General features: G+C 42.2%; 1 protein-coding gene across 1 annotated transcript; it reads left to right on the top strand.

Moving 5' to 3' along the window:
* Positions 1-32,829: 32,829 nt before the first annotated feature.
* Positions 32,830-58,018, top strand: LOC134582624 (serine/threonine-protein kinase N2-like). Its single transcript, XM_063439287.1, has 20 exons — positions 32,830-32,892; positions 33,229-33,283; positions 33,564-33,718; positions 35,560-35,650; positions 38,282-38,409; positions 39,142-39,301; positions 40,022-40,050; positions 40,132-40,360; positions 45,077-45,186; positions 45,942-46,085; positions 46,641-46,716; positions 47,289-48,453; positions 48,600-48,731; positions 50,651-50,836; positions 52,064-52,126; positions 52,713-52,789; positions 54,929-55,071; positions 56,128-56,232; positions 56,756-56,836; positions 57,815-58,018. Exons 1-20 carry the CDS (start codon positions 32,830-32,832, stop codon positions 58,016-58,018), a joined length of 3,396 nt encoding a protein of 1,131 aa, XP_063295357.1.
* The last annotated feature ends 14,071 nt before the right edge of the window (positions 58,019-72,089 follow it).

Below are 72,089 nucleotides of genomic sequence, written 5' to 3'. Positions count from 1 at the left end.
TTGGCTCATGGCTTGTACCTTTGCTTTTGGCTAGTACTTTGGCTCTTGACACGTACTTTGGCTCTTGGCTCGTACTTTGGCTCGTACTTTGGCTCTTGGCTCTTGGCCCCAGCCAGCCACAGGCCAGCCAGCCACAGGCCCCGGCCACAGGCCACAGCCAGCCACAGGCCCTAGCCACAGGTCAGCCAGCCACAGGCCCCGAGCCAGCCACAGGCCCCCAGCCAGCCCCAGGCCCCAGCCACAGGCCAGCCAGCCAGCCACAGGCCAGCCAGCCACAAGCCAGTCAGCCAGCCACAGGCCAGTCAGCCAGCCACAGGCCAGTCAGCCAGCACTAGGCCATCTAGGCCACCAGCAAGCCCACAGGCCAGCCAGAGGCCCCAGCCACAGGCCAGCCAGCCCACAGGTGCCAGGCCACCAGCAAGCCCACAGGCCAGCCAGCCCAAGGCCCCCAGCCAGGCAGCCCACAGGCCCCCGGCCAGGCCAGCCAGACCCAGGCGCCAGACCCCCAGCCGGCCCACAGGGCAGCCAGCCAGTCAGGCCCACAGGCCAGCCAGTCAGGCCCACAGGCCAGCCAGTCAGGCCCACAGGCCAGCCAGTCAGGCCCACAGGCCAGCCAGTCAGGCCCACAGGCCAGCAGCCAGCCAGCCACAGGCCAGCAGCCAACCAGCCACAGGCCAGTCAGCCACAGGCCAGCAGCCGGGCAGTCAGCCACAGACCAGCAGCCGGCCAGTCAGCCACAGGCCAGCAGCCGGTCAGCCAACCACAGGCCAGCAGCCGGTCAGCCAACCACAGGCCAGCAGCCGCCCACAGGTCAGCCACAGGCCAGCAGCCGCCCACAGTTGCCTACAGCCACCCACAGGCCAGCCAGCCCCTGGTGCCAGGCCACCAGCAAGCCCACAGGCCTGCCAGCCCCAAACGGCCCACAGGACAGCCAACCAGCCTAAAGGCAAGCCAGCCCGCAGGCCAGCCAGTCAGGCCCCCAGCCAGCCCACAGGCCAGCAGCCGGTCACAGGCCAGCAGTAAGCCACAGGTCAGCCACAGGCCAGCAGCCGGCCACAGCCGCCCACAGGCCTGCAGCTGCCCAGCCCACAGGCCAGCCAGCCCACAGGCAAGCTGGCCAGCCAGCCCACAGGCGCCAGGCCACCAGCAAGCCCACAGGCCAGCCAGCCCCAGACCCCCAGCCGGCCCACAGGACAGCCAGCCCCAGGCCCCCAGCCAGTCAGGCCACCAGCCCACAGGCCGACCAGCCAGCCCACAGGCCAGGCCGCCAAGTTATAGGCCAGCCAGCCCACAGGCCAGCAGCCGGCCACGGCCAGCCCACAGGCCAGCAGCCGGCCTCAGGCCAGCAGCCGGCTACAGCCGCCCACAGGCTAGCAGCTGCCCACAGGCCAGCAGCCAGCCACAGCCCAGCAGCCGGCCACCACTGGCCAGCAGCCCAGCCAGCCACCCACAGGCCAGCCAGCCCGCCCACAGGCCAGGCCAGCAGCCGGCCACAGGTCAGCCACAGGCCTGCAGCTGCCCACAGACCAGCAGCAAGCCACCACAGGCCAGCAGGCCAGCCAGCCGGCCCACAGGCCCCCAGCCAGCCCACAGGCCAGGCCGCCAGCCCATAGGCCAGCCAGCCCACAGGCCAGCAGCAAGCCACAGGCCAGCAGCTGGCCACAGCCACCCTTAGGCTAGCAGCTGCCCACAGGCCAGCAGCCGATCAGCCACAGGCCAGCAGCCGACCAGCCACAGGCCAGCAGCTGGCCGGCCCACAGGCCAGCAGCCGGCCGGCCCACAGGCCAGCAGCCGGCCGGCCCACAGCTACCCACAGTCGCCCACAGCCACCCACAGGCCTACAGCAAGCCACATGCCTACAGCCAGCAAGCCCACATCCTGCCAGTCAAAGCCAGCAAGCCCACAGCCTGCCAGTCAAAGCCAGCAAGCCCACAGCCTGCCAGCCGCAGCCAGCAAGCCCACAGCCTGCCAGCCGCAGCCACCAAACCCACAGACTGCCAACCAGCAACCGTAATTGAGGTAAGAGGAGCCAACTTGGCCTAGGTATCAGCGAGCTATGTTGTGTTGCTATATTGTGAATAGGAAGGAGAGTATTGGAGAGACCCCCCTCCAAGCTCCATTAGACTCCATTGTAGTCTCTAATGGGGCCTGGAGGGGATTCTTTCTAACACACTCTCTAAAGGACACTGAGATAGCCTCTGTTAGAAAGACCCCCTTCCAAGCCTATTAGACTCCATTGTAGTCTCTAATGGGGCCTGGAGGGGATTCTTTCTAACACATTCTTTAAAGGACACTGAGATAGCCTCTGCTAGAAAGACCCCCCTCCATGGCCCATTAGCCCTCAATTGTAGTCTCTACTGGGGCCTCGAGGGGATTATTGTTATTTATTTTGCACCATTTTTTGCATTTGCTAATTATATTGCATTTGTTTAAATCGTATTGCGCTTTTGTTCCTTGTGTCTAAAGATTGTGTAGGGTGTGGCTGGAGGCGGGGCATGGAGGCAAGGGTGGGGCTTGCTGCGGAGCATGGGTGGGGTCTGTAAGGGGGCCCTTGATTTATTTTGTCCGGGGGCCCTGAGGGTTCTCAGTCCGCCCCTGGTCTTGGCTAGGACTTTGGCTGATGGGTAGTACTTTAGCTCTGTGCTAGTACTCTGGCCCTTGGCTTGTACTTTGGCTCATGGCAAGTACTTTTGCTCGCCTAGCACTTTTGCTTGGCTAGTACTTTTGCTCTTTGGTTGTACTCCTGGCTCATGGCTAGTACTTTTGCTAGGAAAGTACTTTGCTTGGCTAGCACTTATGCTCTTGAGTAGTATTCTTCCTTGCCTAGTACTTTTAATTTTGGCTAGTACTTTGGTTGTTGGCTAGTACTCTGATTCTTGGTTAGTACTTCGGCTCATGGTTTGCACTTTTGCTTGGCTACTACTTTTACTCTTGGCTAGTACCTTAGCTTGGCTACTACCTCGGCTCTTGGCTAGTACTCTGGCTCTCGGCTATTACTTTTGCTAGGCTAGTACTTTTGCTTGGCTAGTACTTTCGCTCTTGGCTACTACTCCAGCTCAAGTAGTACTTCAACTTTTGGTTAGTACTCCTGCTTGGCTAGTACTCCAGATCAAGTAGTACTTTGGTTCTTGGCGAGTACTTTGGCTGTTGGCTCGCACTCCATCTCGAGTAGTACTCTGGTTCTTGGCTAGTACTTCGGTTTTGGCTAGTATTTCGACTCGGTTAATAATTCGGCTCTTGGCTAGTACTCATACCCCTGCTCAGCTAGCATTCCAGCTCTCGGGTAGTATTCCAGCTTGGTTAGTACTGTGGCTCTCGGCTAGTATTCCAGCTCTAGGCTAGTACTCCAGCTTTGCTAGTAATCTTGACCAGCTAGTATTCCAGCTCTTATTATTATTATATTACAGATTAAGGACAGCGCACACATAAAAATAATGTTTTGCAAAATCATCTTAGCGAACAAATATGAAGATTCAGTTCCACCGTATTGCCATATTGTGTTAAACCCTCCAATACTTCACAGTACCCCAATATCGGTGGGTCCTACACTAATTCCAACGTGGAGACAGATTAAATAGTGCTAGTGCTAAATAAGCTAAAGTGTATTTTAATAATCTGCTGTAAGAGCATTGTGAATATATAATGCAATATCAATGTGATAAACACAATTCAATTCAGTGTCTAGACTAAATAATTAAAGTGATAGTGCTCTGGTGTATATACTCACTATGCATATAATAGATCTGCTCTATGAAAATTATAATAAAAGTGACATTACTATCCAAAAACCTCCTCAAATAAATACCTTCTTGTAGTCACCTCCAAAGGGGCCTCTGAAGTATTCCTGCTCGGCTAGTACTCTGATTGACGTATGTTGACATCAGCATTTCACATCCTCCCTGGTTGCTATGGTGACGGGATGCCTAGCACGGTTGCCATGGTTTCCCAGACGCTGCTGATTGAAATTCCACTGCAATACCGGCGCCGGCCAGTAGGTGGCGCTGTGTGGAGAGAGGCAGAGATAGGAAGTGACATCACCTCCCCCTCTCTCTACTCTCTGATTCCGCAGGGGAGCAGCTCTGAACTCTATCAGGCAGCAAGTTCAGCTCCAGCCTTTAATCAGCCAACAGATCAGGTAAGTGAGGGATGGAGGGGACACAAGTAGGAGAGCAAGGAGAGACATAGATAGGGGTTAATATACTGAGACAGAGACAGATAGGGGTTAATATACTGAGACAGATAGGGGTTAATATACTGAGACAGAGAGACAGATAGGGGTTAATATACTGAGACAGAGAGACAGATAGGGGTTAATATACTGAGACAGAGAGACGGATGGGGTTAATATACTGAGACAGAGAGACAGATAGGGGTTAATATACTGAGACAGAGAGACAGGGGTTAATATACTGAGACAGAGAGACAGATAGGGGTTAATATACTGAGACAGAGAGACAGATAGGGGTTAATATACTGAGACAGAGAGACAGATAGGGGTTAATGTACTGAGACAGAGAGACAGATAGGGGTTAATGTACTGAGACAGAGAGACAGATAGGGGTTAATGTACTGAGACAGAGAGACAGATAGGGGTTAATGTACTGAGACAGAGAGACAGATAGGGGTTAATATACTGAGACAGAGAGACAGATAGGGGTTAATATACTGAGACAGAGAGACAGATAGGGGTTAATATACTGAGACAGAGAGACAGATAGGGGTTAATATACTGAGACAGAGAGACAGATAGGGGTTAATATACTGAGACAGAGAGACAGATAGGGGTTAATATACTGAGACAGAGAGACAGATAGGGGTTAATATACTGAGACAGAGAGACAGATAGGGGTTAATATACTGAGACAGAGAGACAGATAGGGGTTAATATACTGAGACAGAGAGACAGATAGGGGTTAATATACTGAGACAGAGAGACAGATAGGGGTTAATATACTGAGACAGAGAGACAGATAGGGGTTAATATACTGAGACAGATGTGGGTAGGGTGCCCCTGTGTCCCGGATCGTCCGGGACAGTCCCGCATTTTGTGGGTCTGTCCCGTGTCCCGGGCACTTTCATTCTGGGACAATTTAATGTCCCAGAATGAGCTGGGACCCGTGTTAGTAAAGAGGGGGCCTGTTGGCTTCCCCACTATGCCAACGCCGTAGGCCCCCATTTGCTGCCTCTCGGTGGAGATGTCCCTCCCTCCCTCTCTCGCTCCCCTCCCAGCGCTTCGAGGAAGTGAGGTCACACGCGATGATGTCACTTCCTCCCCGCGCTCTTTGAAGACAGCAGCGCAGGAGAAAAGAGAGAGAAGCTCCCAGGACCAGGTAAGTGCATACAGACAATCATTCTTCTGGCCTTATCCCCAGTGCTACTGTATTGTTTACCAAAATTCCAAATAAGTCGTTCCTCTTCTGTTACCATAAGTTAATGACCTGTATACCTACAACCCACTCATTTGTCTGATCCTCCAGTTTTCTAATTCATTTCTCATCTGATTAACTCAACTTTTGGTCGCCTGACACTGGACATGCTCACTCTATGCATGGAGACATCCAGTGTCACCCAAAACCCCATAGGGTTTGAACCTCTTCAGCCCAGCGGGAGGGGGGCCGTGAGGGTGCCTAATGACCATATTGTGCCAGGTAAACAAGTTTGTTTTCTTGGCACTATAGTACTCCTTTAATTTCTAGGAAATGTTAAGTTATCTTTTTGATAGTTATCCAGGATTCTAATATTTCACTTAATACTATACTTTGTTGTTTTAGATAAGAAATTAACATTTTTTTCTTTTTGCATTCCATATAATTGAAGATAAATGATTATGATCCAACATAATTCGTTCTTTTATTTATGTTTTTGGATTTGTAGTTGGTATATATGGGTCATTATACTGGCTTGATATATCTTTTTCATATTTGGAAATTCTATAGCTCTTTTGTTCTTATTCATTGATAGAATCTTTGTGCTAATCCTATGTTGCTTTGCTTTCCATATGAAATTTGTTAGGCTAGATTGTAACATAAGCCAATAATTTGGAAGATATATAACCATCTAGGGAGAATGATACTGATAACAAGGTTGATGCGACCCGACCATGATAGTTCCACCTTCCTCCATTCTTTAAGTGAAGGGTTTGTTGATTTTAGCATCTCTAGAAAGTTTATTTCAATTACCGTACCGTAGTCTATTTAGATTTTTGGGGGTGATTTTAACACCTAAATATGAAAAGCTATGTTTAATCCAATCAAAATAATAGAGACATTTGAGCAGATTGTGTTGATCTTTTTTTTTTATATTTGTAGGAAGAATCATATATTTTTCTATATTAATTTTGTAGTTAGAGACTTTACTGTATTCACGAAATTTTTCAATAAGATTTGGTAATGATTCCTCTGGATTCCTCTAAGCTAAAGATGTTTTGGTGACTATAGTGCCCCTTTAAGATCAAAATACCCACACTGGAAAATTCAGCTGGAAAGAAATGTATGCTTCCAGTTCAGCTTCTCTGGCCTTATATTTGAAATTGACTTTATTTCCCTCTTTAGTAAATAACTCTGTTAGTGTCTCTGAATTGAGAGATAGTAGCCTAATTAGTGTCAACAGCAATTTGCCAAATTCTGCTAACTCCCACACATTTTACACATACATAATGTTTTATGTGTTGTTGTACCTGTTTGTCACTGTTTATCTGTCTCTGTTATAACAACTATGTTCACATCTGTTTGCAGCAAACATCACACTGGATAGGACACAACTGACTGCAGGTAAGGACTATTATTAACCATTATTCATATTAATAAAGGTGAAATCCCTCTAAAATAGTTTTGTTTGCTCCATTTTATAACCAGCCTCTAATTGTGCTGCCATTATAAGATTTTAAAAAATGTGACAATTTTCAAGGAAAGTCAATGTATTTAAAGCGGCACTGTCATGCCGAACTTACCTTTCCTCAATCTCTTCCTCTTCTCCCCCTCTCTCGGGATCTGTTATTCTTTTCTTCCTGTCAAAGTTCCTTGCAGTGATATTTACTTTCAGGGGACACATGACGTTTGGCTGTGATATCCGGGGAATGCATGGCAAGGTTTACAACACCTGGTACGGTAAAGAGAAACTCATAAACTCTAACATTGTCAAACCTTATTTAACTTTTTTGTGTCACAGGGTGGAAGATTGAAAGTAGAATGATTGGTGTTCTTGCTAAGTGTCTGCCTGCACTCACCAATCTGTAAGCTGTCACGTGAAGAATACCCCCAATCAGGGCCGGACTGGCCTACCGGGATACCGGGAAATTTCCCGGTGGGCCTCGGCACCTGGGGCTGGGCTGACAGCCCCATTCAAAACTGAACAGGCTCCTGTAATCCCGGCCGGCTACGTGTGAGCTGTGCGGACAGGACCCCATGAAAGCAGGGGGAGCCAGGCGGCCGGCACAGCTCACACATGGCCGGACGGAATAATAATAATAATTGGGGCGGGGCTTTGCGTGCGGCGGGGGGGGCTGATTAATGCAGCATGGGAAGCAGGAAGGAGTCCCTGCTTCTCCAACAACCAGTCTCCAGGAGCTCCAAGGGATGTGGAGGTAAGAAGCAGGTCAGTGTGTCTGTAAGTGACTGTCTGTGTGTGTATGTATGACTGTCTGCCTGTGTGTGTGACTGTCTGCCTCTATGTGTATGTATGACTGTGTGTGACTGTCTGCCTCTGTGTGTATGTATGAATGTCTGCCTGTGTGTGTGTATGACTATCTGCCTGTGTGAGTGTGTGGCTATCTGCCTGCGTGTGTGAGGCTTTTGGGGTGTGTGTGGCTGTCTGCTTGTCCCTGTGTGTGTGTGTGCGCATCTGCTAGTGAGTGAGTGAGCTTCTGTGTATGTGTGTGCGCATCTGCTAGGGAGTGAGCTTCTGTGTGTATGCACCTGCTAGTGAGTTTGTGTGTGTGCCGGCTAGTGAGTGAGCTTGTATGTGTGTCAGTGAGCTTGTCTGTTGGGATTGTGTGTGTGTTAGTGAGCTTGTCTGTAGGGAGCATGGGTATGTCTGCTCCTATCTGTGGTGAGCATGTGTATGCAGTGAGCTTGTCTGTAGTAAGCTTGTGTGTGTACCAGTAACCTTGTCTGTGTGTGTCATTTAGATTGTCTGTCAATGAGCTTATTTGTGTGCATCAGTAAGATTGGCTGTGTCTGCATGTGAGTATGCCTTACTGTATAATTTACAGTTGCAAGAAAAAGTATGTGAACCCTTTGGAATGATATGGATTTCTGCACAAATTGGTCATAAAATGTGATCTGATCATCATCTAAGTCACAACAAGAGACAATCACAGTCTGCTTAAACTAATAACACACAAGGAATTAAATGTTGCCATGTTTTTTTTTTTTTTATAATTCTTTATTTTTGCAGTGCATTTGCGGGAACAACTCGCATGGGGTACCCCGACGGCAATCCACATGCTTTTTCCACACAATTATAACAGTAAGGGTATGTTAGAACTTGCACAATTTTATAGTTAGTATGCGATTTGTCTAGAGCATTCACAATTTAGTTTCTATTAAGCGTAAAGTCGAGATATTACATGGGTGGGTCAGGGAAAATAGGCAAAACATTAATAGGCTTGCTTAGGTATTAAGTAAGTAACGATTACTATGCTAGACAATACATGACTGTCGTTACTTATGTAATTTCCGTTCGGTTACATGCTAAGTACAGTATAGTTGGTATTATTAAACTAATATTTGGTTGATTACATGTTAGACCATTAAGATTGTCAAGAGAGTTATAACGTAAAGAACAGACTTAACCGGCTAGTTCTCATAGGAGTGGTTGGGAACAGGAGTCCAGCAATGCGAGTGCGGGTGAGTCTTAGGTCAGAGAGTTCAGCTTGCCCCGCAGCATCTGTGATCTTAGTGCTTTCTTAGCCGATTCCCAGCTTGGGGGGGGATTTCAGGGCTCTCCATATTTGTGTCCACGCTGGTGGCGTGTCGCCATTTCGGAGTGCTGCTTGGGTGTATGCACCATATTGCGACCTGTACTGTGGTTGTTGGGAGTTGCTGTCTCTGAGCACTTTTGGAGTCGCTGCCCCTGTATCTTGGACCTTATTCCGGGTTTCCGCTGCAGTCTTTCCCCGACGCCTCAGGTGACCAGCTCCTTGGTGCTTTCTTGGCATCCGCCTTGTGTGTGAAAGGTCTCGTGGGACATGCCTGCCACGTGGGGGTCTTGGTGTTGCGTCGGCACTTTGTGGGCAAATAGGTAGCCCTTGATCCTCTAGGCAGGGCCGAACAGATGCTTGGTTGCTGTTAGGTGTGTTCCCCTTCTTTGCCCCCATCCGCCGTTGTGAGCGGGTGTGTTGCAGATTTGGCGGGATGTACACGAGCTTCGCCAGGGAGCCTGCCCGGTACGTGCCGGTCTGCTGGGTTCGAGGCTTGGCTGTGGTCGGTTCGCCTGTTTGCTGGGGCTGTAGCCTTGCCTCCAGATTTGACCAGAAGTTGGCAAAGTGAGAGTCCAGTCGGGCTAGGATATTGTCTATGGAGGCCTCGGCTGAGGTAGCAGCGACAGCCGTCGCCATTTTGTCGCGTGGTATTTTTCGATGCTGGGTATAGGAGGTAGTGGTGGGTGCCCTTCTGGGACCGGGATGACCCCCGCCGGTCTGAGGGGGGGGGGGGAGGTGCAGAAATCCGCTCGAGTACCTGTATTTTGGCGTCCAGAGAGCGGACGTCCCCCTGGCGCCAAATGTGCTTGTAGGCCGCACTGGGTGTCAGCGTGGTTGCACTGATCAAATCTTCAATTTTGGTATCGATCTATTCGTCGTGGTCTCTGCTATGCAGTGTGTAGCATCTAGCGGTGTAAACTGCTGGCTGGCGTGATTTATGGAGAGTTTTATCGCGTGGAGCTCAGGAGCTCATGAGGTATGCTGCCATTCAGCCCGCCAGTCAGGCCCCGCCCCCCTGTTGCCATGTTTTTATTGAACACACCATGTAAACATTCACAGTGCATGTAGAAAAAGTATGTGAACCCTTGGCTTTAATAACTGGTTGACTTTGGCAGCAATAACTTAAACCAAACGTTTTCTGTAGTTGCAGATCAGACGTGCACAAGGGTCAGGAGTAATTCTTGACCATTCTTCTTTACAGAACTGTTTCAGTTCAGCAATATTCTTGGGATGTCTGGTGTGAATCGCTTTCTTGAGGTCATGTCACAGCATCTCAATCGGGTTGAGGTCAGGACTCTGACTGGACCACTTCAGAAGGCGTATTTTCTTCTGTTTAAGCCATTCGGTTGTTGATTTACTTCTATGATTTGGGTCATTGTACTGTTGCAACACCCATCTTCTGTTGAGCTTCAGCTGGTAGACAGATGGCCTTAAGTTCTCCTGCAAAATGTCTTGATAAACTTGGGAATTAATTTTTCCTTCGATGATAGCAATCCGTCCAGGCCCTGACGCAGCAAAGGAGCCCCAAACCATGATACCCCCACCACCATACTTCACAGTTAGGATGAGGTTTTGATGTTGGTGTCTTTTTCGCCACACATAGTGTTGTGTGTTTCTTCCAAACAACTGAATTTTGGTTTCATCTGTCCACAGAATATTTTGCCAGTACTGCTGTGGAACATCCAGGTGCTCTTGTGCAAACTGTAAATGTGCAGCAATGTTTTGTTTGGACATCAGTGACTTCCTCTGTGGTATCCTCCCATGAAATCCATTCTTGTTTAGTGTTTTACGTATTGTAGATTCGCTAACAGGGATGTTAGCATTTGCCAGTGACTTTTGTAAGTCTTTAGCTGACACTCTAGGATTCTACTTCACCTCATTGAGCAGTCTGCGCTGTGCTCTTGCAGTCATCTTTACAGGACGGCCACTCCTAGGGAGAGTAGCAGCAGTGCTGAACTTTCTCCATTTATAGACAATTTGTCTTACCGTGGACTGATGAACAGCAAGGCATTTGGAGATACTTTTATAACCCTTTCCAGCTTTTTCAAGTCAACAATTCTTAATCGTAGGTCTTCTGAGAGCTCTTTTGCGCAGGGCATCATTCACATCAGGCAATGCTTCTAGTGAAAAGCAAACCCAGAACTGGTGTGTGTTTTTTATAGGGCAGGGCAGCTGTGACCAATCCCATCTCATTGATTGGACTCCAGTTGGCTGACATCTCACTCCAATTAGCTCTTGGAGATGTAATTTGTCTAGGGGATCACATACTTTTTCCACCTGCACTGTGAATGTTTACATGGTGTGTTCAATAAAAACATGGCAACATTTCATTCTTTGTGTGTTATTAGTTTAAGCAGACTGTGATTGTCTATTGTTGTGACTTAGATGATGATCAGATCACATTTTATGACCAATTTGTGCAGAAATCCATATCATTCCAAAGGGTTCACATACTTTTTCTTGCAACTGTAATTACCCTAAAAGGACTAATATTTTGAATTGAAAAATAAATATTCCAATAATATATATATATATATATACCGGTGTGTGTGTATATATATATGTGTGTGCACAATGACTTATGGGGCTGCCATAGATTTTTTTTTTCCAGGGCTGCTTCGTGTCCCCAGTCCGGCCCTGCCCCCAATCCCTTCTTTCTCCAGTCACTTCTAAACAGCGAACGTAGGAAACGTATCCCCTGTGTGCAGATTACTTTATACTGTTATGTGTTGTCCTCCTTTTTTTTTTTTTTTTATTGAAATAAAGGTGAAGATGATATGGCTTGATATCATTTTCAATAATAAAACAATTCTCCTAGGTCTGTATTTCTCTTTGCTAGTTTTTGTTTTTGTTTTTTGTAATGTTTCTGATTTGCACACAGTTTGAAATATTCCACGTTAAAGGCATGGCTGAACGTGACTGATGGTTAAAATCAAGTTATGCAGGTATTGGTTATATTTAAAAAGGTTAATGGGAAATGGAAAATGAATTCATATCCTGCTTGTGTCTTTAGACAGATTTCAGGAAAGTAAGCACATTCATTTAACCCCTTAAGGACGGCGGGCGTACTATGCCGTCCTTGGGGACCCGGCTCTAATCGCCGACGGGCGGCGTAGTATGTCCCCACCATACAAGGGACTTGCCTGTTCGGTGGGTATCCCCCGCCGGCGATCCACTGATGACAAGCCCATGCTTTGAATATACTCTATTGACTACAACCCTCTGTTGCCTGTCACTCAGCCACTGCCTTACCCATTCAACAATATTGGAATCCAAAGATTGCAGTTTATTGATAAGCCTTCTATGTGCAAGTGTCAAAAGCCTTACTTAAATCTAGGTAAGCAATGTCTACTGCAAGACCCTGATCTATTATTTTAGTTACCCAATCAAATAAATCAATAAGATTAGTTTGGCATGGTCTCCTTGAAGTAAACCCATGTTGTCTCTGATCTTGAAATCCATGTGTTTTTAGATGTTCAACAATCTGATCCTTTAACATGGTTTCCATAACTTTCCCCACTACTGAAGTAAGGCTTACTGGCCTATAGTTGCCCGACTCCTCCCTACTACCTTTCTTGTGAATGGGCACAACATTCGCAAACTTCCAATCTTCTAGGACTACTTCTGTTAACAATGATTGGTTAAATAAATCTGTTAATGGTTTTGCTAGTACACCACTAAGCTTTTTTTAATAACTTTGGGTGTATTCCATCAGGTCCCATTGACTTATTTGTCTTTACTTTTGGCAGTTGAAATAGAACCTCTTCCTCTGTAAACTCACATGTAACATATGACTCATTTGTCCTTTCCCTAAATGAGGCCCATTTCCTTCATTTTCATCTGTAAATACTGAACAAAAATATTCATTGAGGCAGTCAGCTAGACCTTTATCCTCTTCTACATACCTTCCTTCTTTTGTTTTGAATCTAACTAAACCTTGTTTTACTTTCCTTTTATCATGTATGTATCTAAAAAAAGTTTTGTCCCTTTTTTTTTTTTTAAATTAAATTTTTTTACTGGCTCTGCTATTTTCTCTTCTGTGTGTGATTTGGAAGCTCTTATAACTATGTTTAATTATGTTTTAAAGGGACACTATAGTCACCTGAACAACTTTAGCTTAATGAAGCAGTTTTGGTGTATAGAACATGCCCCTGCAGCCTCACTGCTCAATCCTCTGCCATTTAGGAGTTAAATCCCTTTGTTTATGAACCCTAGTCACACCTCCCTGCATGTGACTTGCACAGCCTTCCATAAACACTTCCTGTAAAGAGAGCCCTATTTAGGCTTTCTTTATTGCAAGTTCTGTTTAATTAAGATTTTCTTAGCCCCTGCTATGTTAATAGCTTGCTAGACCCTGCAAGATCCTCCTGTATGTGATTTAAAGTTCAATTTAGAGATTGAGATACAATTATTTAAGGTAAATTACATCGGTTTGAAAGTGAAACCAGTTTTCTTTTCATGCAGGCTCTGTCAATCATAGCCAGGGGAGGTGTGGCTAGGGCTGCATAAACAGAAACAAAGTGATTTAACTCCTAAATGGCAGTGAATTGAGCAGTGAAATTGCAGGGGAATGATCTATACACTAAAACTGCTTTATTTAGCTAAAGTAATTTAGGTGACTATAGTGTTCCTTTATAGAAAACTAGATCAGTTTGGGAAAAAAGAACAGATCCTGAGCGAGGAAGAGAAGAGGAGCGATTGGGGAATGGCATGACAGTGCAGCTTTAAGAGTTATTATAGTCCCAACCAATGTGTTGTTACGTCTCGGTTGTTTTTATAATTCAGTATGGACTTGCAGACTCCAGCAGTGTAAATCCTTGTGCCAAGATTTCCTCCTTTGTGTGTAAGCTACTGATTATAATAAATAGAATGTGAAGACTTCAGTATGAAAGTGATACACGGGTGCAACCGTTTTTGTGGTGATTAATGAAACTATTTATTTAGTAAAACCTTTTTAAATCATTAAAAATCTTCATTGACATGTCTTGCTCTTTACACTAGGAAAGTTATCTTGGAAGGAACTCCACTGCCTCAACAATCCTTTCATAAGCTGATCAAGGACGATTTGCCGTAAGTAACTCAGTAATCTGAACTCCCAGCGGAAATGGAAAGGACATTGTATTAGTAAGTTTGCCTTATATATTGTAAATATTCATGGGTTAATTCGCTATACAGGAATATTAGAGAAATGATAAGAAAATTGCAAATGTTAACTAGAATATCAAAAAGAGCTGAATAGTTGGAGAATTTTTCCAGTTTTCCCTTGTGCCCCTCTCCCCACTACTCTTATATGGGAACCACTGGATTGGACAACAGTCATCTTTTCTAGGGCGGAGTGTCTGGTCCCAAGAGACTGACCAGGCATTGGATTAAAAGTAAGTTTTAGAGCCTACATGCAGGGCCGGTGCAATGATTTCTGACATCCTAGACAAAGATCCATTTTGCCGCCCTCTCATGTCACTTACTCGTTGACACACACACTCGCTGGCTGACAGACACACACACACTCGCTGGCTGACAGACACACACACACTCGCTGGCTGACAGACACACACACACACACTCGCTGGCTGACAGACACACACACACACACACTCGCTGGCTGACAGACACACACACACACACACTCGCTGGCTGACAGACACACACACACTCGCTCACTGACTGACTGAGACACACACTCGCTCACTGACTGACTGAGACACACACTCTGACATACATACTCTCACTCACTGCCTCTCTGTGAGAGGCGGCCGGAGACTCTGGTGAGTAACCGTCTGTTCCACCCTCTGCCAGCCCAGCCACCCCATCACCCTCTGCCATCCACCCTCCGCCAGGCCTATCACCCTCTGCCAGTCCTATCACCCTCTGCTATCCACCCTCTGCCACCCCAATCACCCTCTGCTATCCACCCTCTGCCACCCCATCACCCTCTGCCATCCACTTTCTGCCATCCCTATCACCATCTGTATTAACAAAAGAAAGATAGGCACACCCGATTAATAGCCATTAACGGTGGACTAAGAAAACTAATACACAAAAAGGGTGCTCACTCCAAAAGCTCCATTTCCAAAGAGCTACTAATATAATCATTTAATAATGAAAGGAGGAGCACAACCAATAAAAATTCAAAAAGCTTAATGAGAAGAGGGCGAAGCATGCTCCCTTGATAAAGGCTGATAGTGCCGAAACATTGCGGGCTATTTCACCCTCTTCTCATGTTCCTTGATAGGGTCTGTGTTTGTTATGTATTTTCTGGTTCACTATCTTATACAGGTATCATAACCTTGCTCTGTTGCATCAGTGGTTACACCACGTATTGTTGATTTATTTAGATCAGAATTTTCTTCTTTTTGATCTTTTTTTCTTTGGTCCTAGTCATTGCTTACATATTGGGTAGATATGTTTAAGTATATTGACACTCTATGATGTCCTTGTTGATACTTGTTATATGTGTGCCTGTACAATAAAGTTTTTTGCATTTTTATTGGTTGTGCTCCTCTTTTCATTATTATATCCCTATCACCCTCTGCCAGTCCAGCCACCTCCATCACTCTCTGCCAGTCCAGCCACCTCCATCACTCTCTTCCAGTCCTATCACCCTCTGTCAGCCAAGCCAAGCAGCAATTGCCTAGAACACCTGCCTTGCAAAGACTTCTCATCGAGCTGCATTGGGAAGTCTGTGATTGGACAGACACAGAAAGTCTGGCGGGGTTAGAAGGGGGGGGGGGAGGGGGATGGAGCTTGCAAAGGATGCTGACAAGAGGTCTGCAGGTTTAGCAAACTGTTTTCATTTTTTTTTTTCAACTTGTATTTTATTGATATTTTTTTTTTTTTGGCGTGAGAACAACATAGAGAACGACAAAGGATCTACAGCTGATTTTTGATATACCGCAAGCAAAAATGCATTTTTGCATATGGGCTATATCTACAAAACAGCGATTTTTATTTATTTTGTATTTGGGCAGGGGAGTGTCCCTTTAATTTATTTATATATCTTGTGAATCTGTTGTACAATGCAGCTGAAATTGTTGGCGCCTTTAAAATAATATTGTGGGGGGGCAAAAAGTAAATGTGATAAATGAATGTGGTTTTCATTTAACATTACATTTATTTCATTCTAATGCAGCGTTTTCCAATTGGTGTTCCGCGGAACCCTAGGGTTCTGCGAGAACAAAACTGGGGTACTGCCATGATTCGCCACATCAAAGATGGCCACCGCTCCCTGCTGTCCCAGGACAGTCAGAAACAATTTTTTATTGTTTTTTGTAAAAGTGTATGGGGTACAGAAAAGAAATGGGAAAATTGAATTTATAAAGCAGGTATTACTTTGTCGACATTATTGACCGGTTTTCGGTACATTCATAACATCGTCATTCGTTTTGTAGTACGTCAATAAGTTAAACACATAATATAGAGCGCAGTACAATAAACAAAATGGTAACCCATAGTATAATGTGCCTTTAGGGCAACATAAAATATGAAACAGGCTCTGGTACATATTAGAACTCGCCTTTTACAATTGTTATTGATACACAGGTTACAACAACTTTGGTGACGTCAAAGCGTGTATTAAGTGGCATCGTAGTTGTTCAACAGCACTTTACAACTTTAGACAGTAACAAAAAATCGACATTGCATTCTATTGTTCAATTTGGGTAATTGTGCACATATTCATATATTATGTAGGCATACATTACATACACATATGTTAAATAGATTTATTCCCACGTCTCAGGAGTTGGCTTCTCCCACCCCATGTACTCTTTATTATGCTATTACATCTTATGTAACATATGGGGTATGTTGTGCTGTGGATCTGTAGAATTGTGCTGTGTGTGTGTGAAGGTTGGTGGTGACTGTGTGGCTAAACAGTACCTGCTTGTCTGTATTGAAACCTATAACATATGATGTTGGGGAAAGAAACTATTTCAATGTGGGTAGCTCTCATGTGCGACACCGCCTCCCATCCAGGAATATCGAATTTGTAGATGTATTACTAAACCTTCAAGCCATTTACCAAACACTACCAAACACGTATATAGTACAGGAGGGACCCCGTCTGGGATTGATTGGAAATCAATGGCCATTTTTATAAAAAGAGGATATCTACTAAACTGATATAGTGCTCTGACTATTTTATTTTTTTGTTTTTAAAGGGCACTTTGTCAGGGTATTTATATCGGCAGACATTTTGTGCTATGATAGAAATTAAAAGTGTATATTCTGAAGTCACTCTGAACAGACCAGACTCCATCTTGTTATTTTCAAGTTAACAAAGAGACACAAAATTTCTATCCCTTCTGTAACTAACCACTTGCCAGAGCTAAAGGAATGTATAGTATAAACAAACCAAGTGATAAGAGACTGTCTAAAATGCTAATGGAATAGAATAATTCTAAAACCCAGACATTTGTGACAGAGAAGATTAAATAATCTAATTTTACTTTCTATATCTAACAAGATCTCATTGTATTGAAGGGGTCAGAAATAGTTTACGAACGGTCATATTAGAAATTACAGTAGGAATTGCCGACACATAGTCTGAAGAAAATTCAAGAAAACGGTTTGATCTGACAGAAAACTTAAATTATGAATAACCATAAAGATAAGGAAAATGACGTCAAAATAGCCACCAGGAAAAGTTAACTCTTTCCTGGATAGGTATGTTTAGTGGGACGAGACTGCCCTCTATAGACCAAATACTAAAATTGTTATTTAGAAGATAATCACACCTCCAATGTTTCTATTGGTCTACCACCTAGTGACGAACAGAGAATCTGTTCCTTTAAAAGTTAAGACAAAAGGAAGAGAGGTAATCAAGAAAGTCGGAAGCAAGCAGTAAGTAGCAAGCAGAGTCAGAGCGAGAAAGAAACATTCCTTGACACTTAACTACCTGAGAACATCTGGTGAGAATTTCTACTTAACTGGTAATTATACTGGCTTCATTTAATTAATTTAAATTAATTGAAATTTTCTAATAGCATGAAATATGACTAGATAAATCACGATCAGATTTCGATATTCAGACATCTTAGTTACTAAAGAATATATATGGTTATAGCATCCCAATCTGCAGATGGGATTAATAATAATTATATATATTAATGTGATTATTATCACATGATAGCATGTCGTGATATTTATCCAGGCGTATTGATTTATTTTAAAAGAAGATAGAGTATCTGTTTAGGCAAATTAAAATTCAGCTTGTAGAATTTGATAGATTTCTTTTATCGGATGGTTCCAGGAAGTGACTAATGAACTGTGTTAAATGTTATTTTATCTAAAATTACATAAGAATAGATCTTAATTACCTAGGAGGTCTAGCCAGCATTGAAAGGGTTATTCTAGCTATCAGCTAAAGTTGTTACGACCTTACGCTGCACTCTGAGGAATTCTGTTTTCTGTGTGAAACTTTTTCTTTTTCTCTGTGAAGCCCATCATAAATCTTCTTGACAACTAATGTTGTAGATTCTAAGCTGTGTTAACCGTTGGAAAATATATTACCATTTGTATTGCATATTCATGTTATACTGAAAATTTAATTGATTATTGTCACGCATGTTATTCATTATTATTATTTAAAATGTCACAATAAATTGTATCTATTTTAATAACAAATTGTGATTTTATTTATATGAAATACATTTCACTTACACGATAACGATCTTTGGAATCTGAGAATTGAAATAGTGGGCACTGTTTACTATTATTATCCCATAAATATCCCCACAACTTGTTTTTAATGTTATGTGAGTGCAGAGCCTTTCTATAATGAGTTATATAGTATTTTAACTATATTTTATTTTGACTGTAGCAACAGATATCTATATAATTTTATATAGCCAAAGCTGTAAAGCATATTTAGCTAGCTATATAGAAAGATGGATAAGTGGATTTTTAGGAACTTGTATCTTCAAGTACTCGAGAACTAAGACACTAAAGCATCCTATCATAGTGGATGATCAATTATATTTAGGATTTATCAGATACCGTCACAATCCAGTTCAGGTGCAGACAGGACACACATTGCATTGGTGGAGAAAACATATATCATAGTGTTCTGTTATAAAGAGTGGTCGAAAGAACTAGAATTGGGGCAATCATCATGAAACCACTGGAACCAGCAGGCATATTCTAATGGTTATTCCTCCCTTTTTACATTTTTGTACCACTGTTTAGAACAGACACTTTGATAACTCTCTCACATGTAGGGTTGCCACTTGACTGGTATTTTACTAGCACAGCCGGTATTTAGGTTGTATGTGTAACGGATCACCTGGCACCCCGACTGGGTACCTCCGTTGAAGGATGCTCCTAGCGCTTACAGAGGGCTCCAAGCGCTCCGCAGACACCGCAACCACCGCAGACCCCACAAACCGCCGCAGCTTGGTTGGGGTCTTGCCGTCTCCTACCCACCCTGGACCTACGACAAGGCTCCAGGTTCCAGTGGGTGAACCTCTCCTCCCAAGAGAGTGAAGCAGGAACAGGCTCTTTAAAAGAGGGAGCATGCAGAGCATAGCAATCCCTTGTAGTGATATAGCAATTCCCCCAATAAGAGACAGGACTCTAGATTGAGGGTGAAGAAGAACTCTGATGTTTAATGGCAGGTACTCTGCTTTTATGCAGTGCTCCCCTGCAAGGGAGACACCCACAGCAATTAGGCATTAACCAATCAAATATCGGTTGCATCCCACATATTCCCTCCTCTCTGCTTGGGAGATAATTGAGTTTCTTACTGTATAAACAGAAAAAAGTGGCCAGATAATAATATTTACAAGAGGACAGACAAGGGGGTAACCCTAATTGAATTAGCGGAGAAGAGGAAGGAGACGTCTGTCACTCAACAAGGTAGGTATATCTATACAAATCAAGGTAGGAGAGTAGTCGAAAAATAATAATACTTTATTAATAACACAAAAACATAGTGTAAAAACTAGAGCACAAACAGAAGGATAATCACTCCACTCTATCCATAACTACTAGTCTAGTCCAATATGACAGACCGTAGTGGTTGGAAGGGAGGAGAAGGGTATCAGGGGAAGGGGAGGGGGAGTGGGTAAGAGGAGACTAGGCTAAATAAAGTGTAGGGTGCCTAGAAAAAAGTAAAACTAATTCCAATTCCTACAGTGTAATAATAGCAATATCGTAGATGACCAGTCAGGATCACTAATAATTGAAAATAAGATCTGTTGACTGGATCATTAGGCATAATGTGACACTATAGTTGTTGGCCACTAGGGGTCACTAGAGAAATAAATCCTAGACCTATTGGTTTACTTCATTCACAAAATAATATCAAGTGTCAATGTGTAAACAGATAGAAACATTACAATATCGGAAGATTGAACAAAGTGTAACATATCTGTCAGTATTGCAATTAGCTAGTACTGACAGGGCACTACAACTGGTTAAAACCGTTGCGTGCTTGGTTACTCCTGTGCTGGAAGGGTGTTAAGTGCATATACGATCGTGCGGTATTAACACCTGGCAAGGACAGTTATTTATTAGGTCTACTGCGTGGTCTCTTACTCACCGTGCTTGATAAGATTATATGTATCAGATTGTACAATATAATCACAGTATCTAGTTTGCAACGGTAGTATACTCGATACGTGATGTTATCTGTTACTCCTGTGTGACATACAATTTAAGCGTACGATCTATCAGTGCGCTAACAGTGCTTAAATTAGCAAGTATAGCTCATATGACACAATAAATAGATTTAGAAATACATAGAATAGGAATAGTGCCTTCATGGGCACTGGTTATAGTAAAGAGAGTATGCCAATAGAGCGGCACAATAGTAAATAGGTAAAAGATATTGCATATACTGTGGAATAGTTTAGATGAATCAGTACCCAGATCGGTATGATAATTACTGACCAAGTCTCAACTGGAAGCAATTTAAGCTATATGGAACGCAAGGCCTTAATAAACTTACAACAACTAACAGAGGTCATTATCAAAGCAGCCGACAAGGGGGGCAATATAGTTCTTATGAACAGGTCTGAATATGTCACCATGTGCATGGCACATCTGAGTGACTCTACTCACTATAAAACCCTTCCCTCTGACCCCACGAGTCTGTTTATAGGTGAACTAGAGACACTCCTAAATTACGCTTTGGTCAAACAGGTTATTAATCAAGACAAATTCCGGTACTTGTTAACGCACAAAAATCCTACCATCGCAACATTTTATTGTCTGCCAAAGTTACACAATGGCATTCGTCCCCCTCCTGGCAGACCCATTGTATCTGGGAATAACTGCCTTACCGAAGCCCTCAGTAAATTTATTGAGAAAATTCTTCATCCTATGGTGCTTAAACTACCATCCTACTTACAAGACACCAAATCCACACTTCGAAAACTACAGGACATGACAGTTCCACCTTATACCCAGCTGGCAAGTCTGGACGCATTGTACACAAACATTCCACATGAGGCAGGCCTACGAGCATGCAGATTCTTTTTGGATAACACTGCATATAGCGAGCCCCAAATCACATTCATTCTAGCCACCCTGGAGTTTATTCTCAAACATAATTATTTTGTTTTCAATAGCCAGTATTATCTACAGATCTCCGGGACCGCCATACTTACGCCAACTTATTTTTGGGGTGGTGGGAACAGTGCATTGTTTTGACATCCCGTTTTAACCACTTTCATCAATACATTATAAGCTGGCACAGATATATAGATGATCTGTTACTCATGTGGTCAGGTTCTGTTCCTGCTTTTGAAGAATTTGTGAAGGCTCTCAATGACAACATCATCAATCTGAAACTAACTCATGTTATTGATGAGCATGAATTAGTTTTTTTAGATCTTAAGATTTTGCTACAACAAGACGGGACTATCCAAACAGAACTATTTAGGAAAGCCACCTCGACTAATAGTCTGTTACACTGGGATAGTCACCATCCATATAAATTAAAAGCTTCCATTCCTTATGGACAGTATCTACGAGCATGGCGCAACTGCTCGGTTGACCAAACCTTTTACGATGAATGCAAAATATTAAGATCGCGCTTTAAGGAACTTGGTTACCCGAACCGAGTTTTAAAAAGGGCATTCCAGCGGGTATGTGATGTGGATAGGAACTTAAGTCTTCATTCCACCAAGCCCAAAGTGGAACAAAAGGCCCCACACTGTATCGCGACTTTCGATCAGGGCTGGGCACCTATGTCCAAGATTCTTAGAAAGAACTGGGCCATATTATTACATAACCCTGAATTATCCAACGTGCTACCTGACTACCCTTCTGTAACAGCACGCAGACCTCGCAATTTACAAGATCAATTGGTTCGCAGCCATTTATCATCTCCCTCACCAGCCACGAATTGGCTAACAGACACGAAGGGAACCTACAAATGCGGCCATTGCAAGGCCTGCCAATTCATATTACCTTCAAAATCAACTACGTCTACACAAACCCATATCACCATAACAACAAATGCTTTGGTGAACTACAGCACCACTAGGGTTATTTATCTAATCACATGCAACTGTGGAATCCAATACATTGGAAAAACGTTTCAGCAGTTCAGACGCAGAATTTTACAACACGTGGCGTCCATCAAGAATACCATTACACCAACCCCAGTGGCAAGACACATCCAGAACTTCCATGCTGGCAAATCCGAATTTCTGAAATTTCAAGCAATTGAAAAACTCTTTCCCAATCCTAGGAAGGGCAACTTTAATAAAGTTCTACTGCAAAAAGAATCCCAATGGATTTTTTTATTTAAGACCTTGGCTCCTCTCGGTCTAAATGAGGAAATCAATTTTACACCATTCATAAATTAAGTAGCTTTCAACATCGGGCTTAAGTCCACTATCATTAATGATGACGATCATTTTTTAGTTATTGCCTTAATGTCCATGTTTTCAGTTATCAGAATATGTATTACATCATCCTCAAGATTGGCACCAGTATACTATTTTTTCTAGTATGCAGTCTTTACTATAGCATGAGCCTAGCATGCCTATCTATACATTTTATATCTATGGGCTCATTATCTTGCTAGACCTTATACATCTAGTCTGCAGACTGGCTAGTGTACTACTAGCATTCAATACATAGTGTTACATATGCCCTATTTGGGTACTGCTAGAAACCCTTAATTATGGAACTTTTCCTCCACTAAGGGATCTATAGAAGTTTGATATATCCGTTTTGAGCACTCCTGGCCACCGTACCAGCTCATCAAGCCCCCTCCCCCCTGTGCTCCGAGACAACCAATGAGGACTAAGGGCGGGCTTTTTAAACTTTACTTGCCTGGGGAGCAAGTTCCCCCTGACAAGCCTCTAATCCAGGCGAAACGCGCGTCGGGTTTACACCGACATCATCTTGACATCGTCGTTTACTTTCCGTCATTCCCCACTTAGACTCTATTCCTCCAAGTATCTGACGATCTGGTCTCAGCACTTGCCTTACTAAAGTTTATCTTGGCTGTTTAACAGCCCTATAGGCAGATAATAGACCGAGTGTGTTAGCTGAGGATACTACCTACCGATCATACTTAATAATCCTTTCAGAACTTAAAGTTTGGGAATCTAACATATCGACCAAGTTAAATTGGAAAGTACCGTATTTTTCGCTCCATAAGACGCACTTTTTTTCCCCTCAAAAGTGAGGGGAAATGTCTGTGCGTCTTATGGAGCGAATATGAAGCTTTACTTACCTGTCTTGCAGCGTTGGCCGGCAGCACAGGGCGCACCGCGGTAGTGGAACCTGAATTTCATGTTCCGGTTTCCGGCGGGACCGAAAGGAAGTGTGCACAAGCTGAGTGCGCACTTCCTTTCAGTCCCGCCGGAAACCGGAACATGAAATTCAAGTTCCACTACCGCGGTGCGCCCTGTGCTGCCGGCCAATGCTACAAGACAGGTAAGTAATTATGGGACAAGGGGAGGGGGGCAGTAAGGGAGAGAAGAATATGGGGAGGGGGGGATGAAGTCTATGGGGAGGGGGGGGGGATGAAGTCTATGGGGAGGGGGGGGGGATGAAGTCTATGGGGAGGGGGGGGGGATGAAGTCTATGGGGAGGGGGGGGATGAAGTCTATGGGGAGGGGGGGGGGATGAAGTCTATGGGGAGGGGGGGGGATGAAGTCTATGGGGAGGGGGGGGGGATGAAGTCTATGGGGAGGGGGGGGGATGAAGTCTATGGGGAGGGGGGGGGATGAAGTCTATGGGGAGGGGGGGGGATGAAGTCTATGGGGAGGGGGGGGGGATGAAGTCTATGGGGAGGGGGGGGGGATGAAGTCTATGGGGAGGGGGGGGGGATGAAGTCTATGGGGAGGGGGGGGGGATGAAGTCTATGGGGAGGGGGGGGATGAAGTCTATGGGGAGGGGGGGTGAAGTCTATGGGGAGGGGGGGGGTGAAGTCTATGGGGAGGGGGGATGAAGTCTATGGGGAGGGGGGGATGAAGTCTATGGGGAGGGGGGGATGAAGTCTATGGGGAGGGGGGGGATGAAGTCTATGGGGAGGGGGGGGATGAAGTCTATGGGGAGGGGGGGGGATGAAGTCTATGGGGAGGGGGGGGAGAAGTCTATGGGGAGGGGGGGAGATGAAGTCTATGGGGAGGGGGGGGGATGAAGTCTATGGGGAGGGGGGGGGATGAAGTCTATGGGGAGGGGGGGGGATGAAGTCTATGGGGAGGGGGGGGATGAAGTCTATGGGGAGGGGGGGATGAAGTCTATGGGGAGGGGGGGGATGAAGTCTATGGGGAGGGGGGGATGAAGTCTATGGGGAGGGGGGGATGAAGTCTATGGGGAGGGGGGGATGAAGTCTATGGGGAGGGGGGGAGATGAAGTCTATGGGGAGGGGGGGAGATGAAGTCTATGGGGAGGGGGGGAGATGAAGTCTATGGGGAGGGGGGGAGATGAAGTCTATGGGGAGGGGGGTGATGAAGTCTATGGGGAGGGGATGGATGAAGTCTATGGGGAGGGGGTGGATGAAGACTATGGGAGAGAGGAGAAGACTATGGGAGGGGGGGACACTATGGGACAGGGGAGAAAAAAAATATTCTGTACAAACTGTCCCATAGTAAGAAACACTATGGGACAGTTTGTTCAGAATATTTTTTTTCTGGGTTTCTTCCTCTAAAAACTAGGTGCGTCTTATGGTGAGGTGCGTCTTATGGAGCGAAAAATACGGTAACTATCATACCGATCTGGGTACTGATTCATCTAAACTATTCCACAGTATATGAATTGGAAAGTAATTATCATACCGATCTGGGTACTGATTCATCTAAACTATTCCACAGTATATGCAATATCTTTTACCTATTTACTATTGTGCCGCTCTATTGGCATACTCTCTTTACTATAACCAGTGCCCATGAAGGCACTATTCCTATTCTATGTCTTTCTAAATCTATTTATTGTGTCATATGAGCTATACTTGCTAATTTAAGCACTGTTAGCGCACTGATAGATTGTACGCTTAAATTGTATGTCACACAGGAGTAACAGATAACATCACGTATCGAGTATACTACCGTTGCAAACTAGATACTGTGATTATATTGTACAATCTGATACATATAATCTTATCAAGCACGGTGAGTAAGAGACCACGCAGTAGACCTAATAAATAACTGTCCTTGCCAGGTGTTAATACCGCACGATCGTATATGCACTTAACACCCTTCCAGCACAGGAGTAACCAAGCACGGTTTTAACCAGTTGTAGTGCCCTGTCAGTACTAGCTAATTGCAATACTGACAGATATGTTACACTTTGTTTAACCTTCCGATACTGTAATGTTTCTATCTGATTACACATTGACACTTGATACAATTTTGCGAATGAAGTAAACCAAACTCCAGCACAGGAGTAACCAAGCACGCAACGGTTTTATTCAGTTGTAGTGCTCTGTCAGTACCAGCAAATTGCAATACTGACAGATATGTTACACTTTGTTCAATCTTCCGATACTGTAATGTTTCCATCTGTTTACACATTGACACTTGATATTATTTTGTGAATGAAGTAAACCAATAGGTCTAGGATTTATTTCTCTAGTGACCCCTAGTGGCCAACAACTATAGTGTCACATTACGCCTAATGATCCAGTCAACAGATCTTATTTTCACTTATTAGTGATCCTGACTGGTCATCTACGATATTGCTATTATTACACTGTAGGAATTGGAATTAGCTTTACTTTTTTCTAGGCACCCTACACTTTATTTAGCCTAGTCTCCTCTTACCCACACCCCCTCCCCTTCCCCTGATACCCTTTCCTCCCTTCCAACCACTTCGGTCTGTCATATTGGACTAGACTAGTAGTTATGGATAGGGTGGAGTGATTATTCTTCTGTTTGTGCTCTAGTTTTTACACTATGTTTTTGTGTTATTAATAAAGTATTATTATTTTTCGACTACTCTCCTACCTTGGTTTGTATAGATATACCTACCTTGTTGAGTGACAGACGTCTCCTTCCTCTTCTCCGAGTTTCTTACTGTATCTACTCAATTATCTCCAAGCTAAAACTTATACATTTTTATACATTTTATAACTTTAAAACTATACATTCATCTTCACATATTAATAATCAGCATACTTGAAATATGAACATACTCAAAAATCATGCAAATCCTTCCATTAGTTCAAAAGTTAGTCGCAAGTCCTTTGTGACCGACCGCAGGCACATTTTCATGCCCAAAACAGTTCCATGGATTTGGGCTGTGTGGTCGGTCTATTTTACAACGAGAAAATGACCCATTCGAGCGTTCGCATCTTCGAACGGGACTTAGTCTCCAGCCGCGGTGTCGAAGTAGGTACGGGTCACCTGACCGCGTTCGAATAAGTTAAAATGGCCGCCGCCATGTGTTCGTTTGTCGAATGGCGGCCTTTCGACGACTTCGGCACTTCGACTGCATTCAAAGTGCCAGTTTAAAAGTTGTAACACTACTCCAAAGTATTTAAAGGGCCAGGAACAGCATACAAAAATCCATTATGCCCAAATATAGTTTGTAAAGGGCAATACATCCCAGGGCCATAGTCGCAGGGCAGGAGGCTGGCAAACCGGCCCCTCCAAAAACCAGTGGCAAGGTTACTTTCGCCACAGTATGGCCGGTGCCGATTTGCAAAAATGCCAGCAATGCAAAGGCCGCTATTTTTTTTCTGTGCTGTGCTCTGTTCTCAGGTGATGTGGATCCAGTGGGGTAGCAGCAAGAGAAGTGCACCCTGTCCATCCAGGTATCCATACTAGGTACCAGTGTTTATTTTACTGTAAATGCATGTAATACTTTATTGCCGATTTGCAGTACATCCTGAGGGGAAAACGTATTCACATAGGATCCTCCTGCTGTCCTGCCTGACAACTTTTTCTCCATCTCCCTGTTGTGCTACCTGGCTCCTCCTTCCCCATCCTTCTGCTTTCCTGCCTGGCTCCTCCTTACCCATTCTCTTGCTTTCCTGCCTGGCTCCTTTTTCGCCATCCTCCTGCTGTCTTGCCTGAATCCTTTTTCCCAATCCTCCTGCTGTCCTGCCTGGCTCCTTTTTCCCCATCCTCCTGCTGTCTTGCCTGAATCCTTTTTCCCCATCCTCCTGCTGTCTTGCCTGGCTCCTCCTTTCCCATTCTCCTACTGTCTTGCCTGGCTCCTCCTTTCCCATTCTCCTGCTGTCTTGCCTGGCTCCTCCTTTCCCATTGTCCTGCCTGGCTCCTTCTTTTGGATCATCCTGCTGTCATGCCTGGCTCCTCCTTCTAGATCCTCCTGCTGTCTTGTCTGGCTCCTGCTTCCCCATCCTCCTGCTGTCCTGTCTGGCTCCTCCTTTTTCATTCTCCTGCTGTCCTGCCTGGCTCCTCCTTTCCCCATGATCCTGCTGTCCTGCCTTGCTCCTCCTTCCCCATTATCCTGCTGTCCTGCATGTCTCATCCTTCCCCATACTCCTGCTATCATGTCTAGCTCCCAGTGGAGTCTCTAGGATTCATTTTTATGGGGGGCACATGGTGGTCCAGGGACAAAAGTAGGGGGGCACATTTAACCCCGCCCTCGCCGCAGTGTAACCCCGCCCCTGCCACATGTTAAGCCCCACCCCCGACACAATGTGCTGTTGTTTTTTTAATAATCCCTGGTGGAGGATTTATTATTTTCCACCAGGGATTATTAAAAAAACAAACACATTTCCCTTGATACAGTGCCATAGTTGGCACTGTATCCATATACACACACAGACTGCGGAGTCCATACACACACAAAAGCTTCCTCACTAGCAGGCAGACACACACACAGACTGCTGAGTCCATACACAGACACACAGACTGCTGAGTCCATACACAGACACACAGACTGCTGAGTCCATACACAGACACACAGACTGCTGAGTCCATACACAGACACACAGACTGCTGAGTCCATACACAGACACACAGACTGCTGGGTCCATACACAGACACACAGACTGCTGGGTCCATACACAGACACACAGACTGCTGGGTCCATACACAGACACACAGACTGCTGGGTCCATACACAGACACACAGACTGCTGAGTCCATACACAGACACACAGACTGCTGAGTCCATACACAGACAGACTGCTGAGTCCATACACACACACACAAACACAGACTGCTGAGTCCATACATACACACACACACACACACACACACACACACAAACACAGACTGCTGAGTCCATACACACACACACACTACTGAGTCCATACACACACACACACACACAGACTGCTGAGTCCATACACACACACACACACACACAAACAGACTGCTGAGTCCATACACACACACACACACACACACACACACACACACAAACAGACTGCTGAGTCCATACATACACACACACACACACACACAAACACATACTGCTGAGTCCATACATACACACACACACACACACAAACACATACTGCTGAGTACATACACACAGACTGCGGAGTCCATCCACAGACACACACACACACACACACAGACTGCGGAGTCCATCCACAGACACACACAGACACAGACTGCTGAGTCCACACACACAAACACACAACCTTTCTCACTAGCAGACAGACACACACACACACACACACACAGCAGCAAGGGGTGTTGCTTAACTGCGGGGGTGGGGCTTATGTGCAGGAGGCGGGGCTTGGTTTGAGGGCGGAGCTTGTCAGTGCCCCAGCATCTTTCCACAGACAATACCCAGCACTGCATTCCCTCGGACTGTAATAGACTGTTACAGTCCGAGGGAATAGAATTTAAACACATGGCCAGCAAGTTGCCCTTTTGGGGGGGCACAGCATGATGTAGGGATGCCCCACCCTAGCGACGCCACTGCTAGCTCCTCCTTTCAGTCCTCCTGCTGTCCTCCTTGAATCCTCTAGAGGAGGAATTGGATAAGGGACAAAAGGTGAAGTTCATATGGAGAAATTTATGGTGTGGGGCAAAATATGGAGCAAGTTAAAGGTGTGTGTGTGTGGAGGGGATATGAGAAAAGGGGCAGAGGTTGGTGGGATATGAAGAAAGTGGAAGGCGTGTGTCTAATGAAAAGTCAGCTAATACGATTAAAATACTGTTGAATGTCTGATTATATAAGAGAAGTTGGGGGACGGGGGACTGAGAAAGGAGACACAAAGTTTGGAGAATATAGAAAAAGGTGAAGGTTTGAGGGCAGATTATGAGAAAAGGGACAAAAGGTGTGGGGTGAATATGGAGGAGGTTTTGGGCAGAATGGGGAAATAACACAATAAACGGGTGGTACAATACACAAAACGAGTTAAGACTAAAGATGGGATAAGAAACACAAAAGTGGTGTTAAGAGACACACAGGTGAAGATAGATAGATTTTTTTTTTCTAAAAGAGACTATCTAATGCACAGCTTACCAAACTTTGTGGTGCAACACATTAGTGTGTCGGCCACACAATTTGAGTGTGTCGCATAGAGGTGTCCGACAGGAAGGGGAGCACATTGCACAACGTTACCCTCCTGCTATCACTTCGTGTAGCATTGTCGAGCTTCTGTTTCCCCTACCTGGTCTGACAGGAATCGCTCACTGAGAGCACAGAACTGCGTGTCGGAAAAGGATGCGTGTCTGAAAAGTGTGCCACCAACGTAAAAAGTTTGGAAAGCTCTGCTCTAATACTGAGATGGCCTCTGTTAATGTGCCCTGGAGAGGGGTCTCTCTATTATTATTATTATTGCTGGCATTTATAAAGTGCTGTGGGAGGTTTTGTGAGTGCAACCTGGTGCTGTGATGTGGAAAGTGCTGTGGGTGCAATATGATGAAGTGGGAGCAATCTGGTGCTCTAGATGATGTTGTGCATGTTGCCTATTGCTGTGGCCAAATGCAGATTCTACACTGTTATGTATAATTCAGTTATAGTGAATTAAAAGTATCACAAAAAAAAGCTCAACTGGAAAAACTCTGCTTGGATATGACTATTTTAGGGGTGGTTCATTACCGCCATTTGATTGGTAGTATGGGCGGGGAGAGGGAACTTTCACACGCCCCGTCTTGCCTCCTGATCCCCCCCACCAGTCCGTATTGGACGCTGACAAGGGGAGGGGTCTCCCTCCGTCCCTTTATAAGGAGTCTTCCTCTCAATTACCGGCTTGCTCTTGACAAAGGTGTATGTAAACGCCGAAACGCGCTTCGAGCTGTACCATGCCGATGCATATTATTTGCTAGAACTATTTCTTTTTTCTTTATTTTTATCTTTAACTGGGTTACCATGATGCCTGTACTTATGTGTACCTAACGAAGTTAGTGGACTGTGCTCCTCTGTTCTACTTATGAGGGATAGCTTGAGGATGCCTCGAAGCAGCAGGTAGCGTTTCCATTTTTAAGTTCAGTTAGTGAGCTGGCTAGGGCATACTAGCGTGCAGTGTCTCTAGGCTATTTCATTCAGGGCGTTTTACCCCTATATGGGTTTCACTGGTGCAATTTGGTATGTACTAGGGGGGAAGTCCGTCCTCTTTTTCCAATTTCGTTCACTTCTATGGATCAACTGAGTTCTGCACCCAGCTACTAGCAGCCACTTCAGTATACCGGCTGTTTACCACTTATACTTAGTAAGGTCCACTAGCTACCGCCTCTGCGACTGATTTAAATAAGTAGACCAGTACCCATAGGAACCTATCCAGTGACTTCTACCTCCTTTACAGTTACTGGGATTTTTGTGTTTGGCTATTGGGTTGGGTCCTCACTATCTTTAGAGGTGTTTCCAACAGTACCATCAGGTGTCTGGGGTTAACGTGACGTTACTTGGGGATCTATTAAGGCCCATATAGTATGAGCTACGTTTAGCCCCTAATTACCTGTGTTTTGTCTTCATGCCATTAGTTACCGGGTATTTTAACTAGGTGAAGTTTTCACTTTTCTCATGATTGCTACACGTTGTTTTTTGGAGTTCATTTGGGTATCTAGCAATTTTGCCTTTACTTTAATTGAATTTATATATATTTTTTTGATTGTCAATAACGGTCCCCGTCATTTTTTTTAGCTATACTTACATTTGGAGGTATCTGTGGATTGGAGTAGATCCCACCTCCTCTTTTGGAGTTGGCGGTCTACCCCATCTTTTTGTATGTTTTGCTAAATATTTGACCTCTTCGAATTAGTACTTGGTGGCAAAACCCTTGTTGGCAGTCACAGAGGCCAGACATTTCTTGTAGTTGGTCACCAGGTTTGTACACATCTCAGGAGGGATTTTGTCGCACTCCTCTTTGCAGATTCTCTCTAATTCATTAAGGTTTCGAGGCTGACATTTCGCAACTCGAACCTTCGGCTCCCTCCACAGATTTTCTATGGGATTAACGTCTGGAGACTGAACCACTCCTTTGTTGCCTTGGCTTTGTGTTTTTGCGGTCTTGCATGGAGCACCAGACAGAGGAAGACTGACAGTAATTTTGTGTTTCCTCCATTTGCAAATAATCGCACCACCAAGCTGCTTGGCGATGGTCTTGTAGCCCATTCCAGCCATGTGTAGGTGCACAATCTTGTCCCTGACATCCTTGGACTGCTCTTTGGTCTTGGCCATGGTGGAGAGTTTGGAATCTGATTGATTGATTCTGTGGACAGGTGTCTTTTATACGGGTAACGAGCTGAGATTAGGAGCACTCCCTTTAAGAGAGTGCTCCTAATCTCAGCTCTTTACCTGTATAAAAGACACCTGGGAGCCAGAAATCTTGCTGATTGATAGGGGATCAAATACTTAATTCACTCATTGACATGCAAATCAATTTATAACTTTTGTTGACATGCGTTTTTCTGCAATTTTGTTTTGTTCTGTTCTGTCTCTCACTGTTAAAATACACATACCATTAGAATTAAAGACTGATCATTTCTTTGTCAGTGGACAAACGTTCAAAATCAACATAGGATTAAATACTTTTTTCCCTCACTGTGTGTGTGTATGTGTATATGTGTGCGTGTGTGTATATATATATATATATATACCGTTAATTTCCACTGGGGAATGCATTTTATTTATATTTTTAGGTATTTAGGGCATTTCCTCCTATACGGAGTATTGAAAGGCAGAGATAGCTACAGATGGTCTGATTGTTCGCTGTGACATCACTGTGACATCATCCTTGCTGAGCACAGTTCAGTCAGTACACACTGCTTAAACAGTAGTCACTGCTTAGCTGCTGTGGTGATCACGTGGCTAAAGATGGCAAATAGTAGAACACTTTTTTCCTGTTTTCCATGTGTATGCTGTGATGTAAGTAAAAGACTTGATTTTCTGTATAAGATTCCAGTTCTACATATAATTAACTGAGTTTTATTATGTTAACCAAATCCCCAGTGTAGTCCAGGATGGGGGATAAAGAGAATACAGATTGCACATGTTATCTGATTAGTAATGGGGAACACTGGGGAGGTTACACTCAGGTCTATCATTTTATTATTTCTTCAATATTTAACCCTTTCATGGCTCCAGTTTTAATGTCCAAAGCACAGTTACAGCATATGGTTACTGTATCGGTTTTTGTGGTATGAATTCCTTGACCCTTATTCATTTCAGTTAGTGGTATGTCAAGTGAAAGCACTATAGACTATTGGTATTAGTATGCTTATACACACATATATCCTGTACATGTATATAATAAATATATCCGGACTGAAAGACAGCACTGAGACACTAATACTAGCAGCACAGGAACAGGCAATCGGCACCAGATCAACAGAGTCTACCACACCAGACAGGACCAGAGATTCCTCGCAGACAATCCAGCACATAGTAACCACGCTGAGAGCCACAAATAACTTGTGATCCTGTTCGTCTGGCAAAGAGACTTTTTCTGATTCTTTTAATTTCTGCCTTTTCAGGTCAGCGGAACACAAGTAATCGATGTTATCGAGCAAGGAGCAGGGGCACACCCAGGTACATTAAAACACTTTGTGTGTGTGTGTTATGTAAATATATAAATATATATTGGATACATATCACATATCCCATTAAAGTAACCAAATTACCCATCATTAACCTGCTTACACCATTTTTATATCCACTTTGTGACTTACTGTAGACTAGATGCTGCTATCATGACTGGCTTCAGCTATCGTGGTTTTACTTTTCCATGTCTGTCTTTCATTAACCTCGATTGAGTGATACTGTCTGCTGCCATTTGTAATTCTTATTTTGTCTTATTATTAATTTGCAGATGGTCCCCAGATTCCAGTTGCTTCTGATAGTGATTCATTCTCCTCACCAGATGAGGACAAGTTAGCCACTTTTGCAAAACAACTCGAAGATGAGTACAAAGTTAAGAGTGAAGCAGAAAAGCTGATAAAGGCGTATTCTACCGGCCGCTCCAAAGTATGTTTGGCATATTTTATTTTATCTTAAAGATAAACTATATCTTTATTTATTTGCATTTTAGAAAACTCCTTCCACTTTCTGCAATGTGTGACTTTTTCCCACTCGTGATGGGATCCTAGCTAATTTTAGTTGATAGCAGGCTGGGGATCCAGGAGCTAATGGACTCTTTCTGCTCCTTAATCGGACTGAAATTAAAAGACATCATTTTGTGGAGTTCGCCTACGGCTCTCTCTCAGCTGAATAATACAAGGCTCTTCCTTCCACTTTTTTAAGTGCAAAGATATACACAACTCTCGTTTTTTTTTAATTATTTTGATTTGATATATTTGATATATTTGAAATAAGAAACAAAACCGTGGGTGAGAAAAAAAACATGGAAAGACATGATAGCAAAGGATATAAAGGATGTACAAGGAATAGGCAGCCATAAGTAAATACCATAAGAGTGAATGAAAGTAAAATACAGGATAAATTGAAACGTCCCAGAGAGCACATTCTGTCTAATTAGAAGGGGCTGGCATTTCAGATAAGGTAGGGATCAAGGTAAAGATTGGTAAACGAGTATTCCCTAACATCCTCTCCATCTACCATGATGTTGTCTTAAAATAGTTTGTTAATAGGGGAGGGGTACAAAATGTTGATGTATAGTTTCCACATTTGCAAAATCCTTTTTGTTAGCTTTCCTTTTGGCGTTATTGTAAATAGTGTGTCCGTTCTGAAAATGTGAAGTAATTTGGTGGTAAAGAGGGAAATATATTAAATCTCTAGGTGAAGTCCAACAATAGAGGAGAAATGCAAGGAACATTACAGTGTTAGAAATACAAACCTGTATCCCTAATGCTGAGGTGCCCCTGTCCCAAGTCAAATACAAGAAACCAAGAGGGAGGCACTCATCTAAACATGCATACTTATAAGGGTGCTGCTGGGGCCAATTCATACAACATACAAGATCCAGCGCACTCACTAAACAATAATTTAAGTATTAACATGTAGCCGTTTTATTTAAAATCACCTTACCTAGTCAAAAATAATGGGGGATTAGTTACATTATATGATCATACGTTGCATAAGCCTGCCACAACTCCAATGTTTTTGCCTAGTTGAGGTGGATTAATCTCATAAGAGCATACATTAGGTTGCTAGATTAGGACCAGCCAAGAATGGGGTACATTGACGTTGTGGCAGGCTTATGCAATGTATGATCATATACTGTAACTAAATTCCCATTATTTTTGCCCAGGTTAGGTGTTTTTAAAATAAAGCGACTACATTATATGAGCCTTGAGATTGCTATTTGGTAAATGGATGAGTGCGCTGGATCTTAGTCAAATACATGTCATCGTCCCCCTCCCCTCATGTGCAATACAAAATAATAGTAAAGTTTTGCTTACCTTTTCCACCTCTCTACATCCCGCAACATCAGTGAGGAAACGTGGCATCATTCTTGATGGTCCAATCCAATGTTCCTCCTGGGTTGCATTGGAGATCTGATGCTTTTCTATGAGCTTCCGCGACACATGACCGATTTTGACTTGTTGCTGTGGAAGCACCTCTAATCATTGTCAGTATGACAGCCTTTAAAGGTGAACTTAACCTAGCAATAACTTCTAAAAAAACCTGCAATGTTTTACATTGCAGGATTAAAAGGGAAAGGAACTCTGCACCCAGGCCATTTCACTGAGATTAAGTGCCTTGGTGACTTCATTGTCTCTTCAAAAGGGTTTTAAGAGACAGTGAAAATTAAACTTAGCTCATGTATACATGGTGGTGTGGGGTAATAAACCTAAACGTCCAGTTTTTGTTTATCTTAATTATCCATTTGATTTTTCTGCTTACAGGATCAGAAACATCTCGGTGATGCTCAGAAAATACTCCATGACAGCAAAAGAAAAATAGAAATTTTGCGCATGTTGATTCTCCAACATAAAGGTAAAGGTTCAGTGATGTCATATGTTCTGTGTATTGTGAATGTGGTTTGTGTTCTGCTCTCTTATAGAAAGCTAGGTTTATGGGGAAACATACAGCTCTTGGAAGTGTCAGACAAAGGGAATTCAGCTTCATTTTAACATTATTTGCAAATAATGGAATCTCCCAAGAATATTGCACTAACGCGTTTCGACCGTTATGGTCTTTATCAAAGTGCTGTAGTGTGAAACAAATTTAGCGTTTAAATACATTAAAAAAGGCGCGCATTGTGATTTCTTCGCCTGTTTTTATATATTCCGTGATATGACATATTCTTATATATATATATGTAATCCTTTTCAATAATTTTTACTGTTAAAATTAGTAAAATATTTTATTCCAATAAGCTTCCCCACCAAAGTTCCGAATAGCAGTACAAAGCATGGATAAATATGTATAAAATGGATGTTCTTTACACTGTTTATTTACATTATGGACGTGGTACAAAAGATATTTGAGAAAAACTCATTGATGCTGACCGGAACCGGAGTTTCGCTGGAACGCAAAGGGAACATGACCGCTGACCCGGAAATGCCCTGTGACACGCAACGTGACCGGAAGCCGGAAATTAAATGACAAGGAGTAACAGCCGGAAACCGGAAGTAAACCGGCGAAGAAATCACAATGCGCGCCTTTTTTAATGTATTTAAACGCTAAATTTGTTTCACACTACAGCACTTTGATAAAGACCATAACGGTCGAAACGCGTTAGTGCAATATTATTGGGAGATTCCATTATATGCTATGCTATGCAAATAAAGTTTGTTCCTGTACTTCCTGACTTGGTTTTCATCAATTGACACAAGGGGATTCTGACAGAGATCAACTTAACCTGCCTTTCCAGCATTGCGGTCTCCAGGAAATTATAAAAAGGCGCTTATAGTCTGAGCCGCTATTTAAGGCTCAGCACCACGTGAGTGGTCAATTTTATATTTATTTAATTTCATTCATTTTATACAGGCTATACTATGTCCTTTATTTTATATTTTTAGGACATCCAAGACATATGGTAATATTGCCTGTTTAATATATTTTATCTATTTTATATTTGGTGTATAATTACTTGCTCTCACTATACTATTTACGATATTGCTTTATACACTTTCTGTGTGATTTGGAGTGACTCACACTTGGTGATTTGAGCACCTTTTACCTATATTCCTCCTTTTTTACTGTGTTTTATTATAACAGGCTATTTACCCAAGGTTATTTTGACACTTTTAACGTAGCGATTTCATCGCCAATCTCTGCTAAATATTGGAGTAAAAGTGTTTTTTTTCTCTATTTTGGCATATACACCAATAACAACGGTTTTGTAATGTGTATTTCGTAAAGCTAGTGTGTGCTATTGTGTTCAGCTACATCTGCTGAGTATAACGATACCCCCATTGTATGCCTTTGGCACTATTCTGTGAATCTACAATGCCATATAAGAGACAAGGCTATTTCAGTTTCTATAATTAGAATTTTCATAGAATGATTTGACGGGCCTATGTCTCATTTTGGAGTATTATAGCAGTTTGACTGTTTAAATAACCCCACAAAGGGCTTTCATTTGATAAAGCAGATACCCCAGGGTATTTTATATGGCGTATATTGTGCCCTAACTTGTCACCATTTTTTTACGAATTTATGCCAATGTTTGTGGTGAAAGGAAAAAATATATTTCTTACACTTGATATGTGTCACTGTCATAATATCCCCAAAAGTATGCTCAGTTACATCTTCTGAGTAAACCAATATGCCCAATGTATGACCTAGACACTATTTTGTGATGTTACAGTGCTGTAAACGAGACGTGACAAGTTCAGGTTTTTAAGTGTGAATTTTCATGGTGTTTTGATGTGTCCGTGTCCCACTTTGGAGCTCTTTAGCAGGCAAGCTAGCCTAACACCGAATTCACCAATTCCCCACTATTTTCCGCCCACCCCAGCTAGCTAAATATATAATTTTAAAATATTTTAATGAATTAATAGAATAAATATAACCCCTGAGGATTCAAAAAAATAAAAATTAACCCTCAGGGTTTAAAAAAATAAAAAGCTGATGACTGTAAAATGTAGTCCCTGCCAATTGACAACTGTAGTCAGTGATCAATTGGCATGAAAGGGGTTAATTATATTAAAGCAGGTGAAAGGGGGTGGGATTTAACTTAAAAACTTTTATTTACAGGGAGAAGCAGATCATCACTGATCCGTCTCCATGCACTTCACACTGGCCGCGGAAGAGTCAGAGGCTGTCAGAGCGATCACAGCTGCAGGACAGTGCGATCGGGGGCTCCCAGTCTGCGTTGAATACCGAGACAGACCAGAGGAGCGTTAACCCTGCGATTGCGGTGATCCAGGGTTAACTTTAATAAATGACAGAACTTTTCCATCAAGGTTCCTTTAGGCAATGACAAGCTTGATGGGAAATTTCTGTCTGTGGTCGGAAAGCGGTTAAAATGTTTTGTGTTTGAAACAGTGCACTGAGACATATAGAAATATGTAGAGAAACGTTATAGAAATTACCCGTTTAATACTGTGACACCTGAAACTACCATGTTGATTTCCTTTTTACCATTAATATAATAAAATTTAATAATTTGTGTCCTAGAAACACCTACAATAAGTCCATTGGAGAAACGCATTGAGGAGTTGAGCCACCGATTTGCGATCGAGCGTGCCGTGGCTGAAGGAGCCAAACATGCCATCCAGAAATTGGATGGAAAGCCGCTTGTTGAGGTCAGTTACAAAGTGTATTCTCTTAACCATTTCATCCCCAGAATGAATAATGGGCCTCCAATGTCTGTCAAGGGGTTGGAAGTTGCAGTTTATTGGCATTAGCCAAGTAGCCATGGTATAGTATTATGACTTATAAAGCGCCAACAGAATCTGCTTTATGAATAATTTATATTCTCTCTTCTGAGACCTTAATTGTTTGAAGTCTTTATTGGTCCATTTGTTCTGTATTTTATTCTGTCTCTATGGTGCTTTATTTAAAATTCTCCCAATTGTTTAATTCCCATTTAGTTTTATTAAAAGCCAATAGCATAATATCAATCTATGGAAATCTATGCTAACTAGTTTTTTCTTTTCCATTCAGCATTTAAGTTAAATACGGGTTTTTTTCAATAAACTGATTTGTAGGAAATAAAAATCTGAATTACCAAACTGAGACAAACCTAGATAAGCTCCGACTAAAGCCGAGATGGAATTTCTCCAGATCACTATTTTTAGTTTAAATATTTGCAGTTCAGATTTCAGACTTTAGTGATTAAGTTTTATACATTGAACATGATGTGGAATTATAACACCCTTTATAAATACAGTGAAAGTATGAGCCACACTCGTAGGACTTGTGTGTCTAACCTTGAACATCTGCTCATGTTAGACAGCAGCTTCCAGATATTTTTGCCAGCAGATAATGTCTGTCGTTCTGTTGATCCTTTATCTTTTTTTTTCACTTTTTAACAGGCACAATCAATACTACAGGCGTCAAATGAAAAGCTGGACCTCCTTAAATATTCCTTGGAGGAACGAGTGAAAGAACTTCCTGATGGCCACCATAGGAAGAGTATAACCACCGAGGAACTGTCCCTTGGTTCAGTCAAATCCAAGTCCATAGCACTAACGGGTAAGTTGTTTTGTCTCTGAAAGATCTGGGAATAAACGAAACAAGAATATTTAACATTGAAATATCCGAGCATGTTTCCATCTGTGTGAAGTCTGACTGGAGGAAACTCGCAGTTAGTCTACTTATATTCCAGCAGGATTTATTCTATGTGACGTGTATGCAAGTTTAAATGTGACCGGTGACATTTTAAATGATAACAATATGTAACTCTTAGCATCATTCTTCCAAATGTACTGAGCTAGCTTTCTGCATAACTTTTTATTGAGTGAATTAATAGCATAAACTAAGTAAACAAGTTAAGCATTACACTTTGAGGAATATTTTACTAATGGGAAATTAGATAAATGACTTTACTTACTGTCTAAGACACAGTTTATAATCATCTGAATATGTGAAAATGACATGTTACTGAGAATTTGCACATTCTTGGTATTCTCATGAATTCAGTTTTCCTTTTTTTTTATTATCTTAGAGTCCCACTAAGTGTAAAGGTTAATCCAGACGTGGACTCCTTGTTCACTTTGCATAGAGGGGTTCCAACTTGTATAGCGTTGACTTGTTGCATTTTGGTTCTGAATTACTCCTGTGAGTGTTTAGAAATATCTAATAATGCAAATAGTATAAGTTTCCTCTCTAATGGCACCAGTGAGATAAACCTTGTCTGACTACCAAGCAGGGACTAACTGAAGCTACTGAGTTTTTGTCTGTTTGTAAGTTCAGTTTTGGTTGATTTATATTCTGATAAAGATGTAAAAGCTGCCTAATCATTTCATATTCTGTGTGTGCTACTTAGACCAAACACAAAGTTTTCTTTAACATCAATGTGAAAGTGTAATAGCCATTGTTACAATATTTATTCTGATTGTTTGACAGGTACTCTGAAAGTGCGAGTAAAGGGCTGTCACGGTATTCTGGAGAATGTACCTGGCAGACTAAAGGACCCGTCAGATGTTCTCCCTGGCAGGAGTCCACGTCGAGGAAGATTCTTATTAATGAACCGGATCAGAAGAAACAACCGTGGCAGCAATCAGAACATCCAAGAGACTTTTGACTTTTCTAGTACAGTGATTTTTATCTTATTAATCCCGTTATGTGTACAGTGACGCTCAATAACAGTGCTCAATATCTGGGGTATCGAACCTTTCCCTGCTACAATTGTTAAACTACATATCCCACCATTTACTGACAGAATTTATAATCATAGTCCAGTAACATTTGACTGGTCATGGTTAGACAAGGTCTGTATAGGAATCTTGGATCCTTTAACTCTGTAATGTTCCTGTTTGGGGAGAATGGAGGCGAAATACAAATATTATTATCTAATAGGATTCTCCGTCCTTCACAAAGACCCTGCCAATCAATCACAATACTGAAAGTGTTGTCAAGGAGATCAGTTTTACAAAACATATTTCCAGATATCCCTCCGCAATTGCCTTTTTCCACCAAATTATTTTACAAATTCTGAATGAAGTGACTCTAAACTTTAAAAGTGAAGGAAACATTTACCAAAGATTCTTCAAGCTGGGAATCCTATCTGTCAACTTTATATCCTCCTCTAAACAAGTTACAAGTTGCCTTTGAAACATCCTCCTGGTCCATGGGGAGAATACTGGCTCACAACACCCCTTACATTATCGTCTTATCTAATCAGTAGACGAGATCTCGACTACTTTACTCATTGATGATTTCATTGTTTCTTTGGGATTGCGGCTTTACCATTCTGAGACTTGAACACAGCTCACAGCCTGACTTTCAATTTTATGCTCTGGACTTTCCTGACTCTTTGTTAATGCAATGTTTTGGGTTAGTTTTCTCATCCATTTAATTGCCATTAAATATTATTATTACATGTATCTAACAATGACATTGTGATATATAACAGTACATTATTATGTAATCCTGTACATTCATAATAAATGCTAATAGTATTAAACAAATACAATATTACACAAACGTTACTGTATAGTAGAAAACATGGAATAGTGTGACAAAAAATATATAAATAAGATAGGCCCACCTCTCAGATCACCAGTAAAATCCTTGACATAATGTCATACCCAGGGGTGTATAACACAGGAGGGTCTATGTAGCAAACCTCATAGGATACTGTAGCACTTCAATATATGTGGAGTATAAACTGCAAGAAAGCCTCCTTAATTCAGTGTGCCAAAACAAGGCTGCAAGATGGTACCTCCTTAATCCAGTGTGCCAAAACAAGGCTGCAGGATGATACTTCCTTAATCCAGTGTGCCAAAACAAGGCTGCAGGATGGGACCTCCTTAATCCAGTGTGCCAAAACAAGGCTGCAGGATGGTACCTCCTTAATCCAGTGTGCCAAAACAAGGCTGCAGGATGGGACCTCCTTAATCTAGTGTGCCAAAACAAGGCTGCAGGATGGGACCTCCTTAATCCAGTGTGCCAAAACAAGGCTGCAGGATGGTACCTCCTTAATCCAGTGTGCCAAAACAAGGCTGCAGGATGGTACCTCCTTAATCCAGTGTGCCAAAACAAGGCTGCAGGGTGTTACCTCCTTAATCCAGTGTGCCAAAACAAGGCTGCAGGATGGGACCTCCTTAATCCAGTGTGCCAAAACAAGGCTGCAGGATGGGACCTCCTTAATCCAGTGTGCCAAAACAAGGCTGCAGGATGGGACCTCCTTAATCCAGTGTGCCAAAACAAGGCTGCAGGATGGTACCTCCTTAATCCAGTGTGCCAAAACAAGGCTGCAGGATGGGACCTCCTTAATCTAGTGTGCCAAAACAAGGCTGCAGGATGGGACCTCCTTAATCTAGTGTGCCAAAACAAGGCTGCAGGATGGGACCTCCTTAATCCAGTGTGCCAAAACAAGGCTGCAGGATGGTACCTCCTTAATCCAGTGTGCCAAAACAAGGCTGCAGCATGGTACCTCCTTAATCCAGTGTGCCAAAACAAGGCTTCAGCATGGTACCTCCTTAATCCAGTGTGCCAAAACAAGGCTGCAGGATGGGACCTCCTTAATCCAGTGTGCCAAAACAAGGCTGCAGGATGGTACCTCCTTAATCCAGTGTGCCAAAACAAGGCTGCAGGATGGGACCTCCTTAATCTAGTGTGCCAAAACAAGGCTGCAGGATGGGACCTCCTTAATCTAGTGTGCCAAAACAAGACTGCAGGATGGGACCTCCTTAATCCAGTGTGCCAAAACAAGGCTGCAGGATGGTACCTCCTTAATCCAGTGTGCCAAAACAAGGCTGCAGCATGGTACCTCCTTAATCCAGTGTGCCAAAACAAGGCTTCAGCATGGTACCTCCTTAATCCAGTGTGCCAAAACAAGGCTGCAGGATGGTACCTCCTTAATCTAGTGTGCCATAACAAGGCTGCAGGGTGTTACCTCCTTAATCCAGTGTGCCAAAACAAGGCTGCAGGCTGATACCTCCTTAATCTAGTGTGCCAAAACAAGGCTGCAGGGTGTTACCTCCTTAATCCAGTGTGCCAAAACAAGGCTGCAGCATGGGACCTCCTTAATCTAGTGTGCCAAAACAAGGCTGCAGCATGGTACCTCCTTAATCTAGTGTGCCAAAACAAGGCTGCAGGATGGTACCTCCTTAATCCAGTGTGCCAAAACAAGGCTTCAGCATGGTACCTCCTTAATCCAGTGTGCCAAAACAAGGCTTCAGCATGGAACCTCCTTAATCCAGTGTGCCAAAACAAGGCTGCAGGATGGTACCTCCTTAATCTAGTGTGCCATAACAAGGCTGCAGCATGGTACCTCCTTAATCCAGTGTGCCAAAACAAGGCTGCAGGATGGTACCTCCTTAATCTAGTGTGCCATAACAAGGCTGCAGGGTGTTACCTCCTTAATCCAGTGTGCCAAAACAAGGCTGCAGGATGATACCTCCTTAATCTAGTGTGCCATAACAAGGCTTCAGCATGGTACCTCCTTAATCCAGTGTGCCAAAACAAGGCTGCAGGATGGTACCTCCTTAATCTAGTGTGCCATAACAAGGCTGCAGGATGATACCTCCTTAATCCAGTGTGCCAAAACAAGGCTGCAGGATGGTACCTCCTTAATCTAGTGTGCCAAAACAAGGCTGCAGCATGGTACCTCCTTAATCCAGTGTGCCAAAACAAGGCTGCAGGATGGTACCTCCTTAATCTAGTGTGCCAAAACAAGGCTGCAGCATGGTACCTCCTTAATAAAGTGTGCCAAAACAAGGCTGCAGCATGGTACCTCCTTAATCCAGTGTGCCAAAACAAGGCTGCAGGATGGTACCTCCTTAATCCAGTGTGCCAAAACAAGGCTGCAGGATGGTACCTCCTTAATCCAGTGTGCCAAAACAAGGCTGCAGGATGGTACCTCCTTAATCTAGTGTGCCAAAACAAGGCTGCAGCATGGTACCTCCTTAATCCAGTGTGCCAAAACAAGGCTGCAGGATGGTACCTCCTTAATCTAGTGTGCCAAAACAAGGCTGCAGGATGGTACCTCCTTAATCCAGTGTGCCAAAACAAGGCTGCAGCATGGTACCTCCTTAATCCAGTGTGCCAAAACAAGGCTGCATGATGGTACCTCCTTAATCCAGTGTGCCAAAACAAGGCTGCAGGATGTTACCGCCTTAATCCAGTGTGCCAAAACAAGGCTGCAGGATGGTACCTCCTTAATCCAGTGTGCCAAAACAAGGCTGCAGCATGGTACCTCCTTAATCTAGTGTGCCAAAACAAGGCTGCAGCATGGTACCTCCTTAATCCAGTGTGCCAAAACAAGGCTGCAGCATGGTACCTCCTTAATCCAGTGTGCCAAACCAAGACTGCAGCATGGGACCTCTTCCATTGTGCCAAACCGAGGCTGCAGTGGGAAACCTCCTAGTCCCACATTGTTGTCATGCTGTAGGTTTCCACGTGTTAGCGTAGTGAGACTATTCAGAATCAGGGAAATCCATTAGATATCTCAGTCTTGAGATTTACAAAAAAAATGGCGCTGCTCCAAAGTAAAAACCAAGTAGACCGTTTTAGTCAGCCAACAATCTGTACAGGTGTTGCAATGTATAGCAAAGTAGTTTTAAAAAGAAAAAGAAGCTTTATACATTGCAACACCTGTTCAGATCGTTTGATGGCCATTGTTCCATAATAAGACATTTTTAACATTACTCTATACAGCAGCTCACAAACTACATTTTAAGTTGGTAGACGGGCCTTATGCCCTACAATGGCCTTATTTATCGTAAACTCACTTACCTGATTCTATTGGATTGGTTACACAAATTATTTATTGAAGACACCTCTGTAAAACAATTCTTCCAAATCTGAGGCCAATATGTATTTACAATAAACATCGCTATCCAAATGAAAATCAAAACCACAATATCGATCTATATCCTGTTCAAAAGTTGTAGCAGGTCAACACCAAACTACTCTACCCACATATAAACTTGGACTCACTCATCGTACAAACTCCATTCTTTACATTATTTGTTAGACAAAAAAGACCGACAGCAGGAACATCATTATCAACATGTTTTTAGTGAATTGGTTCTAGTGTTATTTCACATATATCTCTTTGCTTATATTCAGACGGTATTACCTGGCTGACTATAAAGTTGTCTAGTTTTTTATTTTCTTTTGCTTTTTTTACAGAATACAGGAGATTAGACTCCTTTGATGAAAGCAAACCTCTAGAGCTTTGTGTAAAGCTAATAGATGAACCTTTATATTGTCTGTGTATTGACCAAAGCTACGTAGAAATGTTCTTTAAATTAAAATACTCTTAGCCTTTTAAGTTGAGTTCCTGAAATTTCCTTACAGGTGAAGTCCGTACTCAGCTGAAGATCGATCATATTCCAGTGGGTTCAACAAGTTGGAAAACTGTTTCTAACCCATCCTGGAATAAGACATTTAAACTGGATTTAGATAAGGTACATATGGCATGCGTGTATTATTTTTTTTTAGCTTGAATTCATTTTTGGCCCCAGGTAGAATTAATACGTTATAAATCTTCAAATCCTGTAAAGAGTTGTCTAATTGAACTCTTATTTCTAAACCTTTTAGGACCTTAATGTGTCAGACAGTTAAAATGTATAGTTGTTTAACATTGGGTTAGTTTATCTTTCTCTAGATATTGTTAAAGGATTTTTTAAACAATCTGTGATATATTGCATATTTTAGAAAACATTTGCCACCTTGACTTTTTATAACTTTTTAGTTAAAGGCATTCTGTCAAGCATTAACTAACCACGTTGTTTAATTGCTTATTTTCCCCAATAAACAAGCTTGCCATGTGGATAGAAAATTTATAGGTGCAAACTGATTTTATGTTTACATACCCACCACTTCTGGGTCTGCTTAATGCTCTGTACACCTGACCTGGAATGAACTGCGATTAATCTCTCAAAGTTAGCAAGTCCTGCTGTGTCAAGCACACACATGGAAGACTAGTAGTGTGGCTAGTAATAGGGCAAAGAATATAACACTTTAAACAAATTCATATCTATTCATTTACTAACCTATATATTGATGAAAAATAATTTTGTTTTGTTTTTTATGTGAAAATGGTAAAATGTGGTTTAAATGTGTGGAAATGGTTCCTTACGAAAACATGATTGGCCAAAAACTTTTTTTGTTTAAACTATTGTTCATTTAATTTTTACATAGTTTTTATTTTTTTACATAGTCTCGGGAGCTAGAAATATCCTTATATTGGCATGATCAGAGATCACTGTGTGCCACAAAGACTCTGAAGTTGGAAGAATTCCTGTTGAACCCCAAACAGGAACTGTGTCTACAACTGGAACCACAGGGCACCCTTTTCATCAAGGTGAGAACCAATCTCTGGCCACGATAAATTTATAGTTATATTTTAATGTAATAATACAGAAAACAAAAGAATGATTACGTTACACAACTTTACAATTAAAAGATAGTGGATTTTCACACTTAGTGAATAAGTGTATAAATATAAATCAAACTGTACTGAAGTGTAAACTGAAATGCACAACTTAGGTAACAATAGGTGATTTGAAAGCATTCCTTAAGTCAGCAATAGTAGTAACTTGGATTTTTAGCTTAAAGGGACTCTGTTTTCAATTCATGCAATTTGCCATTTATTGAATAAACCTTTGTATATACGTCATATTACCTACATTACCACTTATAGCATCTTTAGCAATCTTTGACTTTTTTAGATAAAGGACACTATATTAAGTTATAGACTGTCTAAATAAAGGGCTTCACTTATTGTGATTAGCTGTAGAAGAACAGATTTGAAGCTGTTTACTTTTCCATTTGTGTGTCTGTTTTTATGTTGGTTTGGCAAAATAAGATATTATCATTTACTTCCTGCAGTTAACTCTTTCACCTTGTTTTGGAATAGGTGACGTTTTCCAGTCCTTTCACCCAGAAAAGACCAAAGCTTCAAACAATTAAGAAATTAATCTCCTCAAAACAAGGTAAGTGTATGTTTAACATGCCTCGTATTAAATAGCAAACTGCCCATGGGCCTTTAAAGGCATCTATCAGGCAGAAATGATTATTGATTGGTTACTGACAAGCGGCGAACCCTTGTACCCCAGTACTAGCCCCCAGTGTGATAGAACACATCAAGCTTGTCAAGCAGTGTGAATGCACTCAGTAACCAGTGTGGGATTTCACATTTCATTATCTTACAGGTAGAGAAACTGATACATATACATCCATTCTAACAACCATACTGCAGGATGTACATCTTATAACATATACAGTATACACAGATTAAATTACTTATACCTACCTGAAGATCATCATTTTCACTGGATGCCATTCCCATTAACGACATTGGTATTATTGGTTATTGTAATATTATAAACCATAACTCACAATTAATACATTCAAATAAAGTTCTAGGCTTGGAGATTGTGTTCCTTCTTTTTTTTCTTATGCTTTTACTTTAGAGTTTTTGGATTATGATGTAAGCAATTAATCCATTATTGATCTCTGTGTGTCATATACAATACTCAAGTTATGTTCTGTGCTACTTTTATAGAGGAGACCACCGAACCAGCTCCACTGGAGGATGCAGCTATTGATGCTCATTCGCTGCCAGAATCGGATACTGAGAGCGTGGATTCATCGGCGCCGGCTGTGGATACTGAAACGGAAAAGACCATCCAGCCAGCTCCAGAAGAAGATGTTGTTACTGACAATCCTATATTGCCAGTAGCCACTGAGAGCATGCGCCCATTAACACCTGATGCTGATACCATTACAGAAGAGACCTTCCAACCACCTCCAGTGGAAGCTACAACTATTGACAATGTACCAGTAGTGGACACTGAGAATGTGGATTCAACACTACCAGCTATCAACACCATTAGTACAGAAACTATCCAACCACCTCCAGTGGAAGCTACAACTATTGACAATGTACCAGTAGTGGACACTGAGAATGTGGATTCAACACTACCAGCTATCAACACCATTAGTACAGAAACGATCCAACCACCTCCAGTGGAAGCTAGAATTTTTGACAATGCTCCACTGCCAGTAGCAGTAGAGGACTCTGTGAGCATGGAACCATTACCACCAGCTATTGTAAGCTTGCTAGAAATGACAATCCAACCAGCTCTAGAAGTTGATTTAGTTACTGACCCTACTCCATTGCCAGTAAAGGACACGGACAGCGTGGAGCCATCGGTGCCAGCTGTTGATGAAATTACAGAAAAGACAATTCAACCAGCTCCAGAGGAGGATGCAGCTATTAATCCTCAATCACTACCAGTAGAGGACTCTGAGAGCATGAAGCCATTGCTGCCAGCTGACGATGAAGATACAGAAAAGACAATCCAACCACCTCCAGAGGAGGATGCAGCTATTAATCCTCAATCACTACCAGTAGAGGACTCTGAGAGCATGAAGCCATTGCTGCCAGCTGACGATGAAGATACAGAAAAGATAATCCAACCAGCTCCAGAGCAGGCTGTAGTAATTGACATGCCTCAAGTGTCAGCAGTGGACAATAAGAAAGTGGAATCATCACCACCTGGTGCTGCTACTGATATGGAAAAAAACATCCAAACATCAACAGAGAAAGATGCAGTTATTGATATTGATAACATTGCAGAAGAAACCACTGGACCACCAAAGGGTTTAGTTCGTGACGCTGTTCCATTGGCAGAAGCAGATGTGGAAAATCCATCATCATCAGCTGGGTATTGAGATATTCATCTTTCTCATCAATGCTGTTAACGTATACTGTGTGTTATAGGAGAATTTTGTTTTGGGTCTTTGTTTTTTCATGGGGGAGGGGACTGTATGTAATTTTAAATATATTTAAAACGTGTTCTTTTCTTTGCAGTATTCAGCAAGGAGCTCGGCTGAGCATTCAGGATTTTGATTGTCTCTGTGTGCTGGGAAGAGGAGCATTTGGAAAGGTGGGTTATGGTGTGAATTCCACTTTCAATATAAAAGGTGTCAAGATAAATGCTAGGTAACAATATATATATATATATATATGTATTTTGCATTTCAGGTTCTGCTTGTTGAGTACAAGCGTACAAAGAGCAAATTTGCTTTAAAAGCCCAAAAAAAACAAGACATAACTGGAACTAAAAGAGTCCCAAGGTCAGTAAATGGAGGGTACTTATCATCCTAATTTTTTTATTATTTTTTTGGATGGTGATACTATTTGTCAGTTTTTATTTGTGTGCAAGAGTTGCCTTTAAAAAAGTGATTAATTGGGGGCAAGGCCTATGCCTCATGGTAGCTGGTTGCCATTTAAAATAAGAAAAACTACCACAACAAGAGGACTTAGTCTTAAAGTAGAGCGACAAAAGTTTAAAAATAAAATCTGAAAGTATTATTTTGTTGAGAGAGTAGTGGATGCATGGAATAGCCTTCCAACTGAGGTGGTAAAGGTTAACACAGTGAAGGAGTTTAGGCATAATCCTATCCTAGCCATACGATAAGGCCAGGGACTAATAAAAGTATTTAGAAAATTGGGCTGACTAGATGGGCCGAATGGTTCTTATTGGTCACATTCCATGTTTCTATTTGCATCTTGACAGTGCTCCTCACAATACTCCTATTTTAAGCCTATTCTTGAGGCAATCTGCATTCACAATCAACACATTCGGTGCCCTACCAGCTGCTAACACTGAATGGTACGGTCCGGTTTTTAGAGGTGCCGATGCCTTTATCTCCGGCGGAGCCGATGAGGCTTAGTGAAGGCACCAGGCAGGAGAGGCGGCCAGTCTTCTGACCTGTGAAGCACAACTCTCTTGCAAAGACCTACTGTGTCCCCCCTGGGCTGGTGGGGGTTATCCCGGTCCCCACTGCGCTACCTGTCACCTGTCTGGAATCGTACAGCAGTGTATTGGAACGCAACTCTGAATGCAGGATGGTGGAGGTACTCTCCCATCAGGGGCATGCTGTAAATATGACAGAGTAGCCCTGGAGTGACCCCGTTGAGCACTCTATGATAATATCGGAAGCTATCTTTAATGACTTCTGGCCTAAGCTAACAGCCCGAGAAAAACTGTCCCGGCTGAATTCCCGATCTCGAGATCAGAGGCGACAGACGCGAGATGGTGACAGGACCCTGTGGGCATTACTCAACCGCAAGCAACTGCTCCTCGTTTCCACGATACTCCTGGGCTGAAGGTCAATAAGGGCTTACTCACCTTGCATCAACCACACCAGCAATCAGCGATAAACCATACCACTCTTCTGCTGTCCCTTAGATGGGAAGGACTTAAACTTTGTCATTTCTCAAGCCCGTGGATCAGGGATCCAGGCCTACACAAAGGCCTGGGGCTATGGAGTTGCCTTGCCTCACCGTTCTATTACAGCTATTCTTCATATCCAGAGACTGGGAATTGGCTAAACATGGGACTCACTACAGCATATAGCCATTACACCTCCTGTATGAGCTTTGCTGGGATTCCTGAAGGACTCCAACTCCCATTCTGCCTTCAGCTGTTCAGTCAAAAAATGTTATCATTGACTTTACTTTAGTCTTACATTTTTTTTTTTTTTTTTTTTCGTATAATTTATGTTGCGTGGATGAGACACTCTGGTAGAGCTTTTAGATGCAGTAGTACTCCTCTGGGTAATGGCTTAGCATGTGATTTAGCATTTTTATCCTATGTTACTTCATCAGTTGTCACCGTGTCTGGAAAAGCTACTCGTTAGCAAGCCTCTATCTTAATATATACCCAGACATGACTCTAGCTTGTTATTACTATATTCTAAAAATGTGCGTTTACTCTACATGCCATGCTGAAGCTTTATACAATTTCTTATTGCTAGGCTTGTAAATGTTGTCGTGGCACTACAAGTATGAATGTTATTATTTGCACAGCAAAAAAAAAAAGTGATTAGTTGAATTATTCCATTTTTATTTCCAAGGCTTATATGTGAAAAGGAAATCCTACAGACTGTGAGCGAAGTACAGCATCCTTTCCTTGTTAACATGTTGGCAAGTTTCCAGACTCAGGGTCATTTTTGTTTTTTAATGGAGTATGCCGCTGGTGGGGACTTAATGACCGATATTATGAACAACAACTTTCAGCCATTTTCCACAACCAGAGCTGTGTAAGTAACAATAGTTTTGGGATTATGGAAACGGATTGTCGCAGTTTGGTTGGTAAAGGGTGCTGACTGCAGCAGCAATCACTGTAAGTAGGAAATTAATACCCATATAAATACAAAGCAATGAGGAAAGATAACAAGTATGTTAGCTACACGAAAACAAGTGGGTAACACAAATGCAAAACAAGAGAAAAGGGAAATTTAATACGAGGAAACTGGAGGCCTCTGGGTCTCTGACCTTCTGGACACAGGATCTCCAGGAGCAGGACACAGGGAGCAACTCCAGAACAAATCCAATGAATTGACACAGAAAGGGCTGGGCTACACTAAATAGGGAGAACATCATCCTAAGGAAAGGCCTGCTGGGGACAGTCAGATCTCTTCAGTCTGAGGACAGCAGCCTGCAACAGCACCACAGAAAGGTGTTGGCAGTATGAGGTACTGCACCAAACTGCAGAGATCAGAAAACCAGGCAATATTCATGGACTCGTGACACCAAGCTAGACATCCTAACCAAATGTAATAAAGGGACACTATAGTCACCAGAACAACTGCAGATTATTGTATCTTTTCTGGTGAGTAGAATCATTCCCTTCAGGCTTTTTGCAGTAAACACGGTCTTTTCATGGAAAATGCAGTGTTTACATTACAGCCTAGTGATAACTTCACTGGCCACTCCTAAGATGGCAGCTGGAAGTGCTTCATGGGAAAGTGCTGTACAGTGTACAGTGCCTCTGCATGGAGACAATGAACTTTCCTCATAGAGATGCATTGATTCAATGCATCTCTATGAAGAGATGCTGATTGACCAGGGCTGTGATTGGCTTGTGCTGGCCCTGATCTGCCTCTTTGACAGTCTCAGCCAATCCTATGGGAAAACTATGTCAGCCAAGCAGGCAGATCAGGGTCAGAGGCAGCTGCAGACTTGAATACAAGTATGATGTTACTCTATTTAGAGAGATCATGGGGCTAGATGGTGGATTTAACACTATAGGGTCAGGAATACAGGGTTGTGTTCCTGACCCTATAGTGTTCCTTTAAGGTGGACTAGAAATTTGAAAACAAAATCAAAAACAGATTAAGCTGACTGTTAATACAGAAGATACAAGACATTGCAGGAAATATATCTGAGCACAGATTGACACAGGATTGGTGGAATCAAAATTTTCAATGGTACAAAAACTTCATTTCCTTCCCTAAAATGAAACTAACTTATTCTCTTTTCTACAGGTTTTATGCGGCGTGTTGTGTGCTCGGCCTGGATTTCTTGCATCAAAACGATATTGTTCACAGGTAAGTGTACAGGAAAAAATAAAGTTGAACATACATAGTGAACAAAGAGCTGTGTGTTGCAGGCGCTTAGGTAGTGATTATGGTAAATTGCAAAACGCTACAACACTCTGGTGGGAGTCCCTTTCACCCACCACAAATTTGTATAGTAAAATAGAAAGGGAAAAACGCTAACAGCAGTTCACCTTAGGAGTGGATCATTCAATAAATTTGTTATACACCTACCCTTAGAAGGGTGACTTGATGCTGTCTTAACAAAATTGCGTGTAGTACGTCCAATTCAGGTAAAAGATTTTATATCTTCTGTATTTTTTATGTGTATATGTACCTGAATTGGACCTACAAGGGTAGGTGTATAACAAATGTATACATACATAGTGTCCCCATAAATATTATCTGTGTTATTTTAATGTATTGTGATCAAAATGCTGTGTCTGTGGTTTGATTTATTAGTTATGTTATTATGTTAATATAATAGTTAAGTCTTTAAATCTAATCTTTAAAAAGGCTAAAAAAAAAAACATGTAATTCAAGTGCCTCTAGTGATATTGAAAAAAATAAAAACTATTTTTCTGTATTTTAAATCCAGAGATCTCAAATTGGAAAACATTGTAATTGACATAGATGGATTTGCCAAAATTACAGACTTTGGTCTTAGTAAACAAGGTAAAAATTAGTTTATATTAAACAAAAGTAATTTCTCACAAAGTTGCAGAATTTTACTTTACCTACACGATGACATCCAACTGCAAACCGAATTAAAAGTATGTATGAAACACAAACCGTTACTCACTAAAGTCCGATTGGCTTCGTACTTAATGGGGCAAACCCATCTGACTGAATTTTGTCAGAAATGCAGCCAAATTCTCCAAAATTCTTTCCCCTAGGCATTTATAGAAACCAGAATGAAAATAGTTAAAGCCTTGGCAACTGCAAGGGTTAATTATGTTGCAGTTGGTCAAAATATATAAATAAAAACCCTGTGGGGACCATTAAGATCCCCATATGACTATAAGGAAGTTTAAAACCTCCCCCTTCCCTTAACTGCCATAGGGACTGTTTAAAACTAGCGACTGGGCAGCCAATGTCCATAGTAAATAATTGGGAGCACATAGTCCCTTGTATCCCCACCTGTAGGCATTTGGTGGGGGGCTAAAAATCAATAATGCAGGTCGACAGTTGGTGGAAGGCTACTCATTTTATACTGGGAGAACCTAATGTCCCCACCACATTCATTAGTGCTGGGTAGGGGCTCTAAATATTTAAAGGAGCGCTAAAGGATCAGGAACACAAACATGTATTCCTGACCCTATAGTGTTAAAACCACCATCTAGCCCCCCTGGGCCCCTCATGCCTCCCTAAATATAGCACAATCTTACTTGTATTCAAGCCTGAAGCTGTAGCTGTGCATATGCTGTTTGTCTCAGACTAGCAAGCTGCCTGCTGGCATCATCAGAAGTTGTTGCCAGAGCCAATCACAATGCTTCACAATAGGATTGGTTGAGACTGTCAAGGAGGCAGATCTGGGGCAGAGCCAGCACAATTCAAACACAGCCCTGGCCAATCAGCATCTCCTCATTGAGATGAATTGAACCCATGCATTTCTATGAGGAAAGCTCAGTGTCTGCATGTAGAGGGAGAAGACACTGAATGTTTGGATGCATTTTAGGCAGCCATGACCTAGAAATGATCTCTAACAGCTATCGGAGGAGAGGTCAGTGAAGTTATCATTAGTCTGTAATGCAAACACTGCATTTTCTCTGAAAAGACAGTATTTACAGCAAAAAGCCTTAAGGTATTGATTCTATTCACCAGAACAAATTCAATAAGCTGTAGTTGTTCTGGTGACTATAGTGTCCCTTTAAACAATGGGGGTTGAACATGCCATTGTCCAACCCTCCCCCAAAATTGATTGTCACTATTGGGTCCCCAATCCCCTCTTTTACAATGAATTACACCTACCAACCCCTTTCATTATAATAAAATTGGGAGGGAGGCATTAAAACTAATATCTTTGAAAGAAAATAAATTATACTTCTCTTCTGAAGTCTTTTTTTCTTGTAAATCTTATCTTCAGCCCCAAAAAGGCTACTTTAGTATCCATCATCCTGCAATGTAACACTTACAAATCCCAATTGCAAAAACCTGCCCACAAAATTATAAACCTGACACAACTTAAATAAATCTTTCTTTGTCCTGCGAGGGCTAGTGCAATATGAAGCTTTAAAGTGGGAATTGCCTTTATAAAGGCTTTCCCACACATTGAATTCTCATTAGAGCACTCTGATTGGTTGGCTTGTCAGCCACAGATTCGTAAACACCATGTAACACTTTATACAAAATTACAGAGAGAATCTGCAGCTGCAATGCACCAACTCCTTGCAGCAATATTCTAATATCACTTATAACATATACTGTATATCAGCAACATCTATCGGTATCATACAATAGAAACAGAGTGTTGGGAAAAGTGAAAATCTGGTGCTGCTATCACCTATGTGCACCACTCAACACATATACAAGTGAAACAAAGTGAAATATAAAATGGTGAGAGCACTCTAAAATATTTAAAATTACCAATACTTCATAGGGCTTATTCCTGTCTACTGGGAATCTGATGTTGTCTTAGTCTTTTGTTATAAGTTAAAGTCTCAGATCTGTCTTGTAGCGTTGGCCGGCAGCACAGGGCTCACCGCGGTACTGGAACTTGAATTTCAGGTTCCGGTTTCCGGCGGGACTGAAAGGAAGTGTCAACATCTATCAGTATATTTACCGATGCACATTTATCTTTTCTCTTTTTCTGAGGGATGGGATATGGAGAACAAGACAGAACATATTGTGGCACCCTGCATTACATGGCACCGGAAATGGTTTGCGGTAAACCATACACAACATCTATTGACTGGTGGAGTCTCGGTGCAGTTATTTATATAATGCTGTGTGGAATGGTAAGAATAGCTCATTTTTACCAATTTGTAGGATTCCTCGTTTATAAACCAAAATACCTTGTGTGATGTCAAACAGTCCATTGATAATAGTGATAGCATTTCAAACTGTAGACTGGTAGGGGTTAAAGGGAAACCTGAGCACCATAACTACTACAGCTCATTATACTGTGTATCTAAATATCAGAACCCAATAACTCCCTCTTCACTTTATCCAAACTTATTTTAACCCTATAGAAAAAAAAAAAACAAAACAGATGTATGGTACAAACAGGCGCTGTGTAGATGTAACGATAAGTGCTGCTAATCTCCACAGTGAAAACAATCAGTAAATTTTACAAATATATTCAGACATAAAAACTAAACTAAGTGGACAACGCACTTGTGTGATATCAATCTATGAAATAAACATTTAGCACAATAGTGAGCACTAGTGGTGTGTAAGGGTAAAAAATTAAGGAATATACCATGTATATGATATCCCAAATGTCTCTGTAAGGGGAAATACTCCAAATAGTGTAATACAGTTTGAACATAAAATAAATATAAAAAATAATGTTATTGTTGTATTACACTTAATGAGCCTATGTGCAACTGGCTCAGGTAATTCAACATATGTGGGATGGAAATATCCCTGGAGTCAACTGTCTTGCAGGTTCACCTGGTGTCTGGACGATCGTTGGGTGACTTTCTCAGCAAACACTCTTGCTTGTGCTCTTGCCCTGCTTCCCCGCTCTCCCTGACAGGGCTTGTACGAACACTGGCTCCAGTGCTTTGTTGACCTTCCTCCCCTCTCTGTGTCCCCCGACATGCCCATGTCCTTATTTATTTATCCGCACACACCACTAGAATGTTAACTATTGTGGTGAATGTTTTTTTTCTAGATTCATATCACACAAGTGTGCTGTCCACTTTGTTTAATTTTAATCCTATAATACTAATCAGTTTATTTATATTATATTTATTGGTTCTGCTTTGGCAAACCATTTACATTAGACATTACCCACCGTAGATCCCATGCCAACCCTGCACTTTTTCTAACTGTAGTTTTTCTATTAGTATCCCTTCTCAGGTAACAGAAGAGAGGTGAGGTATAATATTGTCTATTCAACGCCGCACTATCCGAGGTTCCTGACTGCAGAAGCACGATCAATATTAAGAAGTGTAAGTTGCCAACACATAGTGCTTTCTAATTTAGATAGATTGAGTTAGCTCGTTCTTGGACCCTCCAGGATTAAAGTTCCTGCTTCTAAGCAGTACTACTCTTATGGCTTATCATGCTATAATGATTCCATTGTGTGTGAATGTGGGCTCGGGCAGTTTGATTTGTAAGGCTCTGGAAACACAGCTGGTCCTGTGTGAATATTCGGTGTGTTAGATTGTAACAGAGAACAACAAGCAGTCACAAACACATGGATCTAGTTACAGAATAAAACCGGTTAGAATTCCATGTGGTGAATGAAATAATAAGCATGACTAATACCATCGATCAGGGCCGAGCTATGTCCGGGCACCAGAACACGATGCCATGGCGATATGGTGCCTTCTGTTCATTGAGCTCTGTACTAACGTATACAGCCTGAGCTCATAAAATAAGATTTTACAGAACCTGCAAGAAAATGCCTTTAATTCTCAGTTTTTTTCAGTTAAAATAACATTTTCCATTTTTCTAAATTTTCTTTTACAGCTTTTGCATAAAGATCCCAAAGTCCGTCTAGGAGCCAGCGAGAATGATGCCTGGGATCTGAAGAGCCACCCTTTTTTTAAAGTATGTCAAATAGAAAGACACATTCTAGCAGCTAAATAAATATTAGGTTTTAGTTGAGATTTTTAACCAAATATACAATATTTCTGGAGTTCATGTACCGTATTTAACGGCGTATAACACGCACTTTTTCTCCCTGAAAATAGGGGGAAAATCGTGGGTGCGTGTTATACGCCGATATCCCATAATTACTTACCTGTCTTGAAGCGTGGGCCGGTGTTCAGCGCGCACTGCGGTACTGGAACTTCAATTTCAGGTTCCGGATTCCGGTGGGACTGAAAGGAAGTGTGCACATTGTGTGCACACTTCCTTTCAGTCCCGCCGGAAACCGGTACCTGAAATTGAAGTTCCAGTACCGCGGTGTACGCTGTGAAACCGGCCCACGCTTCAAGACAGGTAAGTAAATATGGGACAAGAGGGAAAGTGCACTAGGGGATACTATGGGGGGGGGGGGGGGGAGAATACTATGGGGGGGGGGAGAATAATATGGAAAGGGGGGGGGACACTATGGGATGAGGGGGGGAAGAATACTATGGAAAGGGGAGGGAACACTATGGGATGAGGGGGGGAACACTATGGGAGGGGGTGGAGAATACTATGGGAGGGGGGAGAATACTATGGAAAGGGGGGGAACACTATGGGATGAGGGGGGAACACTATGGGAGGGGGGACGGGAATACTATGGGAGGGGGGGGAGAATACTATGGGAGGGGGGGGAACACTATGGGATGAAGGGGGGGAAATTTCCTGGAATTTCCTTCTGAAAATAAGGTGCGTGTTATACGCCGATAAATACGGTATTTTATATTTAATCATTCAGGGATCATAGGAAAATTATACCCAGCATCTCCTTGTCCCTATGGAAAAGCCACCCCTATTTTCATATCTATTATTCTATATTCTTAGTTTACTGATTGTATAAGAGTACACACTACTTATCTTCCTCATCCTTTTCCCTTAAACTTTTTGAATTTTTAACAGCAAATAGACTGGTTCGCATTATTGTTTAAGAGTGTCAGGCCGCCATGCGTACCATCCATCGAGGGACCAGACGACGTCCGCTACTTTAATAGAATGTACACATCATGCGCCCCCATTCTGACACCGCCAGGCGAGTCTGAGTCCCTATCTGATGTAGAGCTGGAGCTATTCAAAGATTTTGACTGGGTTTCCGATAGGATTTAAAGCTGGAGATAGACATGGATGGACTTCGCTGGAATCATCATATTAGCATTGTTATTTATTCCAATAAAAGTATTATTATTTCCAATTGATTCAGTATCTAATTGTGGATGATGTGCATAATAGATGGCATGAAGATCAATTGATTAATAGAAATAAAGATAGAGGAAAAGTAAGAAAGAAAATAGAAAAAAGTCAGCAAATGTTAAAAGGGAACATGCCTTCCTGGAAAGGGTGTTTGTATGAGTCTCATACATTGCGAACAGTAATCAAAAATTGGATCAATTTCACTATACACTAATCAGCCACAACAATTAAACCACTGACTGGTGAAGTGGATAACATTGATTATATCATTAAAATGGCACCTTGTCAAGGGGTGGAAATTATTGGGCAGCAAGTGAACCGTCCGTTCTTGAATTGACTTGTTCCCCTCTCCATTCGGTTATCCATCTCCCCCCACCCCCTGTTTCCTGAATAATGACGAGAGTCTCTCTTTTTTACCCCCCGACCATCCCCTGGCTTGTTAACTTCAAAGAACTAATTAGCTCAAGTGCTTTCCCTTGGTGGCTGCGATTTGTTTAACTGAACACACGTGCTCTAGTGAATGGCCATTTTGTCTCCCTAACGCAGGCAGTGGTACATGGTTGTCGAGCGTCTGAAACCCCTTTTCGGAGACACGTCCCCACACACTTTGTGTGTCTTTTTCCCCTTTCCCAGCCCTCTGTGCACCTCTAACCCCCTCCAAACCCTCTGTGTGCCCTTTGGTTTGTGGTTTTCTCCTCCAGATTTTGGGTTACTACCTGTAGGATTTTGTACCTTATAACTACACATCGGCTATATATTTTTCAGCATGTCATAGTTCCATTAGAGTGTAGTCGGGAGTCATATCCTTCAGGGTGTCTGGGTAACTCGGGGGTAAACGTGCATGCTGTGTGCACGATCCAGATTGAATTACACTTTTCATACTTCCATTCACTGTATAATATTGAGCTCTCCTCTATAACACTACTATCGATATAGTGTTGCCACTGAGGCACAAGAGGTTAACACTAGTTGCAACATTTTGTGGTTCTCTGTGGATACAGGTAGACTTATATTAACTACCTCCTGTGTAGAGACACATTTGCTCCTACTTTAAGACTTTTAGTGGACATGCCACTCTACTAATACCCTAGCAACTAATAAATGATTTTCCCTATATGATTTAGCACTGGAAATATGAGAGGGCATTGTCTTTAAGTTCTTGTTTCAATATGTTGTTCCTACATTTTTAATTGTTGTGTTTTTTTTTTGTAAACTTATATTAAACGTAAGCTCTTTAATTAAACAAGGCTATCCAACATCCTTTGGGAACAACTTTCTGTAATTATAATTAGGCTTAGGCCCTTTTAGTTGGATGGTCCATTATCAAGGGACCCATACCTTTTTCTTCTCTCTATTATGTACCTCTAACAATAATAATAATCATCATGACAAAAACTTTACGTTGTCCAGGAACACTGTTGCTTGGCCATTTGACAACGCAGTAGGTCAGATTTGGCTACCTGTGGCACACAAGGTTACCTACCCAAGTGGGCCAGATGGGAAGATCATAGGCTTTCAACGTCTGAGCAAAAGAGTTGTGCTACTGAATTCTCTCTCATACTACCCGAAATAGAAAATGTTATTTGTCATATTGTGTTTTTAACAAGGCTGGGTAGTAGGAGAACGACGAGGCACGCAGTGAGGCAACATACCTCATACGCATTCGGTATTCCAGATGTTTTGGAATACACCTCCCATAATGCTGGCAAAGATGTAATTTACAGCATCTGGACTGCCTAAGGTTACCTACCCCTGATCACAGTACACAATGTTGATATCGCCATGCAAACAAGAGAAACTTATCACATGACAGGTGCCACTTCAATAATCCACCCTGGACGGGAGCCTCAAACATGGGCTTCTTCATTCCTCTTTATGTACTTCGTGCCCCATAGGAGAACATGCTTGTCAAAGTTGTGACATACACACAAATATAATGGTTAGAGTAAAATGGCATAACAGACACAGTGCATGCAGACTTGCGTGCCACATATTTACAGCAGACAGACACAAAGATTGTGAGAGACACACCGTATTAAATATAAGAATTGGGAGTACTATACATACATAATGCACAAAGACACGGAGATTACAGAATTCAGTGACAGACGGATTTGGTTGCAGATGTGGGACAGTCCCTCTGGCTGGGGTGCAGTTTCTCATCCACCCCTGCTGAGTGACTAGATGGCTGGGCTTTTGTAGCAAAAAGCAGGCCATGGCGTCTGAGATCTCTGAAATAAATGTTTTGTAGTCAAATTAGGGCTGTACACATCTAACACACAGGCCCCACATACTGCACAGCCCCCTATTTAGTACACTGCCCTCCCCCCACCCCACATCTAACACACAACCACCCATCCCCACAACTAACGCACAGCACCCTAATAGACTGCCTCCTACATCTAACGCACAGCCCCCTAATACAAAGCCCACCATGTACTGCACAGACCCCCCCAATATACTGCACAGACCCCCCAAATATACAGCACAGACACCCCCAATATACAGCACAGACACCCCCAATATACAGCACAGACCGCCCCAATATACAGCACAGACCCCCAATATACAGCACAGACCACCCCCATACTGCACACCCCCCCATCATTTTAGAATTAGAAGACCACCTCACACTGCACAGACCACCCCACACTGCACAAACCCTGCCATACCGCACAACCCCTCCATACTACACAGACCCCCCCAATACTGCACAACCCCCCCATACTGCACAGACCACCCCATACTGCACAGACCCCCCCATACAGCACAAACCCTCCCCATACTACACAGACCACCCCAATACTGCATAGACCCCCCCATACTGCTCAGACCCCCCCATACTACACAGACCACCTCATACTGCACAACCCCCCCCCCCCATACTGCACAGACCCCACTCCCCCGGATGGCTGAGTGTTGGGAGCGAGACTGACCTGATAGATGTCAGGATGCACTTGAGGATCGGACACAGCGCATGCGCACTAAGGGGTAGGAGATTTCTCAGAAGCACAAATGGCCATCAGATATCTATACCCCTAAGTGCGCACGCGCGGTGTCCGCAGGCAAGCCACAGCTGATTTTGTGCGCGCGTGCGCAGTATGGGGTATAGAGATTTGACAGTGAAAGGGACCATCAGACCTCCCTACCCCCATACTGCGCACGTGCGGTGTCTGTGCGCGAGGCTGTCCTTGCTGGGTAGGCGCGTGTGCAGTGTGGGGCAGGGAGATTGGATAAATGCTCGGCTCTCCCTGGACGCTGGTGCGCACGTGCGGTGTATCCCGCTCTGTGTGCATGACGGGAGTACTTAGCCGGCGTGCACACTGGCCCGTTACATCCCCTACCGCACACCCCCTCTTGTTGGTCCAGGCACAGTGTGTCCCGGTGGACGACTGCTTGGTTTTTCACATGCGCAATGGGCGGCCTCTTCTCCCCGTACTGTGGCTGAAAATTTCACCTACCTGACCTTCTACGCCTCCTCCTCCTCCAGCTGGGAAACGTCACTTCCGGTATAGAATTCTGACAAGTTATAGTGAAATGATAGAACACCGGTCTATTTTCCATGTTAAAGTCAGTTCAAACAGACGAACGCCAACCATTCGAATTGTCGAATGAACTGTTGAATGGTGTTCGAATTGTCGAACGGCATTCAAATTGTCGAATGCATTGAAGTCTGGAGAAGGTAAAACTTCAGCTGAATTAAAATGGTCGCCGCCACATGTTCGTTTGTCGAATGGCGGCCTAAAAACTGAAACGGGGGTGTTAGTTAATGAAGACCAGGAAAAGGCAGCAATTTCAATTAACCGTTTAATAATCAGAGATGAGAGTTGAAACCTATTATTCACTTATACAAAGTGTAATACCACAGGGTATTTTTTACAGGACTGTGTATATTCATACTTCTTAAGCATCTGGAGTCCGATTTAGGTATTGTTGCTTTGTCTCTTTCAGTTCTAATTGCTTGTGGTACCCTGCAGTGAGCAACTTGTTTTTTTTGGTGTTTGTGGCTTTCCCAAGTGTTTTCGTAAATATATTTTTATTGTATATTTTTCATCATTACTTCGAAAAGCAGTGTGGACTCGCAGGTCCCATATGAGTGTTGCAATTTCGTTCAATTAGGAGGATTATTGAGTATCTTAATACAGTGTGGTGACACACAGGTCACATATGAGAGCATATATGTGAAATATAGTGGACTCGCAGGTCCTAATAGAGGTTTATCTTCTCATGAGGAGATTAGGTCTTCTCAGGTAGGGTACACTGTTGTGTTTTTTGTTTAGGATTATCTGGTTGTAATATGCTTTCGCAGTATGGATCGTGTGGGTTACGTAGGTCCTATGTTGGGTTTGCATATAAAGGTATTATTGATGTGTATGAAATATCCATAAGGGCACATATGTCGGTGGTTCCTAAGGGCTCCGAGGTTCCGATCCCTTAATTTGTGCTCCTTTGTAAACTGCATTCTGCGCAGTGTATTTTTGGGTAAACAGTAATTGATATGTAGGTGTAGCTCTCGTGACAAGGTTGTCTTGTAGTCGTGGGTGGTTGGAGCGAGTGGCGTTTGTTTTCAGTGTGTGATGGGCTCCCAGGTCCATCCCAGTTATGTTTTTCTCCCTCCTCTCCTTCATGTGTCTTATGTCCTAGCTTTGTGTAATTCAGTCAGCTGAGTTGTTTGTATGTGCGATGTGGGGTTCTGTACCAGAATGTCAATAGCTTATAGTTCATTTCTTGGTATTTTGAACTAATCGTAGATTTGTGATGAAGGATGAGAATTTTGTCCCATTGTGCGTCGGTGAAGACTTGGTCGGTGATGTTTTCCCATTTTTCTTTATTTTCTTCGTGTTGCCTGCTGACCATCCGTGATTAGGTATTGGTAGAGCGTCGCCGTTGGTTTCTGGATTGGTGTTTTTTTGTCGCAGATGTCCTCAAACCACGTGAGGGTTCTGTGCACCTCTTGTTTGTTCAGTAGTGTGTGATACAAATGTGTCAGCTGGGAGTATCTGAATCTGCGCATGGGCATTGGTGGGCCTTCCATCAGTTGTTCCAGGGGGGTCCAGTCCAGTGGTGGTTAGCGAGTCTGTTTTGTCTCGCTAAATGTTGTATAGCGAGGACTCTCAGGGTGCTGTCTCGAGCCTCTCGCTCCGGTATGAACCCTGTTTGATCGGGGTGCACTAGTGTAGGTATCAGGTTGTTAAGTCGTGTGGCTAATATTTTGGTGAAGAGTTTTGTGAAGGCAGCAATTTTAAACAACTATTTCTGCTCCGTATATATTAAGGGAGAACCCATGGCAATAGATGTGCAAATGATTGCTACTAAAAACTTGCAGAATAATTGTAATTGGTTAACTCAAGACAAGGTGGGAGGTAGAGGGGCACTAGAGGGTCCTCCAGTGCCAGGAAAACATATATGTTTTCCTGGCACTGGAGAATCCCTTTAACTATAAACCTTAAAAGTTAAGTTTTATAATCACTATATGTTACAGTGAAAAGGCTTCACCTCGATATTACTTACTAATTGCATCTCCTGGGAGACACCTGCTGGTAGTTTTTGTCTTGGTTTTTTTCACTTTTTCTTTAGCATTGTTTCTTTTTACTACCTACCAATTAAAGGGCCACTATAGTGCCAGGAAAACATACTCGTTTTCCTGGCACTATAGTGCTCTGAGGATGCCCCTGCCGCGTTGGATGGAGAGCAAGGGGTTAAATCTTACCTTTTTTTCCAGCGCCAGGCTCCCTCGGCGCGGGGAACTCTACTCCTCCTTTCCCCGTCATCGGCTGAATGCGCATTCTTAATGCTTTCCTATGGATGCTGGCGTCTTCTTACATAGTTACATAGCTGAAAAGAGACTTGTGTCCATCAAGTTCAGCCTTCCTCACATTTGTTTTTTGCTGTTGATCCAAAAGAAGTAAAAAAAAAACCAGTTTGAAGCACAATTTTGCAACAAGTTAGGAAAAAAATTCCTTCTTGACCCCAGAATGGCAATCAGATTTATCCTTGGATCAAGCAGTTATTACCCTACATTTAAAGATGATATCCTTGAATATTCTGTTTTTGCAAGTATGCATCTAGTAGTTGTTTGAATATCTGTATGGACTCTGATAAAACCACTTCTTCAGGCAGATAATTCCACATCCTTATTGTTCTTACAGTGAAAAAATCTTTCCTTTGCCTTAGACGAAATAGTCTTTTTTCCAGTCTAAACGCATGACCTCGTGTCCTATGTAAAGTCCGGTTTGTGAATAGATTTCCACACAATGGTTTGTATTGGCCCCAAATATATTTGTATATTGTTATCATATCCCCTCTCAGGCGACGTTTTTCTAAACGAAATAGGTTTAAATTTGTTAACCTTTCTTCATAGCTGATATGTTCCATTCCTTTTATTAATTTTGTAGCCCGCCTCTGCACTTTTTCTAGTGCCATAATATCCTTCTTTAGAACAGGTGCCCAAAAGTGCACAGCATATTCAATATGTGGTCTTACCAGTGATTTATAAAGAGGCAAAATTATATTCTTGCCCCGAGAATGAATGCCCTTTTTCATGCATGACAATACCTTACTGGCCTTGGCCACTGCTGATTAACATTGCACATTGTTGCATAGTTTGTCGTCTATAACAATTCACAAGTCCTTTTCGTGTTCTCCCTAATTCGCTTCCATTAAGGGTATACGTTGCTTGTGTATTCTTTACGCCGAAGTGCATAACTTTGCATTTTTCAACATTAAATTTCATCTGCCATTTGAGTGCCCAGTCCCCCAGTCTATCTAAATCCCTCTGCAGCAAAGTAATATGTTGCTCACATTGTATTATTTTACAGAGTTTTGTGTCATCTGCAAACACCGAAACATGACTTTCAACGCTGTCTTGAAGATCATTTATAAACATGTTAAATAGAAGGGGTCCCAGAACAGACCCCTGAAGGACACCACTTGCCACCTCTGTCCAGCTTGAAAATTTACCATTAATGACAACTCTTTGTACTGTGTTTTTAAGCCAATGTTCTACCCAAGAACAAGCATTTTCATCTAGACCGATTTCCTTGAGTTTGAACACTAATCTATTATGTGGAACTGTATCAAATGCCTTGGCAAAATCCAAATAGATCATATCCACTGCAACACCCTGATCTATACTTCTACTTACTTCTGAGTAGAACGCAATCAAGTTAGTTTGACATGACCTGTGCTTCATAAAACCGTGCTTATTTTTGATGATAAACATGTTCTTCTCAAGGAATTCTTGAATATTATCCCTTAATAACCTTTCAAATATTTTCCCAGCCACAGAAGTTAAGCTCACATGTCTATAATTTCCAGGCAAGGATTTTGAACACTTTTTGAATATAGGAACCACATCTGCCTTCCTCCAATCCTCCGGAACACTTCCTGAAAGAAAAGAATCTTGAAAGATTAAAAACAGAGGTTCACTTATTTCTACACTTAGTTCCTTAAGTACCCGTGGATGGATACCGTCAGGCCCTGGAGCTTTGTTTATATTAACTTTCTTTAGTTGCTGCAGCACCTTGTCTTGAGTTAACCAATTACAATTATTCTGCAAGTTTTTAGTAGCAATCATTTACACATCTATAGCCATGGGTTCTTCCTTAATATATACGGAGGAGAAAAGGTTATTTAAAATTCCTGCCTTTTCCTTGTCTTAATTAACTAACATCCCCGTTTCAGTTTTTAGTGTACCTACACTTTCATTCTTGTTTTTTTTTTTTAGAATTTATGTACTTAAAAAAAAATGCTCTGGGGTTGGATTTGCTCTCTTTAGCGATCATTTTTTCATTTTGAAGTTTAGCAAATCTAATTGCCCTTTTGCACGCATTATTTGCTTCCTTATATCTTTTATAAGATGCATCTGATTTGTCCGATTTAAATGCTTTAAATGCCCTTTTCTTATTTTTAATCTCTTGTTTTACTTCTCTACTAAGCCACATTTGTTTTTAATAGTACGGCATGGGGAGCGAACCTGGTCACATACCATAGGTATATAGATTACCTTTTTTTTATATGGAAGGGAACTTTAAGTGATCTGAAATTTTTTTTAATTAGTATTAATAATAACAACTGGGGTATTGAACTAAATAGCCAATTTAGTACTAAGAGTATTAATTTCTTAGATTTGGAGATATATACAGAAGGGGATACCCTTAAAACAAAAAAATTCTTTAAAAAAGTGGACGCTAATAGCTATGTTTTATATAACAGCGGACACTATACGCCTTGGTTAGACAATATACCAAAAGGACAACTACAAAGGATCCGTAGAAATTGCACTGATGATAATATTTTTAAAGAACAAGCTAAGATAGTTTTAGACAAATTTGCACAAAAGAAATACCCTGACACATTACTTAAAAAAGCATTTGAAGAGACCAATACATTAAATCAGCATGAATTAATTTCCAAATGTAATACAAATAAAAGATCTGATAATTCAACTTTAATGCCTTTGGTCCTAGATTTTAATAATGATAATAAAAAAGTGAAATCTATTATAAACAGACACTGGCACCTTCTTAAAAAAGATAAAGAGCTATTGAAAGTGATCCCTGACAAACCTTTTATTACTTTTAGAGGAGCACCAAGTTTTAAACGTATGCTAACTTTTAACCACCCTAAAGTTGAAGTAACTACTACTTTTTTAAAAAATAATAAAAATGGCTTCTATTCATGTGGGAAATGTGCGGGATGCAAATGCAGTAAAAATAGAACTATTAAAGGCATTAGCAAATTTAAAACAAAGCAAAAAGAAGAGGATTTCCAAATAAATGATTTCATAACTTGTTTTAGTAAAAATCTTATATATCTTTTAATTTGTCCGTGCGGATTGCAATATGTGGGCCGGACTATTCGCCCTTTACACAAAAGAGTGTATGAACATATATACAATATAAAAAGGGGTTTTGAACAACACAGCGTTTCAGCTCATTTTAAAAGATACCATAAACAAGATCCTAGTGGCTTAACATTTCTAGGGATTCAGATAGTTAAAAAATCTTGGAGAGGTGGCGATTATATTGCAGACATTGGGAAGGAAGAAATGAAATGGGTGCATAAATTAGGTACCTTAGAGCCCAATGGACTTAACATAGAATTTGATTTATATAATTTCTTATGATGAGTCCTTTATGTCTGGTACTATTCTAATGTTTCTTCTGTTTTTTAAATAGATTTTAAATATAATTTTTTTCATTTTTGGTCTATATTATTATGTGTTTGTTTTGTAATTCTCTATTAAGTAACATCTATATCTCTCTTTTTTTTCTGTCATATGGTGGCAGTACCAGTCGGTTTTGCTCCTTCCTGTGGACAAGCATCTAACAAGCTTAATTAAATCAACAAAACCCCTCCCCCTTGCCCTATAAGAAGGGCTATCCGGCAAAACCAACCTCAGTTTCCTTTCTTGTCCCGAGAGGGAAGGACACAGCATCTGGAGGGTGAGACACACAGGTTGCTGGTCTGGGGGATTCCGGTCCGAGAGCTGCCCGGGCGGTTAGCTGAGAGACCATGCTACCTCCGTTATGGTTACGGTCTTATGCCGAGAAGGTTCCGGCGAATACTTTCTGGAGGCGGTCTTGATGACCTGCGCACAGCGGTGGAACGCACGCCCGGGAGGTGATGCGTTCCACCAAAAGTTTCCGGTGGTGCGCATGCGCATGCCGAAACTTTATAAAAAAAATAAATAAAAAAAAAACCCGCGAAGTTTGATGCTCGGCATAGTCGAAGCTGTGCAGTACCCACTGACAGCATGGATGCTTGCCAGAAGTGGTACGCCGTGTCACCAACCCCCCACACGGTTCAGAGGCATTTTGAGGTAAGGTGAATTAATCTTTCCTTCAAAATGATCTCTGTAAAAGTTTAGACACTTCATTTGCAAAGTGTGAAGCCTAAGAAGAGGACGAAGATGACGGTATTGTACCCACTTTATGCACTATGATGAATTGCTGTGAGCAGTATAGGTACTCTCTATATGCTCTATGATGAATTGCTGTGAGCAGTATATGTACTCACTATAGGCACTATGACGAAGTGCTGTGTGCAGAAGATGTATGCAATATATGCACTACGATGTGTTGCTGTGAACAGTATATGTAATCACTATATGTTCTATGACGAGTTACTATGAGCAGTATATATATACTCACTATATGCACTATGACGTGTTGCTGTGAACAGTATATGTAATCACTATATGTTCTATGACGAGTTACTATGAGCAGTATATATTCTCACTAAATGCACTAGGACGTGTTACTATGTGCAGTATATATTCTCACTAGATGCACTATGACGAATTGCTGTGAGCAGTATATGTACTCACTATATGCACCATGACGTTTTGCTGTGTGCAGAAGATGTATGCAATATATGCACTACGATGTGTTGCTGTGAACAGTATATGTAATCACTATATGTTCTATGACGAGTTACTATGAGCAGTATATATATACTCACTATATGCACTATGACGTGTTGCTGTGAACAGTATATGTAATCACTATATGTTCTATGACGAGTTACTATGAGCAGTATATATTCTCACTATATGCACTAGGACGTGTTACTATGTGCAGTATATATTCTCACTATATGCACTATGACGTGTTGCTGTGAACAGTATATGTAATCACTATATGTTCTATGACGAGTTACTATGAGCAGTATATATTCTCACTATATGCACTGTTGTGTTGCTGTGAACAGTATAGGTTACCACTATATGTTCTATGACAAGTTACTATGAGCAGTATATGTACTCACTATAGGCACTACGGCGAGTTGATGTGAGCAATTTATGTACTCACTATATGCCATATGACGTGTTTCTGTGAGAGTAGAGGTACTCACGTTATGCTCGGACGAGTTCTGTGAGCAGTGTATGCACTCACTATAGGCACTATGACTAGTTGCTGTGCACAGTATATGTACCCACTATATGCTCTGTGTGTGAGTGTCTAAGATGACTCGGCCTCAGTAGGGGTACACACTATAAAGTCCTTGTATAAGGACAAGAACCTCTTTAGATGTATCCACTAGATGCTCTATGTCGCATTGTTTTGTTATCCACTCGACCTTAGTAGATGCACCCACTATATGCTCTATGCCGAGTTTGAAATGTGGCCTCTGCTGCATTAGTTGTATGCACTGTATTCGTTAGGAATGAGAACTCAACATCCGTGCATGCTCTGTTAGGAGTTACTGGAGGACTCAGCCTTAGTATATGCATCTACTATATACTCTGTCGAGTTGATGTGTGGTCTCAACTTTAGTAACCACTATAGGCTATTTTAGGGGGGTTTCTTTTCCTTTTATATACTCTATATAAAAAAAAAAAAAAAGAGAGCCTCACTAGTTTCTGGGATATAGGTATACTCTATATGCCTTATGTATGAGGTACTGGGAAGACAGGGCCTCAGTATATGTCTTCACTAGTTTCTCTATGGATGAGTTACCAGGAGATGTATGCTCATTAGACGGTATAGAGATGGCATCTTCACAGTAGCTCATATATCTATATCTGTATCTATATCATCTCCACAGGAGTTGCGTAACCCTGGTATATGGCATAGGTTGTGTAGGTATGCTTTCTGTTCATACAAGATTCAGTATAGGTTACTGATATCTCTGGCAATTTGGACGGTTAACGAACACACACAATGTAGGTGTTTTTTCATCGACACACTGCAGAACGGGATTAACCTCTGCCCCAGTCGTTTCAGAAATTGCAGGGGTCTAATAGATTCCGTTACTTGTAGCAGGTGATTAGCGTGTAACCTCGGTACTGTCTAAAGAAGTACTGTTGTATATATTAAGGCGATTATTTTAATTTTGACGGAGCGTACAGAGGGAAAAATTTCTGAGACCGACGTTTCCCCAGCAATCCACATATTCTATTGCCTATTCATAAGAGCTAGATCTCGTAACATGTTAAAAAAAAAAAAAAAAAAAAAAAAAAGAAATCCCACTGTTTTTTCTCCCCGATCAGAGAAGAAGGGGTGTTGGTAGTAGCGGATCCAATTTCAAATTAGATAGTGTTCATTTCAGGAAGTCTGTCTTCCGTCTACTGTTTTCTGGTTGGGGATCGCTACAGATGCTCTTTTTTAATCCCCTTCATGTTTCGTGGTAATGATTAAGGGAAAATCCGCAGATTCCAGGGGTTTTAAGGTGTATTGCCACCCTTCATCTCTTCATTCCGTAGATATGGCAGAGGGCTGTAAATTTTCATGCGCACTCTTCTACAGGGTTGGCTCTCTCTCTCTCCTGCATACGGTTATCTTGCTGAGGTGCAAATTCATCTAGTAGATATTTCGGAAGTTCCTTTCAGAGGGATTGACATAGCCGTCTAGCTCAGAGAGGGTATTTGGAATTAGGAAGTTTGGTCCTTATGTCCGTGTACTTTACTCTCTGGAGTGGAAAATTGTTGTTCAAGCCAGGGCTCTGTTGACAAACTTTTCAACGACCAAGTCACTTCCTGTTTCAGTACAGGTTCCTCGGTGATGGATTACTCTCTTTGTAATGTATCTTACTTCCGCTTACGTGTTTTTCTAGTTGTCTTAAAAAATTTGGTCTATCGGAGCCTTATCCTGGTTCTTATTCCATGCTGAGCATAAAGATTCTGATTCCCAAACGTTCAAAGCTCTATCGGTCTCATGATGTATAGGGATCTACCCTAGTGGTTCTGTAGAGTTTCAGGTTTATAGCCTGACTACGGCTAGGGTTCTTCTTCATCATCTAGGTCTGCGGGAAGATTTGTTTGGCTATGTTGCTTGGCAACTATATATCCTGTTTAAAGGTCTACTTTCTGATAAGAGTTAGAAATTTGGTGTGTTTCATTCGTCTAAAAACCCTTGCTTTAATGTCTTCTGGTTTTTTGGTCGGCAGGCTTCGGCGTTTTCTGCTTTGAGGTCCAGGCCTTCAAGCCTGAGAATCCTGCTGTTCTTAGAGTTTACATCCAGATTTTAAACTTGAGGTTTTTTGTAATCTGCCAGGTCCAGACATCCTCCTAGAGTTCTGTTTCCCTTCCTGGTATTTTTGTCCTTGAATTTTGATATATTTTTTAATTTTTTTTTTTTAGGTAACACCCGTTCGAGCCTGTTAAAGGGTTTCCCTTACAAGTTTTGTTTCTCCAGGACACCTTCTTGGGGGCCATCTTATCGGCTAATAGGTTCAGAGAGCTTCAGTCGTTTTCATCCCCAGATGGTTTTCAGTATTGCTCATGGACACGGTGGTTCTTCACGCTAAACATTTTTTTTTTTCTCTTCCCTACGGGTTGGTACTAAGTGTAGCTTGAAGGAGCTTTGTAATGTCTCTTTTCCTAGGACTGAAGAGCTCAGTTATTCTGGTCCTCTGTTTGTTTGCCTCCCGTAAAAGGTGTAAGGATACAGTGATTCCTGCATGTTGGTTGGCCATTTTCTCCCGGTGGTCTTCAAGTTCCGGCTTCTCTCAGGACGCTTGGAGTATTGGCTGCCTCTGGGTCAGTAAGAACACTTGTTTTTTCTAGTGGCCATCTGTTAGGCACCATCTTGGGCTTCCATTCCACATTTTCATAAAGCTCTACAGGTTGGAGATGTTCTCATCCTCTGAAACTGCCTTTTAGGCGTATAAGTTGCGTACCTACGGTGACATTGAACCCGCCCTAGTTAAGGATCTTGCTATATCCCACTGGTACTGCCACCATATGACAGAAAAAACTGAAATTTTTACTTACCGTAAATTCTTTTTTTCTTAATATGGTGGCAGTACAGCTTCCCTCCCTCTATGTTACATTTTCTTGATTCGGTATGAGTTCTATTTGGGAGTTTTCTTGCTACTTACTGAGGTTGGTTTTGCCGGATAGCCCTTCTTATAGGGCAAGGGGGAGGGGTTTTGTTGATTTAATTAAGCTTGTTAGATGCTTGTCCACAGGAAGGAGCAAAACCCACTGGTACTGCCACCATATTAAGAAAAAAAGAATTTACGGTAAGTAAAAATTTCTGTT

This window comes from Pelobates fuscus, chromosome 13 (assembly GCF_036172605.1).
Source record: "Pelobates fuscus isolate aPelFus1 chromosome 13, aPelFus1.pri, whole genome shotgun sequence".
NCBI classification, from domain to species: domain Eukaryota; kingdom Metazoa; phylum Chordata; class Amphibia; order Anura; family Pelobatidae; genus Pelobates; species Pelobates fuscus.
Note: the sequence above shows the minus strand (reverse complement) of the source record. Positions and strands in the feature narration are given on the sequence as shown.

Excerpts from the sequence above, each read along its gene's own strand:
- LOC134582624 (XM_063439287.1), top strand. The coding sequence starts at position 32,830 with ATGGCTCCAGTTTTAATGTCCAAAGCACAGTTACAGCATATGGTTACT. Across the intron at positions 33,284-33,563 it reads AGGAGCAGGGGCACACCCAG|ATGGTCCCCAGATTCCAGTT; the intron begins GTACATTAAAAC and ends ATTAATTTGCAG. Across the intron at positions 52,790-54,928 it reads CTTTGGTCTTAGTAAACAAG|GGATGGGATATGGAGAACAA; the intron begins GTAAAAATTAGT and ends TCTTTTTCTGAG.